The sequence below is a fragment of the Anabrus simplex genome, chromosome 6, assembly GCF_040414725.1.
Source record: "Anabrus simplex isolate iqAnaSimp1 chromosome 6, ASM4041472v1, whole genome shotgun sequence".
NCBI classification, from domain to species: Eukaryota; Metazoa; Arthropoda; class Insecta; order Orthoptera; family Tettigoniidae; genus Anabrus; species Anabrus simplex.
Window position 1 is genome coordinate 28,462,799 of NC_090270.1, and position 72,089 is coordinate 28,534,887.

The 72,089-nt window shown below is 42.7% G+C and overlaps 1 long non-coding RNA gene across 1 annotated transcript; it reads left to right on the plus strand.

Annotated features, from left to right (window-relative positions):
- The first annotated feature begins 11,176 nt into the window (after positions 1-11,176).
- On the plus strand, positions 11,177-28,768 carry LOC136875430 (uncharacterized). Its single transcript, XR_010860427.1, has 2 exons — positions 11,177-11,283; positions 28,583-28,768. It is a non-coding gene; the product is annotated as an uncharacterized lncRNA (long non-coding RNA).
- Positions 28,769-72,089: the final 43,321 nt, after the last annotated feature.

The following is a 72,089-nucleotide window of genomic DNA, read 5'->3' on the forward strand; positions in this document are numbered from 1 at the left end:
ACCGCCCCCACCCACAGGGGGACACTTATAAGACCTGTGCTTGCATAACTTATGCCTTGGAAACTTGGCCATTAACAGCAAAAGATATTAGAATGCTGGATGCCTTCGAAAGATACTTCGAAGAAACATCGGCCCAGTCTGTGAAAGAGGAACATGGAGGAGGAGGTACTATCGGGAATTGTACAACATTTATAAAGCCCCTCCTATTAGAAGAATAGTGAAATCAGCAAGAGTGAGGTGGGCCGGGCATGTAGCATGGATGAGTGATACGGAAGTACCTAAAAAGATATTAAATGGAAATCCACGGGGACAGAGAGGACGAGGTCGACCGAGAACCAGATGGATGGACGGAATTACTGAAGATCTCGGGAAATGGCCTATAGGAATTGGAAAGTTTTAGCGTTGAATCGAGATAAATGGCGGAAGATTGTTGAAGAGGCCAAGGTTCACAATGAACTGTAGAGCCATAGAAGAAGAAGAATGCACGGTCTCTGCCTGTCTGCATTTCGTGTACCGACGGTTAGAGAGTTCTTACATCAGTTCAATGCACGTATTTTAACACCGCTCCCCCGAGTTTTACCGTGTACTTGCTTTAAACATACACGTGAACAGATTCTTCCAGCTGGTGTAATCCCTTCTTCAGTGCGATTCCACTGTGTCAGAGAACCTGTAGCACTGTTTTCGAGTCTTCGTTATTTCATGTTTTTCATGCTGGGCTGAGTGGTTCAGACAGTTGAGGCGCTGGCCTTCTGACCCCAACTTGGCAGGATTCGGTAGTATTTTGAGGGTGCTCAGCCTCGTGTCGTTAGATTTACTGGCATATAATATAACTCCTGCGTGATAAAATTCCGGCATCTTAGCGTCTCCGAAAACCGTCTAAGTAGTTAATGGGACAAAGAAACAATAACATTATTATTATTATTATTATTATTATTATTATTATTATTATTATTATTATTATTATTATTATTATTATTATTATTATTTATTCTACTACCTCCAACCCTTGTTCTGTTTTTCTACGGGGTCGGGTAACAGGTGAGATGAGTCTGTGGAGGCAGATTTTTATGACCAAAAGCCCTTTCTGACGTCAACCTCGCCTAATAAGTTTATGAGATGAAATGAATGACGTGATATATGGTAGTAGAGAGGGAGAGAGTGAAACCCGGTGCCGAGACATGGCCTACTCCTGTCGAATAGCACTAAGGGATCTGCTCAAGGCTTAACGTCGCCATTCGACGGACGAATCACCATCAACATCGTCATGTGCTCCATAAGAGCACTGGGGTGAGGTTTGGATTCAATCCAGGCTTTTGGCGCTCAATCTAGTGATTAGAACTTATATAGCACCACCTCCCCTTCCCTGCCAGCCAACAATTATTATTATTATTATTATTGTACCGGGCGGTACACCTCTACACCGTTTATTTAAAAGTTGCGCCAGTTGAAACTCCTCTTCTGGAGGAAGGTTGAACTTTATCTATTCTATTAATTCTCTACTTTCTCAGAAGATGTCACCACGTGGAAAATTTTGAGTTTTTGAACTGTGTCACTTTGATGTGTTTTTGTTTCGCTTGAAGTAAGAAGTGTGAACTTTCTCTTCTAGAGGACACTACTGAAGATCAACAATAGTGCAACCTAGTGCGGAGTCAAAGAACTATTTTGTTGAAGAAATTTTTATTTCAAATGTTTGTTCTTTGCTAAATTTCTTTCTGTTATTGTTTAAGTTGGTTGTATACCCCTCTTTTTCCCCTTGTTTTAGATTTATCCAATCCCGAATTTCTTTTAGTAATTTCTGACCAATCTGGTGTATCTTCCCCCAACTTGTATCTGTTGCGGGGTCCTATCCAATAAAAACATTGTGGGCGGGTGTTTTCATTCCCCTAACGCCTAGAAACTTCCGCGAGAGTATTTAAACTGCTGATTTTGGGGTCTCCGGGCCACTTCTGTTCCATCTTTCAGTGTATTAAGTACATAGCAGGAGGCGGGAAGCGCCTCTTTCTTCTTCAGCCGTTCAACACCAGGTAATGGCCTATTAATAACTTCTTTTCTTGCTAGGTCGGCAGTTTAACACTCGCGGCGGGTTCGAAGCATTTCCATCATGTAACCTTCTCCTAAAAATGTAATTACTCTTTTCATCTTTTTCTTGTAAAGCTACATATTGGAATAGAGAGTGCTAACCCTCTCGAGCGCCCACTCACATTTGTTTTGAGGTGAACTTATTTTCTCAAACTATTCTTCGTTTATGTAATGTAAAGTGTTCTTCTCTAAGTCACCTCTGTAGTATGGGATTAGCCCTTGCGTTAGTGGCCCAGAGCCAGATTAGGTTTTAAAAACAAAGTGTATTAGGAGTGCAAGATCGCCTCCTCTCAAATTGTTATTTTAGAGGTCATGTAATCAACCTTCTTTTCATGTAATAGACCTCAGTAGGTTGGGTATTTTACCCCTGTGAATACGTCCTTAGAGGACAGCTTGAAGGTAGAGTTTGGTGTGGCCTTGTGATAGGCTTACAATTTTGAGAGCGGATCGCTCTTTGAAATTTGTTTCTGTATGCCTCGTGCAGGCTTTATGTGTAATGTTTGGAGCCAGTGCTCCTGGGCATGAATGGGGCTTTCTGCCCCTTGGCTAAAATTTTTTTTGGAGTAAGGCGGGGCTGATTGCCCAAGAGTTATGAAGTAAGGGCACTGAGCCCGAATCCAGTAATATTGTACCTACATTTTTGCTACTCTGTACCTATTATGATTGTTATCTCTTGTTTTTGAAAAGAAAATATAACCTAGTTAAATTTTAAATTAATTTTACATTGCACGTTAAATTCGTAGCTTAAAACCCATTCACACCCGCACCTTCTTTCACCTCTACCTACCACGGATATCTCCGTAACAAGTGGTAGCAGAGCGTGGTTGAATGGGTCTCAATTTAGCCCCTTTTGACGGCTAAACATTGCTTTAATTCGAACTCTAACAATTTTCTCAGTTGCTGGAATTTTTTGAGTTTTTTTTTAAATTGTTCTGTCATCATGTCCGGCCCTCGCGATGTTCTCCTCCTTAACTATTTGCGCAAAGAGGAGTTGATATACGAATTAACTATCAGAAACGTTCAATCTGGAGGCACGGTTGCAATAGACACTAACAAGCTTAGAGAGTCCCTTGATTTGCCCATTTCCATCCCCAATTTGGGAGAGAAAGAAATTGACGACTCTCTTTCCACGATCACGGAGAATATTACTGGGCTAGCTTCCGTAGTTAGTTTTTTTGATGAAAATGATCCGTCTCCTAACCAAATTAAGCGTGTGCAAGGCAGATTATATCACTTTTCAAATAGAGTTAATGATCTGTTGTCTCTGAAGGTGAATGACGTTCAGAGGAAGCAAGCTAATACGCTCCTTGAAACTATCTCTGAATTGTCTAGTAAAGTCACTCAATTGTTAACTGGGGAAGTTCCTCCCAAATCTGATCAGCCCACCATAGTGAATGTAGGTAACGAGGAAGAGCCTCCTCAGGGAGAAGTCAATAGGATAACCGTTGCTGCTCAAACTATCTCTGCCCCATCGAACAACGAATCTGAACGCCGTGCGTCATTGGGTAACATCCGCTCTGAATTAACTTCTTTGCCATTGAAACCTTTAACGACTATGTCACCTGGGTTCAGTAGCTTGCCTCATCCATTGGCAATGTTGCTTAGAGGTATCTCTAAGATTTCCGTCAACACCACCAGTGATGTAATTTCATTTTTAAGATTTCTAGTGGAATTTCAGGATCATGCCCTTGTGTTTTCTCTTTCCCCATGTCAAATTTTGCAAATTATCTATCCTTATGCTATTGGGGTTCTCTCAGATAAAATAGTAAGAGCCATAGCTGAACAGTCATCTATCGAAGATTTCCATGCACATCTGCTTGCAAATTTTATTCCTGCCCGCGCGAGGTCATCTCTTATTCAGAAATACTATTATCGGGTACAGCGCTTGGATGAAAACCTGGCAGACTTCATCCAAGATATTAAGTTTTATACTAGGGTGTTTGCTCTCCACTTCCCTGAGGATCAGATCGTGCAAGCTATTATCGAAGGGATTTCACCACCCTACAGGTCATATTTGTGTTTCGCGGCGTGCCCGCAAACCTTCTCTGAACTGGAAGCATTAGCCGTCTCTGCGGAAGGAGTTAGGTATGCCGATTCCTTGCGTGTGGCAAAAGAACCCCCGCCTTCTTTTAGTAATATTCGGCTTCCACCTCGCCGATCAGTCACCCCTCGTAAATGTTATGCTTGCGGGTCGCCTGACCATCTGCGCAATAAGTGTCCGCTGATCAAGTCTAGTAGGGCAAATAATGGAGCTGGTTCATCACAAGGCTGTTTTAAGTGTGGGGCCTTCTCACATATCGCCAAAAATTGCCCAAACTCAAATAGCACCCCCTCCTGCTCAACTTCTGGTGCCAATTCCACCTATGCCAATAATAAAAAGTGACTAGTGGCATCGGTTGAGTCGACTAATCCATCTTCCCGAGACTCAGCCCCTAGTAAACAGGTTGTAAATGCAGAGAACAATCAGCCTTCAAATTCATCTTTTGAATGCCCTAAAGAATGTCTTAGGATTGCGGCGGATACCCCCGCACCTGTTCCTTTTCTTAAGATTGAGTTAAATAACGAGCCTATAACAGCTCTTTTAGATTCAGGCAGTGTTTGTTCGATTATTTCGGCTGAATGGTATTCTAAATTGAAATCTGTTTGTAAACTACCTGACCATGTCTCAGCTCTTATTCAATATGTTTCGGCTAATTCATCGCCATTAGAAATTCTAGGTTCCGTACTGGTCAAAATTCGTATTTTTAAATTTACATGGAAAATCAAACTGTTTGTGGCTAAGCACTTGTCTTGCCCCATCATATTGGGAGCGGACTTCATTTCTCACACTGGTCTGGTGCTCGATCTCCAGAGTAGGTCGTGCACATTCAAATTTGCGTCCAATTGTAGAATTCCCTTGTTAAAGTGTAATTCTGTATCATGTTCATCTATTTCGCCTACCCAGGATGAGATGTTGTTAGACCTTAGACATCTACCTGAGGAGCAGGCTGATAGTATTCGGAAACTGTGTCAGTCGTTTCCCGAGGTGTTCTCTGATACTCTTGGTGTTACTGACCTTATTGAATACAAAATTGAGGTCACGGATTCGATTCCTGTCCGTTTTCCACCGTATAGGCTATCTCCACCTAAAATGAAGGCTCTGAAAGAAATCATCGATCAGATGTTGAAGGATGGTATTATTAGGCCCTCTAAGTCAGCGTATTCTTCGCCTATTTTTCTAGTCCCGAAACCCCAAGGAGGCTTCAGGCCTGTCATTGATTACAGGGCTCTCAATCGGAAGGTGGTGTTGCAATCTGTGCCCCTTCCCGACCTTCATTCTTGCTTTTCATGGTTTCGTAAGGCCAAGTTCTTCACCATCTTGGACTTGAATCAGGCCTATAATCAAATTCCCCTTGCCGAAGAGTCTAAACATCTTACAGCGTTTGCCACGGACTGGAACTTATACGAATACAACCGCGTGCCTTTCGGGCTCCCCACGGGGGCAGCTGTGCTCACTAGGCTACTAGATAGGGTCTTTTCCGACATCAAATTTGAGTACTTATATCACTACTTGGATGATGTCGTCGTATTTTCCGAGACTTTTGAAGAACATCTAGATCATCTGCGAGAAGTTCTGAATCGCCTTCGTAAGGCTGGGTTAACTGTCAAGTTGTCCAAGGTTGCCTTTGCTAAGCCCTCTATGTCATTCCTAGGGCATATTGTGTCACCCGATGGGGTAGCTGTCGATCATTCTAGAACACAGGCCATCCGTGATTTTAAACCTCCTAAGGACATCAAAGGTATCGCTAGATTCATTGGTATGGTGAATTTCTTCAGGAAGTTTATTCCTAACTTCGCTAATAGAGCGGCGCCCTTAAACCTTCTTCGTAGGAAAGGCATCAAATTCGAGTGGGGACCTTCTCAACAAGCCGCTTTCGAAGATCTTAAATTAGCTCTCTGTAATGCCCCTGTACTTGCTATGCCTGATTTCTCGAAGAAATTCATCGTCCAAACGGATGCGTCGTCGTCAGCTGTAGCTGCAGTCCTTCTTCAAGAGACTGAACTAGGGAGGCGACCCATCGCCTATGCGTCTAGGACATTGTCGGCTCAAGAAGCCAAGTATTCCATCTATGAGCTCGAAGGTTTGGCAGTCTTATTTGCCTTAGAAAAGTTCCGTCTCTATCTGGAACACGTTAAATTCGACCTGGAGACAGATAATCAAGCCTTAAGCTGGGTCTTAGGTAGGCCGCGTCGTACTGGTCGTATAGCCCGCTGGGCTATTCGTATTTCCGCCTTCCAGTTTGATGTTAGACATATCAGAGGTACCGAAAATGTTGTGGCTGATGGACTCAGCCGTATGTTTTCAAACGAGGTCGAGACCCATGAACCGGTCGACAGTTCATCACCTTCCGAGTCCATACTAACCGATGCTCCCATGCTCTTTAGGGATATTGAGAAATACCAACGTGAAGATCCTACGCTGGCTCCGATAATGGAAACCCTTTCTTCTGGGGAACATGTCGTCCCTTATGTTCTGAGGAATGGTGTTTTATGTTGCCCTTCGAGGCATGATAAGTTGATGAAAGTTGTTGTTCCAGCGGTTCTTGTACCTATGATCTTCAAATACTATCATGAGACCCCATTGGGGGGGCATCTTGGAATCTTTAAAACTCGTGAAAAGATTCGTGAAATGTTCATATGGAAAGGTATGGACGGTGAAATTCGGGAACTTGTAAAAGCTTGTAAATCTTGTTTGATCAGTAAACCCACCATGTCCACTAAAGTAGGCCTTTTGTCTTCTCATCAAGCGTCGCGCCCCATGGAACGCCTGTATATTGATTATGTGGGACCCTTCCCCCAGTCAAAGGGTAATGCCAACAAGTTCATCTTTGTGTGTGTAGATGGTTTTACAAGATTTTCCTGGTTATTTCCGACTAAGCTGGCTACCGCTCAGTCAACCATTACTTGCTTAAATTCTATTTTCGCTTCTTTTGGTCCGTGCCAATACATTGTATCTGATAATGCTAAGGCTTTTACATCTAATTTATTTCGTAAATTCTGTTTTGACTTGTCCATCTCTCATGTAACTACTTCTGCTTATTACCCTCAACCATCTCTGGCTGAACGGGTTAACCGTAATCTCAGGTCCGCACTCATTGCCTATCATCATGAAGATCCTTCCAGGTGGGACACGTCCCTGCATTGGATAGCTTTTGCTTTGAATTCGGCGGTTCATGAATCTCACAAGTTTACTCCAACTTCTTTGATGTTCAAGTTTGTTCCCAACTCGCCGCTCTCTAACCTCTGGTCTTTGAATGACATTCTACCCGAGACAATAGATCCGGATAACATTAAAGATCTTTGGAAGAAGGCTAAAGCCAATCTTAAAGTGTCTCATGAAAAGGTTAGGGAAAGGTATGATCGTGGACGGAGACCCACCACTTTGAAGGTAGGTGACCAGGTTATGGTCAAAAATTTTGTTCCCGCGGGCAAGCTTGCCCCCAGATTTCATGGGCCTTGTATCATTCTCGATTTTCTTACGCCGGTTACCTTATTGCTAAGTAATCCAGCCACCGAGAGGATATTTAGAGTTCACCTGTCCCAGGTGAAACCGGTGTAATTTCTGTGTTAACTTGCTTCATATTATTTTGAAAGGATATGAAGGTTATATTTTTTTGAGTTTCACTTTTAAGGCATTCTGCCCCTTCTGTAATATTTTGGTTTTAGATGTAAGCCTTGTGTAAAACCTGCCCCGACCCGTTAAACTGCCATTCTGTTCTTGCCACGGCCATTACCACGCTCCCGTCTCCTGCTCCACCTTACACTGTGGCTTCATAATAGTAAATGCCATGGATATCTACACGCCGCTGGCCCCTCAACCTCTCCACAAGCCTGTACCCTCAAAGAAGATGATAGTCCAACACAATTCTGCCGCCTAGCTTTAATGTTTCAGCGCCCCCGCAGCCGCGCAGCGCCGTGCAGCGACTGGGGAGGGGGATGGGCCCCCTCCTCTCCAGCGAGACGACATGTGCACGGCGAGCCGGAGCTCTCCTCCCGGCCAAGGCTGATGTGCGGCGCACGACCTGCTACATGCCCGCAGCCTGTATCTGTTCACCGCGGGCGCGGCGTACTTCAACACCTCTGCTCCCCTCATAGTGCGGGCGAGCGGTATCTCAGGGTACTTGAGGGGTCCGAGCGGCCTCCGTTGGACGCAAGCTGCAACGGCCGGTCTGGCCATCCGACTCAATCTACATCAACTACATGGACAGTCACCATAAGCAATAACTACACTTGGGAATTCAACAACAATATTTGGTGGACATTGCAAAATTTTTCTTCACCTTTAAGTATTAAAAGTTTATCTTCAGAAATTCAAATTCTACAAACATAAAGACTTTCATTCACCTGCAACAACAACATTTTGAAACTGAATTAAGAAATCTTGTAAATGCTTCTGCTATCTATCTTTGTATCAACATCATTACTTGGACTTTGTTTCAAACTGATTTCATGTGTCACCCCTGGAGGAACTTTTGGGGGGGGGAGGTCTGTACCGGGCGGTACACCTCTACACCGTTTATTTAAAAGTTGCGCCAGTTGAAACTCCTCTTCTGGAGGAAGGTTGAACTTTATCTATTCTATTAATTCTCTACTTTCTCAGAAGATGTCACCACGTGGAAAATTTTGAGTTTTTGAACTGTGTCACTTTGATGTGTTTTTGTTTCGCTTGAAGTAAGAAGTGTGAACTTTCTCTTCTAGAGGACACTACTGAAGATCAACAATAGTGCAACCTAGTGCGGAGTCAAAGAACTATTTTGTTGAAGAAATTTTTATTTCAAATGTTTGTTCTTTGCTAAATTTCTTTCTGTTATTGTTTAAGTTGGTTGTATACCCCTCTTTTTCCCCTTGTTTTAGATTTATCCAATCCCGAATTTCTTTTAGTAATTTCTGACCAATCTGGTGTATCTTCCCCCAACTTGTATCTGTTGCGGGGTCCTATCCAATAAAAACATTGTGGGCGGGTGTTTTCATTCCCCTAACGCCTAGAAACTTCCGCGAGAGTATTTAAACTGCTGATTTTGGGGTCTCCGGGCCACTTCTGTTCCATCTTTCAGTGTATTAAGTACATAGCAGGAGGCGGGAAGCGCCTCTTTCTTCTTCAGCCGTTCAACACCAGGTAATGGCCTATTAATAACTTCTTTTCTTGCTAGGTCGGCAGTTTAACACTCGCGGCGGGTTCGAAGCATTTCCATCATGTAACCTTCTCCTAAAAATGTAATTACTCTTTTCATCTTTTTCTTGTAAAGCTACATATTGGAATAGAGAGTGCTAACCCTCTCGAGCTCCCACTCACATTTGTTTTGAGGTGAACTTATTTTCTCAAACTATTCTTCGTTTATGTAATGTAAAGTGTTCTTCTCTAAGTCACCTCTGTAGTATGGGATTAGCCCTTGCGTTAGTGGCCCAGAGCCAGATTAGGTTTTAAAAACAAAGTGTATTAGGAGTGCAAGATCGCCTCCTCTCAAATTGTTATTTTAGAGGTCATGTAATCAACCTTCTTTTCATGTAATAGACCTCAGTAGGTTGGGTATTTTACCCCTGTGAATACGTCCTTAGAGGACAGCTTGAAGGTAGAGTTTGGTGTGGCCTTGTGATAGGCTTAAATTTTGAGAGCGGATCGCTCTTTGAAATTTGTTTCTGTATGCCTCGTGCAGGCTTTATGTGTAATGTTTGGAGCCAGTGCTCCTGGGCATGAATGGGGCTTTCTGCCCCTTGGCTAAAATTTTTTTTGGAGTAAGGCGGGGCTGATTGCCCAAGAGTTATGAAGTAAGGGCACTGAGCCCGAATCCAGTAATATTGTACCTACATTTTTGCTACTCTGTACCTATTATGATTGTTATCTCTTGTTTTTGAAAAGAAAATATAACCTAGTTAAATTTTAAATTAATTTTACATTGCACGTTAAATTCGTAGCTTGAAACCCATTCACACCCGCACCTTCTTTCACCTCTACCTACCACGGATATCTCCGTAACAATTATTATTATTATTATTATTATTATTATTATTATTATTATTATTATTATTATTATTATTATTATTATTATTATTATTATTATTATTATTATTATTATTATTATTCGCCAGTCATCTTTCAGGTTCGCCACATGGTCCTTACCATCTTCCCTCACCAGAGTGTTCACTCTTTCTAGACTTAGAATTATTCGTTCGGTAAAAATGCATCAGGTGGTGGTGGTGATTATTGTTTTAAGAGGAAGTACAACTAGGCAACCATCCTCTATATAACACTAATCAGAGAGAAAAAATAGAAGGGGTCCAACACTTAGAAAAATGAAGGTATCGGCCAAAGGAAGAGAAGGGCCACTAAGGGCGTGAAAATGAAAGACTCCCTAGGCCTCCATACGTAATACCGTACCGTCGGGGTCGGAAAAGAACAAAAGTTGACCAAAAGAGGTCCTACAGGATAGATGAAAGTGAGGAGCCTGGCACAAGTAAGTGGAAGCAATCCCAGGACTCAGCTGAGGGCTTCGTGGTCGCCAACCCCGCTCCAAAGTTCAAAGCCCCTGAGGCCTAAAAATGCATCAGATATACAAGATTGGAAACCAGATTTACTGCCATATTTGTTCTATCACTTTCTTGATTGAGGCAATATTTTCGAAGATATTTGGACATTTATGAAGAATGTAAAAAAAAAGAAGAAGAATATATGGGGTATTGTTATTATTTCATGTAGCCTAAAACGCACGAAACATAAAAGGTGGAAAATTGTACTTTGGGTATACGGGTAGAAGGTGTACCGAAAACTTCATACGGAGAAGGTATTGACAACATGGGTGCTAATTATGCAAAGTTATCCGACCTTAAGCAAAATTGGTGTAAATTGACAGTTCCAACATCGTTACAGTGTTAACACAAATATATTCTAGACATGCTATTTTCACGAAAACGGTTTGTTACTTTTAATATTTTCAAGTTGTTAATTTTAAAATGCACAATAAACCAACCTAAATTGCAATTGCTGCCGGCAAATTATCCAATTGCCGGACGGAAGAAGCGCACAGTGGACAGCCTTGGCTCTCGCCCTTATAAATAGCATGACAAAAGTGCGCAGTCCATCATTCAGTGTCAACATGCCCGCCTTGTTTCTCGTGTTGCTGCTGCTGTCAGCGGGAAGTCTGCTCCATGGATCGCCCCTCGGGGAAGGTGAGTAAGCGCTTACTTCTCGAAGTAATAAGCATCTCGGTATCATTTTCTCGTTGGAGCGAGTTGACCGTGCGGTTAGGATCGCTTAGCTGTGAGCTTGTATTCGCACGATGGTGGTGGTGATTATTGTTTTAAGAGGAAGTACAACTGGGCATCCATCCTCTATTAACAGAAATAACAGGGGGAACAATTGAGGGGGTCCGACTCTTCGAAATATGAAGGCTTCGGGCAAACAAAGCCAAAGGCTACGAAGGGTATGAAAATTAAAGGCTCCCTAGTACTCAAATGCTCTAATACCATAAGGGCCGAAAAGGAGAAGAGTTGACCAAGGGGACTCAAAGTGGCTAACTACGGTGTGAGACCAAAGGCTTGTAGTGCACCACCTTTTTAGGCACGCACCCGGTGCAGGTGAGCTGCGTCTCCCAGCCCTTCGCTGTCAGTTTAAACAGTTAATAGCGCTACTTGCAGACAGACATGTTCAAATTCCGAACTTTGAAAGAAAGAGCTGCCTTTTAATAAGGTCGTTCAACTGATTGCGAGTTCAATAAACTACTCAGACAACTCAATAACTCTACCGGTCACATAGGTTCAAGGGTTAACAGGAATCTCTTTTTCCAATATACAACGTCATTCAAATATGGGATCGGTGTCTTCGACGAAATTTTCCCCTGTGCGTGGGGGCGGTAGAATAACACCCACGGTATCCTCTGCCTGTCGTAAGAGGCGCCTAAAAAGAAGTCCCAGGGGCTCTGAACTTTGGAGCGTGGGTTGGCGACCACGGGGCCCTTAGCTGAGTCCTGGTATTTCTTCCACTTACTTGTGCCAGGCTCCTCACTTTCATCTGTCCTATCTGACCTCCCTTGGGCAACTCTTGTTCTTTTCAGACCCCGACGGGAGTCTTTCATTTTCACGCCCTTCGTGGCCCTTGTCTTTCTTTGACCGATACCTTCATTTTCGAAGTGTCGGATTCCTTCCATTTTTCCCTCTGATTAGTTATATAGAGGATGGTTGTCTAGTTGTACTTCCTCTTAAAACAATAATCACCACCACCACCACTCTTCGACGAAATCCCTTATGTGACGCTATTCATGTATCGCCAACGGCGATTAGCTGATTACGTTATGTTAGACTACATGACATGGCGCGGTGTGATTCGCCTCGACGAGATCTGACAGCAACATTAGAATGAGGCTGTACATTAAAAAAATATACTGTTCTAATGCGAATTCGGGCATATTTCATAAAAACGTTCATATATCGGTATGTGATTAATAAACGGGTGACCGCGCCTTACGGAAGGAAAATAGACGCAATAAGGGATCGAATATGGAGAATTCTAACGGCTGTAACCGCCGAATGTTGTTTCCGTCACATGTCCCGCCGGATGTTCCGTATTTTCGAATAGAAATAAATCAACGTATTTGTTAATGTAATTTTATTTTTAATTGCTGTGTTGGCTCAACTTCTCTTTGTTGTAGGACTACTATTGTGTAACTCGAGGAATCGGAAAACATAAGCAAATATGTGGTGGTAGTGGTGATTATTGTTTTAAGAGGATCCTCTATATAACACTAATCAGAGAGAAAAAATGGAAGGGGTCCGACACTTCGAAAAATGAAGGTATCGGCGAAAGGAAGACAAGGGCCACGAAGGGCATGAAAATGAAAGACTCCCTAGGTCTCCATACGTAATACCGTCGGGGTCTGAAAAGAACAAGAGTTGACCAAGGGAGGTGGGATAGGATAGATAAAAGTGAGGAGCCAGGCACAAGTAAGTGGAAGCAATGCGAGGACTCAGCTGAGGTGGTGGTGGTGGTGATTATTGTTTTAAGAGGAAGTACAACTAGGCAACCATCCTCTATATAACACTAATCAGAGAGAAAAAATGGAAGGGGTCCGACACTTCGAAAAATGAAGATATCGGCCAAAGGAAGAAAAGGGCCACGAAGGGCATGAAAATGAAAGACTCCCTAGCCCTCGCAAACCTAATAGCGTCGGGTTCGGAAAGGAACAAGAGTTGACAAGGGAGGTCGGATAGGATAGATGAAAATGAGGAGCCTGGCACAAGTAAGTGGAAGAAATGCCAGGACTCAGCTGAGGGCCCCGTGGTCGCCAACCCACGCTCCATAGTTCAGAGCCCCTGGGGTCCCTTTCAGTCGCCTCTTACGACAGGCAGGGGATACCGTGGGTGTTATTCTACCGCCCCCACCCACAGGGGGGACTCAGCTGAGGTGGTGGTGGTGGTGATTATTGTTTTAAGAGGAAGTACAACTAGGCAACCATCCTCTATATAACACTAATCAGAGAGAAAAATGGAAGGGGTCCGACACTTCGAAAAATGAAGGTATCGGCCAAAGGAAGAAAAGGGCCACGAAGGGCGTGAAAATGAAAGACTCCCTAGCCCTCGCAAACCTAATAGCGTCGGGGTCGGAAAAGAACAAGAGTTGACCAAGGGAGGTCGGATAGGATAGATGAAAGTGAGGAGCCTGGCACAAGTAAGTGGAAGAAATGCCATGACTCAGCTGAGGGCCCCGTGGTCGCCAACCCACGCTCCATAGTTCAGAGCCCCTGGGGCACTCAGCTGAGGGCCCCATGGTCGCCAACCCACGCTCCAAAGTTCAGAGCTCCTGAGGCCCCTTTTAGTCGTCTCTTACGACAGGCAGGGGATACCGTGGGTGTTATTCTACCGCCCCCACCCACAGGGGGAGCAAATATGTGGTTTTAAAGTGGTTTATTTTACTTTATGCACTTCAAAATGGGAACAGTGAGCGTGAAAATATGGAGGTGTTAGTGAGCTCTGCATTGGCACAAATGCAAGGAATCTCCTCAATCCAATTCCCGCTGTCAAGACTCATTTTCAGAATCTCAGTTGTACGGTAAATAATTTCATGTTAAGTAACCACGAACTCTTGAAAGAAATGTACTCATAAGGTGCTTCTCCTTTTGAAGCCAGCAGTTCACATTCTGTAGATTATTAAAATGGTCATGGCGTGCAATCAATTGAATCTTCCTCTAGCGTTTGTGGATATGTAAAAAGTACATAATGCTTTGTAATGTAAGTGCTCTGTTTTGTCCGGGTTTCTAATGTCTAAATTTAGGTTTTCTTTGATAAAACGGATCACCGTAACTATAGGGATGTTATACAAATGTTCCTTATCTATTTATTTTTTTCGTGTCATAGCGATAGGAAAAATGTCCACAAGATTAGCTTCGTTCGCCGTTCCCGAAAGGCAGGGTTTATGTTCTGACCTGAACACAGGTAGCAGGCATACCCATGAAATGCAAGCTCTCCTACGCTTTCGGACTGCCTTGGACAGTGATGGACACGATTTTGAGAACAATTTTTTAGTCTGAATAATAATAATAATAATAATAATAATAATAATAATAATAATAATAATAATAATAATAATAATAATATGCCTTTGCTGGCGAGATGTAGTGTTTACAGTGTACTATGTCTTCTGGTATGGGCTATATCAAATTTGTTACTTTCATTGACTTGTCTCAGTCTAATCCTTGGCTTTGACAATATGAAAGTGACTGAGGTATGAGTGATGCTAGTAATACCATTCCTTATGCAGCCAGTGCCTGTTATGAATGGTGTGAAAATATAGCTCATAGGGCCAGTTCGTGCATGCATTTCAGTGGGCTTGGCAGACTGATATGTAATAGCAGTGGGTGGCTAGGTGAGGAAAGCAACGGTAAACTACCTCACTCCTCATTTCCCTAGTACCCCTCTTCAGTGACGCCTAGGCTATTTATGACAGCTGTTGGCGGAGCTGCAGAGGATCAAACCAGCCTTCGGGCCAAATACCCAACATACATACAATAATAATAATAATAATAATAATAATAATAATAATAATAATAATAATAATAATAATAATAATAATAATAATAACATACATACATACATACATTATCATTATAGACTGTTATGCCTTTCAGCGTTCAGTCTGCAAGCCTCTGTGAATTTACTAAACGTCGCCACAATCCTCGATTTGCAATTAGTGTTGTGGCCTCATTTAGTTCTATACCTCTTATCTTTAAATCGTTAGAAACCGAGTCTAACCATCGTCGTCTTGGTCTACCTCTACTTTTCTTACTCTCCATAGCAGAGTCCATTATTCTCCTAGGTAACCTATCCTCCTCCATTCGCCTCACATGACCCCACCACCGAAGCCGGTTTATGCGTACAGCTTCATCCATCGAGTTCATTCCTAAATTAGCCTTTATCTCCTCATTCCGAGTACCCTCCTGCCATTGTTCCCACCTGTTTGTACCAGCAATCATTCTTGTTACTTTCATGTCTGTTACTTCTAACTTATGAATAAGATATCCTGAGTCCACCCAGCTTTCGCTCCCGTAAAGCAAAGTTGGTCTGAAAACAGACCGATGTAAAGATAGTTTCGTCTGGGAGCTCCCTTCCTTCTTGCAGAATACTGTTGATCGCAGCTGCGAGCTCACTGCATTAGCTTTACGACACCTTGATTCAATCTCACTTACTATATTACCATCCTGGGAGAACACACAACCTAAATACTTGAAATTATCGACCTGTTCTAACTTTGTATCACCCACCTGACATTCAACTCTGTTGAATTTCTTACCTAATGACATCAATTTAGTCTTCGAGAGGCTAATTTTCATACCATACTCATTGCACCTATTTTCTAGTTCCCAGATATTAGACTGTAGGCTTTCGGCACAATCTGCCATTAGGACCAAATCGTCAGCATAGGCCAGACTGCTTACTACATTTCCGCCTAATTGAATCCCTCCCTGCCATTTTATACCTTTCAGCAGATGATCCATGTAAACTACGAACAGCAAAGGTGAAAGATTACAGCCTTGTCTAACCCCTGTAAGTAACCTGAACCAAGAACTCATTCTACCATCAATTCTCACTGAAGCCCAATTGTCAACATAAATGCCTTCGATTGCTTTTAATAATCTGCCTTTAATTCCATAGTCCCCCAGTATGGCGAACATCTTTTCCCTCGGTACCCTGTCATAAGCTTTCTCTAGATCTACAAAACATAAACACAACTGCCTATTCCTCTCGTAGCATTTTTCAGTTACCTGGCGCATACTGAAAATCTGATCCTGACAGCCTCTATGTGGTCTGAAACCACACTGGTTTTCATCCAGTTTCCTCTCAACGATTGATCGCACCCTCCCTTCCAAGATGCCAGTGAATACTTTGCCAGGTATACTAATCAATGAGATACCTCGATAGTTGTTGCATTCCTTCCTGTTCCGTTGCTTATAGATAGGTGCAATTACTGCTTTTGCCCAATCTGAAGGTACCTTACCAACACTCCATGCTAATTTTACTACTCTCTATGAAGCCATATCATCCCTGCTTTCCCACTATACTTCACCATTTCAAGTCTCATTTCATCTATTCCTGCTGCCTTATGACAATGGAGTTTATTTACCATCCTTTCCACTTCCTCAAGCATAATTTCACCAACATCATTTTCCTCCTCCCCATTTGCTTGGCTGTTCACAACACCACCAGGATGATTTCCGTTTACATTGCAAAGATGTTCAAAATATTCCCTCCACCTCTCCAGTGATTTCCTGGGATCTATTATGAGTTCACCTGAATTACTCAAAACACTGTTCATTTCCTTTTTCCCTCCCTTCCTAAGATTCTTTATTACTGTCCAGAAAGGTTTCCCTGCTGCTTGACCTAGCCTTTTCAAGTTGTTACCAAAATCTTCCCAGGACTTCTTTTTGGATTCAACAACTATTTGTTTCGCTCTGTTTCTTTCATCTACGTACAACTCCCTGTCCGCCTCGGCCCTTGTTTGGAGCCATTTTTGATAAGCCTTCTTTTTACGTTTACAAGCTGCTCTCACTTCATCATTCCACCAAAATGTTCGCCTTTTCCCATCTTTACACACAGTTGTTCCTAGGCATTCCCTTGCTGTTTCTACTACAGCATCCCTGTATGCCACCCATTCACTTTCTATATCCTGAACCTGCTTACTGTCTACTGTTCGAAACTTCTCACTAATCATATCCATGTACTTCCGTCTAATTTTCTCGTCCTGGAGATTTTCTACCCTTATTCGTTTGCAGACAGATTTCACTTTCTCTACCCTAGGCCTAGAGATACTTAGTTCACTACAGATCAGATAGTGGTCTGTATCATCGAAAAATCCGCGGAAAACTCGTATATTCCTAACAGATTTCCTGAATTCGAAGTCTGTCAAGATATAGTCTATTATGGATCTGGTACCCCTAGCCTCCCATGTGTAGCGGTGAATAGCCTTATGCTTGAAGAATGTATTCGTAACAGCTAAACCCATACTAGCACAGAAGTCCAGCAAACGCTTCCCATTCCCATTAGCTTCCATATCTTCCCCACATTTACCAATCACCCTTTCGTATCCTTCAGTTCTATTCCCAACTCTCGCATTGAAATCCCCCATTAGCACTATTCTATCCTTGCTGTTGACCCTGACCACGATGTCACTCAATGCTTCATAAAACTTGCCAACTTCATCCTCATTCTCACCCTCACATGGTGAATACACGGACACAATTCTAGTCCTAATTCCTCCAACTGCCAAATCTACCCGCATCGTTCGCTCATTTGCGTGCCTAACAGAAACTATGTTCCGTGCAATGGTATTCCTGATAAAGAGCCCTACCCCAGACTCTGCCCTTCCCTTTCTAACATCCGTCAAGTACACTTTATAATCTCCTATATCTTCCTCGTTATCTCCCCTTACCCGAATTTCACTTACTCCTAGCACATCCAGATGCATACTCTTTGCTGACTCAGCCAGTTCTACTTTCTTTCTTCCATAAGCCCCATTAATATTGATAGCTCCCCATCGAATTCCATTTCGTTCGCCAAGTTGTTTCCAAGGAGTCCCTCACCTGTCAAATGGGAGTGGGACTCCATTACTCCCATAGGTCCGAGGCTTGCTTAAAATGTTCTGAGCTCGGTAAATTCATGAAGCAGGATGCTGCCCTACTTGCACATAGTCCAAGTGAGGATCTCTCCCTTAACGGGTTATGGACCACCGGTGAATTGTATAGTCCTAGCCGCCTGAGCACAAGGAGGGCCAGGACTCAGAATATGTCCGAGATGCCCACTCCCATTCCATAGTAACTGGTATCCCGACTCTCAGGACCACTTACTAGGCCACTCAGCCGTTGCCCATGGTTCACGAACTAGGACGTGACTACAGTAACCCACAAACATTAATAATAATAATAATAATAATAATAATAATAATAATAATAATAATAATAATAATAATAATGGTCAGAGAGATTTTTAGAAAGGAAGGGTGGAAGGATTCCAAGGTTGAACAAGAAATCTGATGCGAAGTGATCCAAGGGCAGAAGGAAACAGCATAGTGAAAGGATGAAAGAATATTGGAAGGAACGGAAGAGAAAAATATGAAGAATTGAATTGAAATAGGCACGTGGAACTTAGCAGGCCTGATCGTAAATAATAATAATAATAATAATAATAATAATAATAATAATAATAATAATAATAATAATAATAATAATAATAATAATAATACGTGTGGCCTCCCAAGAGGTCTGGTGCAGTTGACGCTGTAAAGGCGACCTGCGGGTCCCTGAGGGTGAGGCCCTTCGTGTGAAGACGGCATATACACCCAGCCCCCAGGTGGTGGTGGTGGTGATTATTGTTTTAAGAGGAAGTACAACTAGGCAACCATCCTCTATATAACACTAATCAGAGGGAAAAATGGAAGGGGTCCGACACTTCGAAAAATGAAGGTATCGGCCAAAGGAAGTCAAGGGCCGCGAAGGGCATGAAAATGAAAGACTCCCTAGCCCTCGCAAACCTAATAGCGTCGGGGTCAGAAAAGAACAAGAGTTGACCAAGGGAGGTCGGATAGGATAGATGAAAGTGAGGAGCCTGGCACAAGTAAGTGGAAACAATGCCAGGACTCAGCTGAGGGCCCCGTGGTCGCCAACCCACGCTCCATAGTTCAGAGCCCCTGGGGCAACCCCAGCCCCCAAGCCACCGGAATTAACCAATGCTTCATTGGACTTGCCTCTTCCGCATCTCCTAGGCAATGTTATGTTCCTACAACCGCTTGTTCTCCACATACAGACAGTTTAATTATAACCACCCAGTGTATTTATTTTCATAGCAAAATCTTACAAATCGTCCGTATCCCATCTGAAGAGGCTGGTTCCTAGTTGTACTTCCTGTTGCCACCACCACCATCACTACCACCTGAAGAGCCACTGATGGTGGTTGCGGTGCTGGTGGTGGTGGTTGTTTCAAGCGGAAGTACAACTGGGCAACCATCCTCTATTAACACTAATCAGAGAGAACAGAAAGGATCCGACGCTTCGAAAAATGAAGGTATCGGCCAAAGAAAGATAAGAGCCACGAAGGGCGTGAAAATGAAAGAACCCCTAGGCCTCGACACCTAATACCGTCGGTGCCGGAAATGAACAAGAGATGACCAAGAGAAGTCGGATAGGATAGATGAAAGCGAGGAGCCTGGCACAAGTGGAAGCAATTCCAGGACTCAGCTTAGGGTCCCGTGGTCGCAGCCCACGCTCCGAAGTTAAGAGGTGGTGGTGGTGGTGATTATTGTTTTAAGAGGAAGTACAACTAGGCAACCATCCTTTATATAACAGTAATCGGAGGGAAAAAGGGAAGGGATCCGACACTTCGAAAAATGAAGATATCGGCCAAAGGAAAACAAGGGCCACGAAGGGCGTAAAAATGAAAGACTCCCTAGGCCTCCATACGTAATACCGTCGGGGTCGGAAAAGAACAAGAGCTGACCAAGAGAGGTCGGATAGGATAGATGAAAGGAGCCTGGTACAAGTAAGTGGAAGCAATGCCAGGAGTCAGCTGAGGGCCCCGTGGTCGCCAACCCACGCTCCAAAGTTCAGAGTCCCTGGGGCTCCGATGTTAAGAGCCCTGTGTCACCTTTTAGTCACCTCTTATGACAGACAGGGGATACAGTGGGTGTTATTTCACCGCCCCCACCCACAGGGGGATGAAAAGCCACAGTCATTGGCTTGTTATATATATATCACTCCCCATAATACAATTCAGATATATTTTACTGCGTAAGTCAATGGTGATCCATTAATATGCAAATACACAAAAGAGTCTAACCCCTTAGGCAGAGCGAACTGAGCATAAACCAGTAGTGGTAAGTGTTCTGACAGGAAACAGTTGGTAATGTCGTAGCTGAACCATCGAACTGCATAGGAAACACAAAAAACAGAAACAAAAACAGGAGGCGTCGTTACTTATTAATAACTTAAGATCCGGCATGACAGTTCCCAAATCGTAGACCTTTTCACACATATATATTTTGAAACAATGCATTTTTCAAAACGGTCTGCCTTAATAAATAAATAAATAAATAAATAAATAAATGAACAAATACACACAGTAAGTTACATATATTAATTTTAAAAAATGCACGATGTTAATGGCATGTTTGAGCTTGAATGTTGCTTATAATATTCCAGTGATGTTTACGGAGAAGCCAATCAAGTGTTTGGTCTTCAGATGTAGAAAGCGTTCTTGCCCGGGTGTGGTAGTGGTGGTGATTATTGTTTTAAGAGGAAGTGCAACTAGGCAACCATCCTCTATTAACACTAATCAGAGAGAACAGAAAGGATCCGACGCTTCGAAAAATGAAGGTATCGGCCAAAGAAAGATAAGAGCCACGAAGGGCGTGAAAATTAAAGACTCCCTAGCCCTCGCAAACCTAATAGCGTCGGGGTCGGAAAAGAACACGAGTTGGCCAAGGGAGGTCGGATGGGATAGATGAAAGGAGGAGCCTGGCACAAGTAAGTGGAAGCAATGTCAGGACTCAGCTAAGGGCCCCGTGGTCGCCAACCCACGCTACAAAGTTCAGAGCCCTTGGGGCTTCCCGGCTGTGTCGTCCTGAACATTTCAGAGAAACACTCCCTACAGTACCTTTTCCCAGGGCCGTCCTCACGCGGGAGATTACGGGGATTCAAACTCACCCCACCACCGAAATAATTAACTTGGCAAATTAAAACAGCGCATTAACCCATTAAATTAAAACTACTATGAAAACAAGTATTTGAAAAATCAAACAATTGAATTTAACCTACAGATAGTGTTTCTCAATGAATATAGTTAACAAATTTTCTGAAAACATAAGTGAAAATATTAATTTTTGTGGCTTATCTTATAGATTGTTCGTTTCTAATGTTCCTAATACATTTCTCACCATCAATCTATTATTTTTCCCTCCAGACCAACTTATTTATTCAAAAATATTTTGCTTGATCATTTTATTATCATCGTACAAATAAGGAAAATGGAAAACAAAGTCTATTGTTTTGATATAAGTGTTGAAATACTCAATGGTTACAGGTCTAACACTAAAGAATGATTATAATTCTTGTTAACAGTTCATGCGGGTCAAGTTTCAGACATACTTTCTTAATGACCTTTTTCCATTCATCTGGGAAAGCACAAATGTTGATAAAGCCCTATCTGACGGCAGGATGCCCTTCCTGATACCAACTCTACATGGAAGAATGAATTCACTATTGCGTGTTTCTGAGGTTGTTGGTCGTGTGAACGTCACAAATATCCAGTCCCCGAGCTGGCCAAACGTGATTAAAATCTCCAGCCCGGCCGAAATCGAACTCGAGGCAATATGACTGTCGAGCTAAGGAGGCGTGCTTTCAGATATATTTGAGAGTCAGAAATAACATTCTTCATTTTCCATAGCCTATATAATTCAAATAACTGATTCGTTTTTTATAAATAAAATACTGAATGTTTAGTTTCATTCTGCAATTGTATCTTTGTTAGGCTTGAAATCAAGGAAATGTGCCCCCTACTAGAAGGTAAGTTCAGTGATGGGTTCGTCACCTTTCAGCTTCTGACCCCCTGTGGGTGGAGGCGGTAGAATAACACCCACGGTATCCCCTGCCTGTCATAAGAGGCGACTGAAAGGGACCCCAAGGGCTCTGAACTTTGGAGCGTGGGTTGGCGACCACGGGGCCCTTAGCTGAGTCCTGGCATTGCTTCCACTTACTTGTGCCAGGCTCCTCACTTTCATCTATCCTCTCCGACCTCCCTTGGTCAACTCTTGTTCTTTTCCGACCCCGACGCTATTAGGTTTGCGAGGGCTAGGGAGTCTTTCATTTTCACGCCCTTCGTGGCCCTTGTCTTTCTTTGACCGATATCTTCATTTTTCGAAGTGTCGGATCCCTTCTCTTTTTCCCTCTGATTAGTGTTATATAGAGGATGGTTGCCTAGTTGTACTTCCTCTTAAAACAATAATCACCACCACTTTCAGCTTCTGAACCCGCTCCATGGTACTGCATTTTCTCAGTACCGAGATGGAATGGTTATACCGCCACGACTCGGTCCCCAGAGCCTCGTCTGTAAAAGCAGGTTACTGCACCACGGGCAGGTGAGCTTGAGATTTGGGTAGGAGAGGTTATGGAATGCATATTACAGAAAGATGGCGATAAAATATAATACCACAGAAAGCGAGCAATTGCAAAGAGAGAAGTGCGCAAATACCATATGAGGAACTGGGAAGAATTGGTATCCCATTTAGAATATGACATAACCAGACTTCAACCACAGACTTCCAAATTTTGAAAAACTAAAATAGGGAAACTAAAGACACGCTCAGAATCAACACAACTCCTGCAACACTTGGTCAAATCACTTTCAAAATTTATGGTCACAGAATGTCTCACCTATTCAGATACTTCACTCAGACAATCAACACATTGAACACATTACAATGGCAGAACTAGTTGCAGCTGAAATGAAATACATGCGGCGAACAGCAGGAGTCACTAAGTGGAACACAAAAGAATACAGAAGTGCTGAATGATCTTAAATGCACACCTATATTGGAATACATCTATGAATACCAGAGAAATTTGCTAACACCTAAATAGGATGGACAGAAGCAGGATTGCCAAAGCAGTCATAAACTACTGCCCCTGGGACGCCCCAGGAAGAGATGGGGTAAAAATGCAAATCTTTTATATACACCGTAACATTCCTATAGGACTAATATGTGAAAGGATGATGATGATGATGATGTTTAGTTTCAATGTTTCGGTTTCCTATTAGACATCGTCCCAAAAGTTCTCACACATCCATGAATATAAAAGATGATTAAGTCAATGTGATCACAAAACTTATTTTATCATTTCGAGTTGTGAAACCCTTACCTGAGTCAGCCGAGTAACGAAAGGCTAATCCCTGACTCGGAATCATGAAAATTAAGGCTCGCAAAGAACAAAGCCCAACAGATTTAGTACATATTCAGAGCCAGAAAAATTAGAGGAAAAACTCCACAGGTGGTTCATATTTGTAGTAAATAAATGGAGAAATTTAGCAACGTTAGTCAGTCTAAAGTCTCACTATCGCATCGTGCTGACTACTAGTTTATTTCTTAATCATTTCTGACATTGATAGTTTGATTGTGGTCTCGTGGGTTATTTATTCAAACATCCCAACACTTGATAGCTATCATATGTGGTGTTTACCAACGCTGAACACCCAAACTTCATTCATACTGTATTATGGTACAAGAATGTTTTACGTAAGTAGCAGTGTTGTCTGTCTTGTGCGATATTCCTGGTATGAGATTTTTCATTCATTTGTGAAGAGTGCCAAAGTCAACAGCCATCTTTTTATACGTAGGTCTGGGCTGACTAATTGAAACATTACCAAACCTTAGCAGTAAGAACAGAATTCGCATCATCTGGAGTGTGTATATCTCTCCGTATGTACGCCTATACTCCACGTTTAAATCAGTTTTCCCATGTTTCTTAGCCACATTCATCGCTCCATCGTATCTCTACAAAATTATCGTTGCTCCAGCGCTAAGAATATGAAAAGTTTTCATAAAAATAACTTTCAGCTTGTTGTTATCGTTTGAGTCATCAGTCCATAGACTGGTTTGATGCAGCTGTGCTATGTTTTCATTTCTACTACATCCAGTAGCAGCGATTGGGGGGAAGGGCACTCGCCCCCACCCCACTTCTAATTTGCAATCGCCATCGCCGTTACTGAGCCTACATCCTGCATCTAATCTAATCTGCTTGGTACATTCCTTACCGCCTACACTTCCTTCAACAAGCACCTGAACAAGTCTGGGTGTCCTATCATTCTATGTCTTCTTCTCGTCAAATTTAGCCACAGCGATCTCCTCTCACCTATCACTTCATTTATGGTTCGATCTACCCATCTCACTTTCAGCATTCTTCTGCAACACCACATTTAGATTCTATTCTCCTTCTTATTGAGCTAGTTATCGTCCATGTTTTACTTCTTCATTTTTCGAAGTGTCGGATCTCTTCCATTTTTCCCTCTGATTAGTATTATATAGAGGATGGTTGCCTAGTTGTACTTCCTCTTAAAACAATAATCACCACCACCACCTACATAATGCCACACTCCATACGAAAGTCTCCAAAACGTCTTTCTAGTTCCTATAACAATTCGAAGTGAGCAAATTTCTTTTCTTGAAAGGAAGGCCTTCCTTCTTGAGCTAGTCTGCATTTTATGTCCTCCTTACTTCTGCCATCATTAGTTGTTCTACAATGTTTATCATTGTTTAAGAAGCCTTCTCGTGGTCAGTCGAGATTTCTTCTGAGGACGCAGAGCACAGGTTTCTGCGAAACGTTAAGAATTTCACCTTATTTTCTTGACACAGCATAAGCCCAAAAGTCTATACAGCATCATGTCTATAAGTACGGGCCGTGAAATCATTAATGGCAACATTTATCAGCTTTGTTTCAGACTTCATTTCCAAATCTAATATTTCCTGCGTCACCTGACTTCATCCCACTGCACTCCATTACTTTTGTTTTGGACTTTCTTAATTTCGTCCTGTAATCCTTCTTCAAGACTCTGTCCGTACCATTCAGGATTTTTCCACGTCTTCTTTACACTCAGATAAAATAGTTCTTGTCACTTTAAACTGTACATAGCGATTTAAAATGCCCAACGTAGATTCGCAGTACGGCGATGAAATTCCATGTTCTATCTGTAATGAATTTTGTAAGTCGACGTTACGAATAAATACTCACATATACTTTAACCAGATTTAGATTTTACTTGAAGTTTCGATAGATGTTGCCAAGTTTAAATATATCATGTAAAGATCAGCTTTGTTTCCGTGCGAAGTCAACAAGTGGCAGCCACATCAACTATGAATCGCTCGTTAATTTGGAAAATGCAAAATCTCAAACAGAGCATTAAATGATCACACGCAAGCACTTACATTACTTTACATTTATGAAGCACGAAAACAAATAAGATTTTGGTTTGGGAATCCCAGAATAAGATTCAGGAATGAATATCGAACTGATGAAGTCATTTAGAGGCATTACACATACATTAAAGTTCAGTGTATTATACGAGGCCGGCGAGACAGACAGGCCATGGCCCGATAAAGTCACGTGACAACGCCAGTCCTAGGAATGGTAGAGTCAGAGTGAAGCCGTTTATTACATGTGTTCTTGTGGTGTTATTGCTAGTTTATTGTGGATTATGGAAGGATATAACGGAGATTTTGTGTTTATGTGAATATGTTGGTGTTGTGCAACAGTTCCTTACATTCATACTGTTGTGTGCGGAAGTGTAAGTAAGTATTCATTTACAAAAATGTGTATATAACCTCAACGTTCTTCACTTCATTCAGCAATGTTGGGCTGCAATACACGAGTTGGATAAATCACAACTCCAGTGCTGAGGATTTAGAGGAAATACATTCATATCCTATTTAATTATATGTATATTACTTGTAATTACTTGTACATTAACCAGTTTCATTAGCAACTTGTGATTTCTATGAGTGTGTATATCTTTACTGCAGTAATACGTTTAGTTTTTGTCATTCAAAGCTAGTAAGAGACACTATGTTTCATTTAATTTCTAATTGAATAGGGTGGTTCCACGATAACTTTCAAGAAGGGAGCATAATTTTAGTATTAAATATGATGCTGTAACCAGATTGTAAATAGCTTAAAATAGGCTTACCTTTGATCCTAGATTCAATAAGATATTCCTTGCATGAATGTTATTGTAAATATAGTCTTCATTGTACCTTAGCCAGTTTCATTAGCAACATTTGATTTATCTGAGTGTGCATTGTGCATATCTTTACTGCAGTAAGATTTTTAGCTTTTGTTATCCAAGGCTAGTAAGAGACACTATGTTTCATTTAATTTCTAATTGAATAGGGTGGTTCCAAGGTAATTTTCAGGAAGGGATTCAATAAGATATTCCTTACATGAATGTTATTGTAAATACAGGCTTAATGTACATTAACTACTTTCATTAGCAACATTTGACATATCAGAGTGTGCATATCTTTACTGCAGTAAGATTTTTAATGTTGTCAATCAAGGCCAGTGAGATACACTCTATTTCATTTAATTTCTAATTGAATAGGGTGGTTCCAAGATAACTTTCAGGAAGGGAACGTAATTTAAGTATTAAATATGATGCTGAAACCAGATTGTAAATAGCTTACAATAGGCCTACCCTTGATCCTGGATTCCATAAGACATTTCTTACATGAATGTTATTGTAAACATAGGCTTAATTGCACATTGACCATTAACATTATCTGAGTGTGCATATCTTTACCTCAGAAAGATTTTTAGTTTTTGTTCAACCAAGGATAGTAAGAGACACTATGTTTCATTTGCTCTGTAGTTCATTGAAATTTTACAATATTTATCAACTTTGTTTCAGACTTCATTTCCAAATCTAATATTTCCTGTGTCACCTGACTTCATCCCACTGCACCCCATTACGCAGGATATTATGTGACATTTCTCGTGTGTGTAAAATTTTCACAAATGATTTTGTCAGTGATTAAAACTGTGCTTTTCAATTTGGAAAACATCCATTCTTATCATTTAGTAGAATAGCGTATTCCTCATACTATAGTGTCCTACTTTCAAGATATTTAAATTACATGCCCACTTTATTTTAACGAAGAGGACCATTTACCTGTATGCTCTCGAGCGTAGCCGTTGTGCTGAATGAAAGTAGAGAGGATGGGACTTCGATGCCCGGGTTTGTTTTCCATCCGACGATATATTTGTGAAGCAGGATTTTATACTCAGTACTCTGTCGAGGCCTGGTACAGGTACAGTATCAAGCAACGAACCCAACTACATATCAAAGAAGACTGGAACATTACAAAAATACAGCGGGGAAAACAATACGCTGATGTAGCCTACAACCATACCCTCCACACTCCCATTGGTTCTCCAACTAGAATGCCACGTCCATAAGACATTGTAGTGCTACATTACCGTACTGGCAAAACTTTACCGCCAGCAGTTAGAGTGCTCAAAGAGAGAGAAAGAGGGGGTAGGGGAGAAAGAGAGAGAGGGGGGGGGGGAGAAAGAGAGAGAGTAATCTATGAACCTACAAACATTTAAACTCTCGCAATCCAAGTACACTTCAATGGATAGCTCATATGTGTATATATTGCAAGGGCACATATATTTCTTGCATTTCGTTTGTTCCAAATGTATTTGTAGCTGACTGTTTGGGTTTTTACCTAAAGCGAATAAAATATAAGGCATTTTAAAACATGATTCTTAACACAACAGTAGACTGAGGTGGTGGTGGTGGTGGTGGTGGTGGTGGTGGTGGTGGTGGTGGTGGTGGTGGTGGTGGTGGTGGTGGTGGTGGTGGTGGTGGTGGTGATTATTGTTTTAAGAGGAAGCACAACTAGACAACCATCCTCTATATAACACTAATCAGAGAGAAAAAATGAAAGGGGTCCGACACTTCGAAAAATGAAGGTATCGGCCAAAGGAAGACAAGGGCCACGAAGGGCATGGAAACGAAAGACCTTCGGGGTCTGAAAAGAACAAGAGTTGACCAAGGGAGGTCGGACAGGATAGATGAAAGGGAGGAGCCTGACACAAGTAAGTGGAAGCAATGCCAGGACTCAGCTGAGGGCCCCGTGGTCGTCAACCCACACTCCAAAGTTCAGAGCCCCTGAGGCCCCTTTTAGTAGCCTCTTACGACAGGCAGGGGATACCGTGGGTATTATTCTACGGCCCCCACCCACAGGGGGATCAAATTTGGTTATGACAGGTTGCAAATTTCAGTCATGACTTGTCTTAGAACAAAATTCACTATCACCACGACGTCAGACTCCATGGTAAAATTACGACCGTCCACTCCTGATGTTCACACTGGTCACGTAGCTCGTCTTCTTCAACTGGTGAGCAGGTTGTCAACACAAGTTTCTCTTGTCTTGTTTCAGAGCCGAGGGCGCTGCGAGTGCGCCGGGATACGTGCGACCTGACGCCATCCGACAGCGTGAACACCGCTGCGTGCGAGGCCAAGTGCACGGTGGATGGCTACAGTAAAGGTCGATGTATCTTTGGTCGATGTGTGTGTTCTAACATCTAGTAATCCTTGGTCTCATTAAAGAACTTTATTAACAGTTCTACATGTTCATTTGTTGAATGTCCTCTTTCCTCTTATTATTAGCAGGGTTCCTCCGTGAATACAGAACAAAGTGTATTACCATCTCCTCTCCTTATGATACACAATCACATGAGATACTAATTCTAAACTTAAGCACTATGGAGTTCAGGGTCTTCAACTATCACTAACTAAATGTTTCCTCACAAACAGAAGTCAGTTGGCAGTCAACACTCGGAGTTACTCCACGTAACGAGAGCAATCGGGCCATTCTTTTTCCTTGTATATATTAATTACTTTTCTGGCAACTTATCACACAAGTGTGCATTATATTATTCTCATAACAGCGGATGAAGAATTACTAAATATAGTTAATCAAAACGCGGAAAGGTTTCAGAGTAGTTGCCATGTTTAAACGGGGATAAATTGGTCTAAAATAGCAACAAAACTGAAGAATGTTTGCTTCATGTAAGCAATACAACTAGGGAGGACTGCAACAGATGTTAGGAGCTCATTTAGACTCAAAACTCAACTGGAACGTTCGTACACAACAACTGCCCAGACTGATATTTTATTGCGGAAAATAAAAAAATAGGTCTCAAATGTGTGTTTGCTATGCTCCTTTCATTCGTATCTGCAGCAAGGAAAAATAACGGAGGCTCAGGATGGTTTTCCTACGGCAAAAGAAAGCAATCAGGTGCATACACGGATTTCGGACAAGGAATCCTGCAGGGCCAATTTCCAAGAACTTTCCGCAACATACACTTACCAATGCACACTCAACACCAAGAGGAGCGGCCCCTCTGTATGCGGGAGACGCTGGGTTCCAACCCCACCGTCGGCTGTCCTGATCATCACTTCCAGTCCCTATCCATAGGCCACAGGCGATTCCTTGCACCTTCTTACACCATTTATATTCATATTATTTATTTACTCTTCGTTAGCTCAGTTGAAGTTGGCATCAGGAAGGGCATCCGGCCGTAAAGAACATACCATCTAGATTCAACTCACCCTAACCCCGATCCCTTAAAGGAAAACGGGACTAACTGAAAGACATACAGAGAAACAATGCATATTGAACATTAAAGAAAACGCGCCTAATTACCCTTTAAGGAAAGAGGTAGATACTCCTCAAGTTAGACTAAAGAAAACTCGAAAATATCGCATGTAAGTACACAGGAATAACATTTTAGCAAGGATCCATTGGAATTAAAAGAAATGTAGACAGTATACAGGGATATGAAGAAAAATTGGTGCCTCTCCATATAAATTAATAACGACGTAGGTATAGCATAACAGAGTTAGCTTAAGGTGTATTCCTGGGAAGATGAAGTGTAAACACTACTTGAGAGGGAAATCAACCCGATTAATTTGCCTATATTGTGAAACCTTGTACATTCAGCACTTTTCTTTAGAAAAACTATGGATTATTTGAATTTATCTTTACAATAGATGTTGTTTAATGGCAGCAAAAACCATACAGAAATTCAAAATAAACCGTATTCTTTACCATAAAACTGTACAGTACTAATATTCACCCAAATAGACTAAAATTCAATATAATGCGTGCAATAATATCAAATAGGAATACAGTACTTAACTGAAACGAATTACTAGAAGTAAGAAAATGTAAACTTTTATACTTTGCCCTTTCTTCATACGTTGGATCAGGATGCAGCCACTTCCTATACTGTCCATACTCTCCCACGACTGCCTGTACTTTTGTTTCCTTCTGGGTGTTTTACGAGAAAGTTTTAATTTTGTGTGTGTCAAAGACCTGATTTACTTTGAAATCGGAAGTTAACCGCATCTTTATTATTTAACATTCCAAATAAAAGTCACAGAAAGCTAACCAACAAGAAATTGAAGCCCTGCACTGTCATGCAAAAGAATATGTAAGTTCATCACAATATTATTCGTAAGTTTGACAAAATCACGTCATCCGTAAGATTTACAACTAGACGCTGCACTGTTACGTTTGATGTTACACCACACTTCAGACTCGTTAAGAAATAATGATGATGCTTGTTGTTTAAAGGCGCCTAACATCTAAGGTTATCGGCTCCTAATGGTATGAATAAATTAAAATAAATGGCAATGAAAAATGATTATGAAATTAAAACAATCAGTGGATCTAATTCGCAATGCCTTATTTTCTAATAAAAGTATAGAAAATAGAGGTGAGAATGGAATAAGGCATTGCCTGGAAATACAGATATACAGTACATAATTCATGTCAGAAGTTAAAATAACACATTAAAATACGCAAACACGAACTAAAATAAAGTCAAAGGGATAAAAGCGCAGTTAAAACGAAGACACTAAGACAAGGTACATTATTACACACGATAAAAAAGACCATATCCCTCATAAAACGGATGACGAGGTCTGCTGACTGCTCGTTATCTCGCAGGATGAGGGAGATTGTACTCGGGATGTTAAGCCTAAGGCGCAGATCGACCAGGTCCACACACTCCGTAAGGATGTGTGCCACGGTAAGATGATCGCCGCAAGTTCACACCGCAGGGGGTTCTCCCTTCAGTAAATAGGAGTGCATTAGTATACCGAGGTCGATCCGAAGACGACATAATACCACGGCTTCCCTCCACGAAGCCCGAAGGAAAGTCCTCTATACCTTCGTTGTTCCTTTTATCGCTCTAAGCTTATTTGGAATTGGAATAGCCTGCCACTTCATCTCCCAATGGGACATAACCGGATGTCTCAGCTGAGAGCGAATATCACTTGCTGGAACCTTGTCAGGCAACGGGGGCAGTATAACTGCCTCCTTGGCAGCCTTATCTGCCAACTCGTTTCTCTCTACACTCAGTGGTGGTGGTGGTGGTGGTGGTTATTGTTTTAAGAGGAAGAACAACTTGGCAACCATCCTCTATTTAACATTAATCAGACGGAAAAATGGAAGGGATCCGACACTTCGAAAAATGAAGATAACGGCCAAAGGAAGACAAGGGCCACGAAGGGCGTGAAAATGAAAGACTCCCTAGCCCTCGCAAACCTAATAGGGTCGGGGTCGGAAAAGAACAAGAGTTGACCAAGAGAGGTCGGATAGGATAGATGAACGTGAGGAGCCTGACACAAGTAAGTGGAAACAATGCAAGGACTCAGCTGAGGGCCCCGCGGACGCCAACCCACGCTCCAAAGTTCAGAGCACCTGAGGCCTCTTACGACAGGTAGAGGATACCGTGGGTGTTATTCTACCACCCCCCCTACAGGGGGACGACAGGCAGGGGATACCGTGTGTGTTATTCTACCGCCCCCACCCACAGGGGGTTTGAAAACCGAAAGCCATGTTTTTAACTCCATCGTTCCACTCTCGTAATAGCTTGCTGCAATTGCCGCTCTGCGATTACCATATTATGCGAGCTATAATGCAGAGCAAAATAGTCCACATATAGCGACGGTATTACTGCTGAACCAGCAGCAGCGACAATACCATTTATGGCAGACACAAACAGAGTGAGGTGGTGGTGGTGGTGATTATTGCTTTAAGAGGAAGTACAACTAGGCAATCATCCTCTATATAACACTAATCAGAGGGAAAATATGGAAGGGGTCCGACACTTCGAAAAATGAAGATATCGGCCAAAGGAAGACAAGGGCCACGACGGGCGTGAAAATGAAAGACTCCCTAGCCCTCGCAAACCTAATAGCATCGGGGTCGGAAAAGAACAAGAGTTGACCAAGAGAGGTCGGATAGGATAGATGAAAGTGAGGAGCCTGGCACAAGTAAGTGGAAGCAATGCCAAGACTCAGCTAAGGACCCCGTGGTCGCCATCCCACGTTCCAAAGTTCAGAGTCCCTGGGGCCAAACAAAAACAAACAGAGTGACACTAAGAACAGATCCCTGTGGGAATCAATTTTCTTGAACGTGGTATTGCAAATATGCCCTCCCAACTCGGACACAGAATAGAGGAGGGACAAAAAATTCGCAATAAATACCGGCAAGTTACCTCGGAATCTCTATTGATTCAGGACTGAAAGGATACCATATCACCATGTGGTGTCATAGCCCTTTTCTAAGTCGAAGAAAACAGCCACCAAATGCTGTTTGCGTAGAAATGCATACTGGACAGAACTCTGCAGGCGTACCAAGTGGTCAGTGGTCGATGGTGGTGGTGGTGGTGGTGATTATTGTTTTAAGAGGAAGTACAACTAGGCAACCATCCTCTATATAACACTAGCCCTCGCAAACCTAACAGCGTCGGCGTCGGAAAAGAACAAGAGTTGACCAAGAGAGGTCGGATAGGATAGATGAAAGTGAGGAGCCTGGCACAAGTAAGTGTAAGCAATGCCAGGACTCAGCTGAGGGCCTCGTGGTCGCCAATCCACGCTCCAAAGTTCAGAGCCTCTGAGGCCCCTTTTAGTCGCCTTTTACGACAGGCAGGGATACCGTGGGTGTTATTCTACCGGCCCCACCTACAGGGGGAAGCAATGCCAGGACTCAGCTAAGGTGGTGGTGGTGGTGATTATTGTTTTAAGAGGAAGTACAACTAGGCAACCATCCTCTACATAACACTAATCAGAGGGAAAAATGGAAGGGATCCGACACTTCGAAAAATGAAGATATCGGTCAAAGAAAGACAAGGGCCACGAAGGGCGTGAAAATGAAAGACTCCCTAGCCCTCGCAAACCTAATAGCGTCGGGGTCGGAAAAGAACAAGAGTTGACCAAGTGAGGTCGGAGATGGTGGTGATTATTTTTTTAAGAGGAAGTACAACTAGGCAACCATCCTCTATATAACACTAATCAGAGAGAAAAAATGGAAGGGATCCGACACTTCGAAAAATGAAGATATCGGTCAAAGAAAGACAAGGGCTACAAAGGGCGTGAAAATGAAAGACTCCCTAGCCCTCGCAAACCTAATAGCGTCGGGGTCGGAAAAGAACAAGAGTTGACCAAGGGAGGTCGGAGAGGATAGATGAAAGTGAGGAGCCTGGCACAAGTAAGTGGAAGCAATGCCAGGACTCAGCTAAGGGCCCCGTGGTCGCCAACCCACGCTCCACTGTTCAGAGCCCCTGGGGCCCCTTTCAGTCGCCTCTTACGACAGGCAGGAGATACCGTGGGTGTTATTCTACCGCCCCCACCCACAGGGGGAACTCAGCTAAGGCCCCCGTGGTCAACAACCCACACTCCAAAGTTCAGAGCCCCTAAGGTGGTGATTATTGTTTTAAGAGGAAGTACAACTAGGCAACCATCTATACATATAAAACTAGCTGATGTACCCGTGCTTCGCTACGGAATTCTACATTGTATACAGAATTCTAGTGTACACGTTGTGAGCAAGATTGTATTAAATTGCATAGCTCTTAACGTTACCCTAGAAACGCGACGGGGAAGTCACCAAGCATCTTTTGTCATATGAAGACTGAGTTAGGGAATTTTCACTGTAATGGTAGACCCGCTTGCATGCAATCAGTCACAGTCAGGTTGGAGAGTTTTCTGTTTAATGGTAGACACTCTCCACCTGCCTTTTTACATCCTCAGAAAGACTGTCTTAGTAGTTTTCCGAACTGAAATGAACATACATTACAATGACGTCAGTACGAATGGCGCGATTAAAAGCAATGCTTTCATATGAAATACTCGATTAAATAAAACACCACATAGTTTCTCACTTTTAACAAACAGGACTACACTGCCGATCTAACAGTCCAAAGTTCCAGAGCTCGAATGACCAAGCTGCAGACAGCCGTGATTCGTGAACTCTCTTCATCTTTTTTCGGCGGGGAGAGGGTCGAATAGTGGAGACTCCCCGGGCAAAAACTATGCCCTTTTACTAATCTCTTTCCTAGGAGTACCCGATGAGTCGGAAAACATCAATTCACTACACTGGCGGCGGAAAAATCTATCTGACTTGGAGGCAAATTTTTCCTCCGAGCCAGAGGAGAAACCCCCTCTTCACTGATAATTTGGAATAAAATGAATGTAGAATTTAATAAAAGTGAAAGGAAGTAGCTTGTCTTAAGAAAAGGCTCTTTTCAGGGTTGAATTTTGGTGCTATAATTTGGAATAGGCCTAAATTGTTATTCTAGACCAGGCCATACTACTACTACTAAGTCAGCCTCTGCCTTAAGTATGCTCACTGCTCATTCAGAACAGCGAGTCAGAATAGGGATCGAATAACTGGAATGCTATGAAGAACCAGAGTGTTACGTACCAGCTCTATCAGAAAATGTATGAACCAGAGGAATGGCATGCTAAAGAAGAAAGTTTTCTAATTCCCCGGTTATTTCCCGCCAATATTCAGTCAGGCTATGATACGCGGCACGCAGCAGTAATCCCATCTATCGGAGTTTAGAGGCAGCATAAGAGACAAATAACATCACAACAAACAATGGCCAATGTAATGTTATTGTTGATCAATGTTATGCGCTTTCGATATTGTAGGCCTTCATATTTAGTTTTCTTCCGACTCGGAAATACCGTTCATATAGTCGGTACGGTAAAACTGAATAAAACATAAATGATCGGAAATTGTATTCAGTGTAACTTTTGTTATGTAGTACTTTTCAATAGGACCAAAAACATTGGTATTTAAAAATTATACTTTAGGCGCCTTCCCCTAAAGTACAATTTCATCCAGGGTGAATAAAATTGTTTATATCTTAGACTGTAGTTTCTTATTCCTCGACTCTATATACGATTTTCATTAAAATCTGTTAACCCATTTTCTCGTAGCTTGGCGTCGATATGGCCTTAAGAAAAACAATGCAAATTCATGAATATCTGTGTTATAATAGCCGGTACGGTAAAAGTGTATAAGACATAATGGTCGGAAATTTAATTCTATATAACTTCGGTTATGTAGTGTTTATCGATACGACCACTAATAATATAAATATTTGAGAATCAAATTTTAGGCCTTCCCCTGAACTACCATTTCATTCAGCGTGATTAAAATTATTTGAAGCCTAGATTGTAGTGACTAATTTTTCCTACTTCGTATACCAGTTTTCAATGAGATAGAACCACTAATAATGTAAATATTTAAGAATTAAATTTTAGGCCTTCCCCTAAACTACCATTTCACTTAGCGTGAATAAAATTATTTATATCCTAGACTGTAGCGACTTATTCCCCTACTTCGCATACCGATTTTTATTAACATAGGATCACTAATAACATAAATATTTGAAAATTAAATTTTAGGTCTTCCCCTAAACTACCATTTCTTTCATCGTGAGTAAAATTATTTATGGCTTAGATTGTAGCCACTTATTCTCCGACTTTGCATACCGAATGTCATTAAATTCTCTTAAGCCGTTTTCTAGTGATGCGTGTACATACAGACAGGCAGACAGACAGACAGACAGAAATTACGGAAAAGAAAAAGGTGCATTTCCTTGTTACTGTGGACATGTCCGATACAGAAATACCATTATTTTCAAATTCTGAGCAATGTACAGACAAAACTCTTATATATATATAGATAACTTGTCCTGACTGACTGACTGACTGACTGACTGACTGACTGACTGACTGACTGACTGACTGACTGACTGACTGACTGACTGACTGACTGACTCATCATCGTCGAGCCAAAACTACTGGACATAAAGAAATGAAATTCTGGGGATACATTCATATTAACATGTAGGTGCTCGCTAAGGGAGGATTTTTGGATATTCCGTCGCTAAGGAGGTGGAAAGGGGGGTTGAATTTTTAAAATGAGGATATCTGTATCTCAAAATCTTAAAAGTTTACAGACGTAAAAATTGGGATTTGGAATCTTCTTTGAAAATAAAGAGACACGTATTCTTTTTTGTTTTCGGAAAATCCCATTAACGGGGGTGAAAAAATGGGTAAATCGGGTTGAACACCTTTTATGAGGAGACTTATATCTCAAAAACTGAAGATGTTACAGACATTGAAATTTGGAATCTTCTTTCAAAATAAAGAAACACATATTTTTGTGTTTTGTGAACAGGAGTGACAACCGGGTGAATTTTTCAAAAGGCTATATCTGCAAATTATCTCAGACACGTAACATATTACAGATTTGAAAACTGGTATTTGGAATTTCCTGTAAAAGTAAAGAAACATATATATTGGAATGTCCACTTACGGGGAACTGAAAAAGGGGGTGAATTTTTAAAATTAACGCATCTACAGCACAGTATATCTCAAAAACTTAACATGTTGCAGACGTGAAAAGTGGTATTTGGAATCTCCTTTAAAAATAAGGAAACGCGTATTCTTTGGTTTTCGGGAAAAACCCTTAACGGGGGGGGGGGGTGAAAGAATTATAACATTATTGAGCCACGTGTATGGGAATATATATACCAACAAATCTAAAGATGTTACAAACGTGAAAACTGGTATTTGGAATCTCCTTTAAAAATAAAGAAACACGCATTCGGTGGTGGAATCAACTTTGAAGAGGGGAGGGGGATGAAAACGGAGATGAATTCATTTTACGGAGATACATATATCTCAAAAACTGAAGATGAAACAATCCTGATAATTGGTATTTGGAACCTCGTTTAAAGAAACGGGTACTGTTTGTTTTCGGAAAATTCACTTGAGTGGGGAGTGTGAAAGGAAGTAAAAAAAATTGAGTTCCTTATCTGGAGAGACGTATATATCAAAACTGAAGGGTACAGACGTGGAAATTGGTATTTGGAATCTCCTTTAAAAATAAAGAAACACGCATTTTTGGATGGGGGTGGGGGAGCCAACTTAACGGGCGGGAGTGGAGTAAAAAAGAAGTTGACTTCTTTTCATGAGGGTACTTATATCTCAAAAACTGAAGATGTTACAGCCATGAAAATTTGTATTTGGAATTTTCTTTCAAAGTAAAGGAACACGTAGTCTTTTGTCTTTGGAAAATCCAGTTAAAGGGGGGTGAATTAATTGAAAAATTAGTTGAATATTTTGTATGAGGATACTTATATTTCAAACAATAAGGATTTTACAGACGTGAAAATTAGTATTTGGAATTTCCTTTAAAAATAAAGAAACACGCTTTTTGGGTGGGGGAGGGTAATCAAATTGCGGCGGGGGTTGTGAAAAATGAGTTTATTTCCTTTTAATGATGATATATATATATATATATATATATATATATATATATATATATATATAAACTGAAGATATTACAGTCGTGATAACTTTATAAATACTTTATACTTTATACTTTACTAGCTGATGTACCCGTGCTTCGCTACGGGATTCTCAGAAAGACTGACTTTGTGGTTTTCCTAACTGAAATCAACATAGGTCATTACAAAAACGTAAGTATGAATGTAGCGATAAAAAGCAATGCTATCATATAAAATACTCGATCAAATGGAAAGCCGCACGTTTTATCACTTTTAACGAACAGTGCTGCAGTTAGATTGCGGTGCCAATCTAATAGTCCAAAGTTCCAGAGCTGGGATGACCAGGCCTCAGAGGTGGTGGTGATTATTGTTTTAAGAGGAAGTACAACTAGGCAACCATCCTCTATATAACACTAATCAGAGTGAAAATATGGAAGGGATCCGACACTTCGAAAAATGAAGATATCGGCCAAAGGAAGACAAGGGCCACGAAGGGCATGAAAATTAAAGACTCCCTAGCCCTCGCAAACCTAATAGCGTCGGGGTCGAAAAAGAACAAGAGTTGACCAAGGGAGGTCGGATAGGATAGATGAAAGTGAGGAGCCTGGCACAAGTAAGTGGAAGCAATGCCAGAACTCAGCTGAGGGCCCCGTGGTCGCCAACCCACGCTCCAAAGTTCAGAGCCCCTGGGGCATCAGGCCTCAGATTGCCATGAACACTCATCTGCCATTATTCCGTTAAATATGCACACTGTTCATTCCAAACAGTGCCTCGGAGTAGGGAATGGATAGCCCGAATGCTATGATGATCCAGTGTGTTACGTACCAGTGGTATCAGAAAATTTATAAACCAGGGGAATGGCATGCTAAAGAAGAAAGTTATCTAACTCCCCAGCTACTTCCCATCAATATTCAGGCAGTCTGTTACACTCTGTACGACTGGGCGAGTTGACCATCTGGTTAGCGGTGCGCAGCTGTGAGCTTGCATCCGAGAGTTAGTGGATTCGAACTCCATTGTCGGCAGTGCTGAAGATGGTATTCTGTGGTTTCCCACTTTCACACCAGTCAAATGCTGGGCCTGTACCTTAATTAAGGCCTAAGACACTCCTAGCCCTTTCCTATCCCATCGTCGCCATAAAACCTATCTATGTTGGTGCGACGTAAATCACATAAAAATACTCTGTACGCAGCAGTAATCCTATCTACCGGAGATGAGGGGCAACAGAAGACACAAAGCACATCACGACAAACAATGGTCAATGTAATAGTATTGTTGATCAATGTTATGAGCTTTCTATATTGTAGGCCTTCATTTTAGTTTTCTTTCAACTCTGTGATTTGTAAAATATTTTATACCCTAAACTGTAGTTTCTTATTCTCCGACTTTACACACCGATTTTCATTAAATATTGTTTACCCATTTTCTCGTTACTCGGTGCTGATATGGACTTAGTAACAAAAATCCAAATTCATGAATATCTTTGTGATCATAGCCAGTACGATAACAATGTATAAGACATGAATAATAGGAAATTTAATATTATATAACCTTAGTTATGTAGCATTCATCGATTACACCTCTAATAAGAAATATTTGAGAATTACATTTTAGGCCTTCCCCTAAACTACCATTTTACTCAGCGTGAATAAAATAATTTACAGCCTAGACTATAGTGACTTATTTACTGACTTTACATACCGATTTTCATCAGGATAGGACTGCTAATAACAATATTTGAGAATTAAATTTTAGGCCTTCCCCTAAACTACCATTTTTCTCAGCGTGAATACAATTATTGATAGCCTAGATTGTAGTAGCTTATTCCCCAACTTTGAATACCCATTTTCTTTAAAATACGACCACTAATAACATAATTGTTGAGAAATCAATTTTAGGCCTTCCCCTAAACTACCATTTCACTCAGCGTGAGTAAAATGATTTATAGCCCAGATTGTAGAGGCTCATTTCCCGACTTCACATACCGATTTTCATTAGACCACTAATAACATAAATAGTTGAGAATTCAATTTTAGGCCTTCCCCTAAACTGCCATTTCACTCAGCGTGAGTAAAATTATTTATAGCTTAGATTGTAGAGGCTCATCCCCTGACTTCACATACCGATTTTCATTAAATTCTCTCCAACCGTTTTCTCGTTATGCGTGTACATACATACATACATACATACAGACAGACAGACAGACAGACAGACAGACATTACGGAAAAGCAAAAAGTGCATTTTCTTGTTACTATGGATATGACCGATACAGAAATACCATTATTTTCAAATTCTGAGCAATGTACAGACAAAACTCTTATTTTATATACACTGACTGACAGAGCAAATGCAACACCAAGAAGGAGTGGTCAGAACTTTATGCCAATTGCAGGGTAGACTGACGTCACTGAGGTATGCTCATGATGTGAAATGCGCCGCTGTGCTGCGCACGTAGCGAACGATAAATGGGACACGGCGTTGGCGAATGGCCCACTTCGTACCGTGATTTCTCAGCCGACAGTCATTGTAGAACGTGTTGTCGTGTGCCACAGGACACGTGTATAGCTAAGAATGCCAGGCCGCCGTCAACGGAGGCATTTCCAGCAGACAGACGACTTTACGAGGGTTATGGTGATCGGGCTGAGAAGGGCAGGTTGGTCGCTTCGTCAAATCGCAGCCGATACCCATAGGGATGTGTCCACGGTGCAGCGCCTGTGGCGAAGATGGTTGGCGCAGGGACATGTGGCACGTGCGAGGGGTCCAGGCGCAGCCCGAGTGACGTCAGCACGCGAGGATCGGCGCATCCGCCGCCAAGCGGTGGCAGCCCCGCACGCCACGTCAACCGCCATTCTTCAGCATCTGCAAGACACCCTGGCTGTTCCAATATCGACCAGAACAATTTCCCGTCGATTGGTTGAAGGAGGCCTGCAAATCCGGCGTCCGCTCAGAAGACTACCATTGACTCCACAGCATAGACGTGCACACCTGGCATGGTGCCGGGCTAGAACGACTTGGATGAGGGAATGGCGGAACGTCGTGTTCTCCGATGAGTCACGCTTCTGTTCTGTCAGTGATAGTCACCGCAGACGAGTGTGGCGTCGGCGTGGAGAAAGGTCAAATCCGGCAGTAACTGTGGAGCGCCCTACCGCTAGACAACGCGGCATCATGGTTTGGGGCGCTATTGCGTATGATTCCACGTCACCTCTAGTGCGTATTCAAGGCACGTTAAATGCCCACCGCTACGTGCAGCATGTGCTGCGGCCGGTGGCACTCCCGTACCTTCAGGGGCTGCCCAATGCTCTGTTTCAGCAGGATAATGCCCGCCCACACACTGCTCGCATCTCCCAACAGGCTCTACGAGGTGTACAGATGCTTCCGTGACCAGCGTACTCTCCGGATCTCTCACCAATCGAACACGTGTGGGATCTCATTGGACGCCGTTTGCAAACTCTGCCCCAGCCTCGTACGGACGACCAACTGTGGCAAATGGTTGACAGAGAATGGAGAACCATCCCTCAGGACACCATCCGCACTCTTATTGACTCTGTACCTCGACGTGTTTCTGCGTGCATCGCCGCTCGCGGTGGTCCTACATCCTACTGAGTCGATGCCGTGCGCATTGTGTAACCTGCATATCGGTTTGAAATAAACATCAATTATTCGTCCGTGCCGTCACTGTTTTTTCCCCAACTTTCATCCCTTTCGAACCACTCCTTCTTGGTGTTGCATTTGCTCTGTCAGTCAGTGTATATAGATAAATAAAGAAACAAGTATTTTTGGTTTTCGGAAAATTCACCTAAGGGGGGAGGGTGAATTGAAGTGAAAAACCCTAATTCCTTTAATGGACAAACTTATATATCAAAAACTTAATGTTACACACGTGAATATTTTTTGTATTTGGTATCCCTTTTAAAAATAAGGAAACACGCGTTTTTTGGACGGACGGTGAGGGGGAATAAACTTAATACTTATATTTCAAACAATAAGGATGTTACAGACGTGAAATTAGTATTTGGAATCTTCTTTAAAAATAAAGAAACACGCTTTTGGGGTAATCAAATTGGGGGAGGTGGCGGTGAAAAATGGAGTTGAGAATTATTTTTATGACGATACTTATATCTCAAAAACTGAAGATGTTAGAGGCATGGACATTTGTATTTGGAATCTTCTTTTAAAATAAGGAAACACGTATTTTTTGTTTTCGGAAAATCCTAATAGGAGGGGTGATAAAGGGTGAAAAAGGGGTTGAATTCCTTTAATGAGGATACTTATATCTCAGAAACTGAAGATATTACAGACCTGAAAATTGGTATTTGGGATCTCCTTTAAAAATAAAGAAACATGTATTTTTTGTTTTTGAAAAATCCAATTACGCAAAAGGGGATGAATTTTTAAAATGAGTGTATCTATATCTCAAAACTTTAAAAGTTTACAAATGTAAAAATGGATATTTAGAATCTCCTTTAAAAATAAAGGAACACGTACTTTTCATTTTCTGAAAATCCCAATAGGAGGGGTGAAAAATGGAGAAAAATTGCTGAATGCCTTTAATGATATTTTATATTTTATGATACATGATGGCAGGGTCTTTAGAATTGCTTGGTGTAATGTGCCAATCGCGGGAATAGAAAAGCACTCTGTCTGTAAAGTAAAATTTTTGTGGTTTGGTTTGCATGAATAGAGATAGTGATGGCTGTATAATTGTGTGCGAAATGTGCTGGGCCTGGACTCGAAGCTCCGTCCACCCAATGTAGATAGGCTTTCTTTCTTATAACCAGTTTGAGCTTCGTTTTATTTTATTTTATTAAAGTCAATTTTTTCATGTTAAATAATCAGTAAAATATTTGTGAAGTTATTATCTTAAAGAAAACCATAGGAGGATCTTGTATGCGATCAGTTGTGAATGAACCCGGGACCTTTGTGAGTAAAGGATGTGACGAGATGAGACGGCTTGGCGTGATAGTCTTATTGAAGTGTGCAAAGAACGCATTAGTTAAATTAAGCACTGAATGTAATACAATGATCTGGTTTAACAGGATAGTGCCTTAATATCGTCTTGAAAATAATGCTTTGTTATTGTGAGATTTGTAAAAGACGAGGTTCTTAGCCCGACAAGAGGCGAGACCTTGCCCGGAGATTTATGGTCATAGAGGGTACTCCATTAACCGTGGCCCGTTAAAGGGAATTACACTGCAGAAGGAAAGACTACACGTCAGATAAATAAATACCGGGTGCTCACGAAAAACACAACTCGCATTAGAAGATTTATAGATAACTATTTTTGTCATTTGCTGTAGTATAGGTTTAAGTAATTGATCGTCGTTTTCAGATTGTATTCATCCTAAAGAAAATCCATATGGAGATTTCAGTGCCCACTGATTGATGGTGCAGCAGAGGCTACCTGTTCGACACCCAGGGCACATTATGGATTTCCCGTCACACACAAACTTATTTGCTTAGAGGAATACAGCCAATGATACGAGTTTCTTTTTGTTTATTTGTCCTTTCTTTCAGTGGATTTTTATGGATTTGAATGTGATTTATGTGTAAATACTGTGTCCATTTTGAACGGCATTTTGAGGGTTATTTTCATGGTTGATCGATTTTTGTGAAGAGGGTTATGCCCGGTTTTTGTATTGCTGTGGGTCTTCGTGTTCATAGAGATGAGGGTTCGACTCCAGTCCCCACATCTGTTAATTGGTTTGTTTGTTGTGTCTTAGTTTCATTAGGGGTAGTGTTTCAATTTCCACATTTGTTTGCGATTTCGAGTACTCGGATTGTAATTAGGTGACCACTCTGAAGCGATTCCAGGTTATTGGAAGTATTGAAATTTCATATAGAGATGGAAGATTATAAGTAAGTTAATACCTTCACGTTTACAAAATATTTAGTGTTGTATTAAAGGATGCTTCAAATTAGTGTTTGTGGAATGGATAATCGCGTACTTAACATCAAGTTACGAATAAAGGGGATAATTAAGTCGAAACTAACTGAAGTTCGTGTTGAGATCAATTCCTGATCAAATAGTGATCCCGATATGTTTCGAATTTTATTAATGGAGTAGGATCTCTGAGATTCTATTCAACCCAGATGATTTTGGTTTTGTCTAATTTTGTCTGCTACTCAGCGTTAATTGTATATATTTGTCTATGCTCTAACAAGAGTTATTAAATTGTATGAACGTTTTTATGCTTATAATTTGCTGTGGTAAAAATGCATCCTATATTTCCTCAGTTCACTTAGGCCTATAAGATAGATTGTACGTTAATTAGACTTAGCAGCGGACGCACTTTGGCCCTGAGATGGTGGTGGTGGTGATTATTGTTTTAAGAGGAAGTACAACTAGGCAACCATCCTCTCTATAATACTAATCAGAGCGAAAAATGGAAGGAATCCGACACTTCCAAAAATGAAGGTATTCGCCAAAAAGAGATAAGGGCCAAGAAGGACGTGTAAATGAAAGACTCCCTAGCCCTCGGAAACCTAAATGCGTCGGGGTCGGAAAGGAACAAGAGTTGACCAAGGGAGGTCGGACAGGATAGATTAAAGTGAGGAGCCTGGCACAAGTAAGTGGAAGCAATGCCAGGACTCAGCTGAGGGCCCCGTGGTCGCCAATCCACGCTCCAAAGTTCAGAGCCCCTGAGGTCCCTTTTTTCGCCCCTTACGACAGGCAGGGGATACCGTGGGTGTTATTCTACCGCCCCCACCCACAGGGGAAGTTTCCTTGTAAATCTAGGTTAAATTTATTAATATCTAAACGCATATTCATGCTTCATGTGTTAGTTACTTTGGGTGAAAGCAGTGGCGTATGCTGGGATTAAGACGTGGGCTACCACTAGACTTAGGATACCCCTTTCGATAGTTGGTTTAATGAACGTGAAGCCTTCAGCGTTTTGAGCTGCAGCCAATAACTAACGGAGAGGTGGTGATGGTGGTGATTATTGTTTTGACAGGAAGTACAACTTGGCAACCATCCTCTATATAACACTAACCAGAGAGAAAAAATGGAAGGGGTCCGACACTTCCAAAAATGAAGGTACCGGCCAAAGGAAGACAAGGGCCACAAAGGGCGTGAAAATGAAAGACTCCCTAGCCCTCGCAAACCTCATAGCGTCGGGGTCGGAAAAGAACAAGAGTGACTAAGAGAGGTCGGATAGGATGGATAAAAATGAGGAGCCTGGCATAAGTAAGTGGAAGCAATGCCAGAAATCAGCTGAGGGCCCCGTGGTCGCCAACCCACGCTCCAAAGTTCAGAGCCCCTGGGGCCCCTTTTAGTCGCCTCTTACGACAGGCAGGGGTTACCGTGGGTGTTATTCTACCGCCCCCACCCACAGGGGGTGTAACTAACGGAGAAGCCTGCTGTATTGTCAGGCTGCTGCTGATGCTACTGCCCTGGTCTCTGCCACTGCCAATACTCAACACCTGATCAGTTGAGATGGTAGCCCAAGGTTTAGCAAATTGAAGTCCGGCTTTGTGGCTAAATGAATAGAAAGCTTGCCTTTATTCTGATGACCCTCGTTCAATTTTCAGAATCAACGCCCTCATACTCTTAATTCCCTTGCCTCGGAAACAGGGTGTTTATGACGCCTTCTCCATTTATTTTATCCTCATTAGGTCTCCACCAAGCCTATACAGATGCCATAAACCATTATTATTATTATTATTATTATTATTATTATTATTATTATTATTATTATTATTATTATTATTATCATTAGATAAAAATGTTGAATTTTACAGCGGTCGTACCCATCGTTCACAGGTTAATATTAGCTTCCTCGGGAGAGGTGGTGTCCGAACCATGATCACAGGTTCGATTCCAACCAACAAAAGAGAACACTAAACCTCAAAGGATGCATTTCATTTTAGCACATCTACCTATAAAAATAAAACTATATTACTTCTATAACAGAAGCTCTGTACTATCTTCTTACAAGGACGTAGAAGTAGACGGTAGTGAAATACCAGCACTCTGTCATCTATAGAATTAAGTCAGAAGGATGAGGTCAGGAAGTATATACGATGAGAAACGCATGGTTGATAGTTAGCAGTGGCGATTTGACGGACTGAAGCCTAGCACACCTATTCCCCGGTCCCCGCGCCTATTAGGCATACAGCATCTAGCCGCGGGAGGAGAGTCAAGGGGAGAGATGGTGGTGGTGGTGATTATTGTTTTAAGAGGAAGTACAACTGGGCAACCATCCTCTATATAACACTAATCAGAGGGAAAAATGGAAGGGATCCGACACTTCGAAAAAAGAAGATATCGGCCAAAGTAAGACAAGGGCCACGAAGGGCGTGAAAATGAAAGACTCCCTAGCCCTCGCAAACCTAATAGCGTCGGGGTCGGAAAAGAACAAGAGTTGACCAAGGGAGGTCGGATAGGATAGGTGAAGGTGAGGAGCCTGGCACAAGTAAGTAGAAGCAATGCCAGGACTCAGCTGAGGGCCCCGTGGTCGCCAACCCACGCTCCAAAGTTCAGAGCCCCTGGGGGTCAAGGGGAGAGAGGCGAGAGTCTGGGCTGCAATATCAGTCTCCGAAGCCTTGCTCTCAGAAATACGTGGGACATTTTTTCCTCATTGCTTTCATGGTTTGTAAATGAAACAATGTGTCAAATGATTACATTATAATGCGCTTTAGAGTTCCATCGTTCGCATTTGAGGTTTGGGCTTCACTGGTAGCCTTGGTAGCCCTCAGTATACGCCACTGGGTGAAAGTAAGTTAATATCAGTTACGTCGAATGGTTAAAGTATAATGTTATTAAGGTGGTGGTAGTGATTGTTGTTTTAAGAATATGTACAACCAGTCAACCATCCTCTATATAACACTAATCAGAGAGAAAATATAGAAGGGGTCCGACACTTCGAAAAGTGAAGATATCGGACAAAGGAAGACAAGGGCCGCGAAGGGCGTGAAAATGAAATACTCCCTAGCCCTCGCAAACCTAATACCCCCTGTGGGTGGGGGCGGTAGAATAACACCCACGGTATCCCCTGCCTGTCGTAAGAGGCGACTAAAAGGGGCCCCAGGGGCTCTGAACTACTGAGCGTGGGTTGGCGACCACGGGGCCCTTAGCTGAGTCCTGCATTGCTTCCACTTACTTGTGCCAGGCTCCTCACGTTCATCTATCCTATCCGACCTCCCTTGGTCAACTCTTGTTCTTTTCCGACCCCGACGCTATTAGGTTTGCGATGGTGGTGGTGGTGATTATTGTTTTAAGAGGAAGTACAACTAGGTAACCATCCTCTATATAACATTAATCAGAGAGAAAAAATGGAAGGGGTCCGACACTTCGACAAATGAAGGTATCGGCCAAAGGAAGACAAGGGAAACGAAGGGCGTGGAAATGAAAGACTCCCTAGCCCCCGCAAACCTAATAGCGTCGGGGTCGGAAAAGAACAAGAGTTGACCAAGAGAGGTCAGATAGGTTAGATGAAAGTGAGGAGTCTGGCACAAGTAAGTGGAAGCAATGCCAAGACTCAGCTGAGGGCCCCGTGGTCGCCAATCCACGCTCCAATATTCAGAGCCCCTGGGGCCTCTTTTAGTCGCCTCTTACGACAGGCAGGGGATACCGTGGGTGTTATTCTACCGCCCCCACTCACAGGGGGATTAGGTTTGCGAGGGCTAGGGAGTCTTTCATTTTCGTGACCCTTGTCTTCCTTTGGCCGATATCTTCATCTTTCGAAGTGTCGGATCCCTTCCATTTTTTCTCTCTGATTAGTGTTATATAGAGGATGGTTGCCCAGTTGTACTTCCTCTTAAAACAATAATCACCACCACCACCTCGCAAACCTAATAGCATCGGGGTCGGAAAAGAATAAGTGTTGACCAAGATGGTGCTGGTGGTGATTATTGTTTTAAGAGGAAGTACAACTGGGCAACCAGCCTCTATATAACACTAATCAGAGAGAAAAAATGGAAGGGGTCCGACACTTCGAAGAATGAAGGTATCGGCCAAAGGAAGACAAGGGCCACGAAGGGCGTGAAAATGAAAGACTCCCTAGGCCTCCATACGTAATACCGTCGGGGTCGGAAAAGAACAAGAGTTGACCAAGGGAGGTTGGATAGGATAGATGAAAGTGGGGAGCCTGGTACAAGTAAGTGGAAGCAATGCCAGGACTCAGCTAAGGGCCCCGTGGTTGCCAACCCATGCTCCAAATTTCAGAGCCCCTGGGGCCCCTTTTAGTCGCCTCTTACGACAGGCAGGGAATACCGTGGGTGTTATTCTACCGCCCCCAGCCACAGGGGGAGTTGACCAAGAGAGGTCGGATAGGATAAATGAAAGTGAAGAGCTTGGCACAAGTAAGTGGAAGCAATGCCAGGACTCTGCTGAGGGCCTCGTGGTCGCCAGCCCACGGTCCAAAATTAAGAGCCTCTGAGGACCCTTTTAGTTGCCTCTTACGACAGGTAAGGGATACCGTGGGTGTCACCCACAGGGGGAAATGTTATTAAAGTTGGCACAGAAATCACCCTACTATGTAGAGGTTTTGAGCCATACGAGTTCTCCGCAAGGGGATGGAAATTTTATTTAATTTTCTCTGTCTTAATTTCTTTCCTGGTTCTTTCTGTTACCTTTTACTTGTAAATTTGTGATTTTGCCCCTTTGAAATTATGGCCTTTGTTGCTGTTGTACTGATCGGTCATGGCTTTGTTCATGGCGTGTGTTCGTTGCCATGACGATGTGTTATTGTTGTGGATGTATTATTATGATTCCTTCTCTGAGACTGTTGACCTGGTGGTGGAAATTCTATTAAATTGTATGATTTTCCCCTTGCTCTTGTAGATTTTTGGAGCATCTTATTGGCAATTAACTTTTCTTTTGAATTCCTTTCTATCCGGTGTGCAATATATCTTTTTTTTTTTTTTCCTTTGGCCCTCGTGGTACTCGTTTTGTGTTAATGATAACGTGTGCAGTTAGTATCTGATTCCCGTGGAGAGAACTCCGTGTTTAATGGAATCAAATTCTAAATGGATAAGTAATAAGGACTTTCTGAAACCAAATAGGAATAATCTTGATTTATCCAGTTTCACTGACATGTGGGTTTTCTGGAATAATTAGCCTAGCTTGTATAATTATTAATTTATTATTATTATTTCCTTCTTGCGTTGATCGACCACGAATAGCAATTTTATCCTTCCAATTTGTCATTTAACTTAACTTAAATAGACTATTAGTTTCTTTTATGCGGGTGGACGTTTTCCCTGTTAGAGCATTTAATTTTATTTTATTTTCTTGAAATAAAGGTATTATATTTTTTAAAAGGTAAACATGTTGTTCTTCATTTAACTGTAGTATTTTGATACCAGGTACAGTTGTTGTTCTTAATCCATGGGTTTAATTGAGATACCTCTCCACCAGTTCCGGTAAGTTCTTCCTTGTTTATTTTGGTGGTGTTTTGGAGTATCTGTACTCGCTTCCGGTTTTCTTTGGTGAACTAGCTCAACTTCTGTTCTGCTAGTTCGTTTTTTTTTGTTGTTTTTTTTTTACTGCCGTTTACGTGTGGTTGTTTTTGACTACGTAATGGGTCACAGTTCATACAATTCTTTATTTGCAGAAATTATTTTTTTCCAACCTACTTACCTATAATTATTTATGATCTTGATTAGCTCTCATATTGCTCATGTTGGTGTCAGGAAGGGCATCCAGCCATAAATCTTTATGTTGGATAATTGCATTGTCAACGAACTTTCGATTCCTCATTTACATTTTTTTTCCTACCAACTTACCTATGATCATTTTATGTGAATGATTGTGATCTACGAAATATCACTGTAATATTTGTCACAAATGGAAGATAATCAATGATGTTACTCAAATAAAGTCTGAAATCGGAGGTTGATTAAGAAATACTGTTGTTAGCGAGAAATATGTATACGTACTTACGGGCTGTAAACAGGACTCCATTACGTTACAATCCGCTGCTCACGCCGTCTTTGGTTTGTGGTCCAGGGCCGACACCCCTAAATGGGAGTGCTATGTCTGTGAATTCTTATTATCTTTGTCCATATGTCCAGCGCGTGTATTTTGTTGAAAGAAAAATAGCATGATCTCTGGACCAATAAATTCTTTAATGAATCAGTTAGGGCACATGGAGTGACAACCCTTCAAATTACATCGAATTTATATGTCCAGCGCGGGAAGAAAAATAGCATGGTGGTGGTGGTGGTGATTATTGCTTTAAGAGGAAGTAAAACTGGGCAACCATCCTCCATATAACACTAATCAGAGGGAAAATGGAAGGGATCCGACACTTCGAAAAATGAAGATATGGACCAAAGTAAGACAAGGGCCACGAAGGGCGTGAAAATGAAAGACTCCCTAGCCCTCGCAAACCTAATAGCGTAGGGGTCGGAAAAGAACAAGAGTTGACAAAGAGAGGTCGGATAAGATAGATGAAAGTGAGGAGCCTGCACAAGTACGTGGAAGCATTACCAGGACTCAGCTAAGTACCCCGTGGTCGCCAACTCACGCTCCACAGTTCAGAACCCATGGGGCCCATTTTAGTCGCCTCTTATGACATGCAGGGGATACCGTGGTTGTTAATCTACTACCCCCACCCACAGGGGGAAGAAAAATAGCATGATCCCTGAAGTAATTAATCGTTTAATGAATCAGTTAGGGCACATGACGTGACAACCCATCAACTTACATCGAATGAGAAAAATCAATAAAACGACACCAAAGAACTTTAGTGAGCAAAGACATCACACACAGCAGTGTTCGACAAACAAAACACTTACGAAAGCGCTGCGACGTAGCAGATATAGTAGTTATAAGGCAGTAAAGTATGTATTCTCTAAAATAAAATATATCATATTATTTCTTAATCAACCTCCGATTTGAGACTTTATTTGAATAAAAGCTACAATTTGTTTTTACATCGCACCGACACAGGTAGGTCTTATGATGATAAAAAAGACACAGGAAGGAAGCGAACGTGAGGTCACAGGTAAGGTAATTCCTCAATATTTGTCTGGTGTGAAAAAAAAAAAAGTTTACGTTTATGCATGAAAGGTAAGAAGAATTATTCAAGCTAGTCGAATAATATGTACAATATCACATTGTTTTATTTATTTGTTTGTTCAAAATACATTTCTAAATGCCTTCTTACATGCTTCGCATTCCTTAATCATTGTATACGGACCGTCAAAATCAACTCCACTATCTCCACGATGCTTATAGTGACGAATGCATACGGCAACTTCGAGTAAAGCTTTGGTGTAGAACGGCAGTTTTTCCGATGCAAAATCCACGTCGTGAGCAGCATATGTTGAGAGAAGCCCAGATGGTAAATAGTTAATTAGATGTTGGACATTCGAAGTAAGCTACCATACGTGTAGTATGCTGAGATGGCGTCACTTACTAGTGAGAAATATATAGTACGCAACGCGTCAGGCTTAATATTTGGCGTACAAACTTCACATTTACAGTGGTGTTTGGTGTTAGGTTCTGCGTTTTATCTCGACAAACTCATTCTTTACTTGTCGATCCATAATCTCTAAACAGTTTCTAAACAGACACTGATGGCAACTTTCCTATTTATTCACACACCTTTTAAATAGTAGGCTACAACTGGCTTTACGTCACACCGACACTGACAGGTCTTATGGTGCGGATAGAAGAGGAAATGCGGTTGTAGCCTTAACGTACACCCCTAGCAATTACCTGGTGTGAAAATAGGGAACTACAGAGAACTATTTTAGGACTAGCAACAGTGAGGGTTCGAACTTACTCTCTTCTGGATGTCTAACTAAAGGTGTGGTGGTGGTGGTGGTGATTATTGTTTTAAGAGGAAGTACAACTAGGCAACCATCCTCTATATAACACTAATCAGAGGGAAAAATGGAAGGGGTCCGACACTTCGAAAAATGAAGGTATCGGCCAAAGGAAGACAAGGGCCGCGAAGGGCATGAAAATGAAAGACTCCCTAGCCCTCGCAAACCTAATAGCGTCGGGGTCGGAAAAGAACAAGAGTTGACCAAGGGAGGTCCGATAGGATAGATGAAAGTGAGGAGCCTGGCACAAGTAAGTGGAAGCAATGCTAGGACTCAGCTAAGGGCCCCGTGGTAGCCAACCCACGCTCCAAAGTTCAGAGCCCCTGGGGCCCTTTTTGGTCGCCTCTTACGACAGGCAGAGGATACCGTGGGTGTTATTCTACCGCCCCCACCCACAGGGGGATAAAGGTGTGGGCGAATTCGCTTGTTATATATATTTTTTTAAATAATAGGTGTAAGATATTATTACTTAATATTACCAGACATGAGTTTATTGTGTCTAAAAATATTATTTAGTACACATATGTTCAAACAGAACTCACAGACAGTTCGCTTCGTCGCGAATATAAGCCGGATGTTAGCTGCGAACAGTTTTCTCCTAAACCCGTTGAACGTATACCTCTTTCGCGGGCACCGCTGGTCAGGGCCGAGTGGTGGTGGCGGTGGTGGTGGTGGTGGTGATTATTGTTTTAAGAGGACGTACAACTAGGCAACCATCCTCTATATAACACTAATCAGAAGGAAAAATGGAAGGGATCCGACACTTAGAAAAATGAAGGTATCGGCCAAAGGAAGACAAGGACCACGAAGGGCATGAAAATGAAAGAATCCCTAGGCCTCCATACGTAATACCGTCGGGGTTTGAAAAGGACAAGAGTTGACCAAGTGAGATCGGATAAGATAGATGAAAGTGAGGAGCCTGGCACAAGTGGGAGCAATGTCAGGACTCAGCTGAGGGCCCCGTGGTCGCCAACCCACGCTCCAAATCAGTCTTGACCGAGGCTCTATACTCTCAGACTACGAAAAACGAAATGTTGGCGGAGGCAGTGAACTGAAGTTGACGCGGGACGCAGGTTAATAGCAAATGTTGAACAACTGCACGTTTTTTGGAAATTAGTTTTTCAAGTTACATGCCCCTTTCAGAACGGATATATAGTGCAATTCCCTTGTTGAAAGTAGGACAAAATTTGATCGCAGCAAACAACGCACACTGTCAGATCATCGCAGAGCTCTTTTCGAGAAACTCGTGCCGTTGCAGGATATTTTAAGACTGAAAGAGGAGTGTGAACTCCGAAATATTAGCGAAGTGGAGGGCGCGTTTGAACGCGCTGCTGTAAATAAAATAAGGGCATTGTCTAACGAAGAGTACCATCTCTTCATCAGTATATACACTTGCATTATTTCAGAGCGTGATAGTCCTCACATCCCACTCGTCTTTCTGAAAATTTTTAATTATTTCTCCTGTAGCGCTATTCTAATGAAACTCGGAGAGAGCATAGAAGTATTTCGAGGAGAAGAAGACTTAATAGGTGAGTTATAAGTTTGTTTGTTATTTCAAGAAAACGTCTATTGTAGGATTTAATTCTACATTAAATTTTACTTTCGATATGGTGGAAGAAGGAAAAGGAGCATAAGAAGAAGAAGAAGGAGGAGGAGAATTTAATTTATTCCCACCGTTATAGGTGAGTGTATATATATATATTTTTTACACTACATACATACATATATTATCATTATAGACTGTTATGCCTTTCAGCTTTCAGTCTGCAAGCCTCTGTGAATTTACTAAACGTCGCCACAATCCTCGATTTGCAACTAGTGTTGTGGCCTCATTTAGTTCTATACCTCTTATCTTTAAATCGTTAGAAACCGAGTCTAACCATCGTCGTCTTGGTTCACCTCTACTTCTCTTACCCTCCATAACAGAGTCCACTATTCTCCTAGGTAACCTATCCTCCTCCATTCGCCTCACATGACCCCAACACGAAGCCGGTTTAACAGTTTCATCCATCGAGTTCATTGCTAAATTAGCCTTTATCTCCTCATTCCGAGTACCCTTCTGCCATTGTTCCCATCTGTTTGTACCAACAATCATTCTTGCTACTTTCATGTCTGTTACTTCTAACTTATGAATAAGATATCCTGAGTCCACCCAGCTTTCGCTCCCGTAAAGCAAAGTTGGTCTGAAAACAGACCGATGTAAAGATAGTTTCGTCTGGGAGCTGACTTCCTTCTTACAGAATACTGTTGATCGCAACTGCGAGCTCACTGCATTAGCTTTACGACACCTTGATTCAATCTCACTTACTATATTACCATCCTGGGAGAACACACAACCTAAATACTTGAAATTATCGACCTGTTCTAGCTTTGTATCACCAATCTGACATTCAATTCTGTTGAATTTCTTACCTATTGACATCAATTAAGTCTTCGAGTGACTAATTTTCATACCATACTCATTGCACCTATTTTCAAGTTCCAACTGCAGGCTTTCGCCACAGTCTGCCATTAAGACCAAGTCGTCAGCATAGGCCAGACTGCTTACTACATTTCCACCTAACCGAATCCCTCCCTGCCATTTTATACCTTTCAGCAGATGATCCATGTAAACTACGAACAACAAAGGTGAAAGATGACAGCCTTGTCTAACCCCTGTAAGTACCCTGAACCAATAATTCATTCTACCATCAATTCTCACTGAAGCCCAATTGTCAACATAAATGCCTTTGATTGATTTTAATAATCTACCTTTAATTCCATAGTCCCCCAGTATAGCGAACATCTTTTCCCTCGGTACCCTGGCATATGCTTTCTCTAGATTTCCGGAACATTAACACAACTGTCTATTCCTCTCGTAGCATTTTTCAATTATATGGCGCATACTGAAAATCTGATCCTGACAGCCGCTCTGTGGTCTGAAACCACACTGGTTTTCGTCCAACTTCCTCTCAACGACTGATGGTGGTGATTATTGTTTTAAGAGGAAGTACAACTAGGCAACCATCCTCCATATAACAATAATCAGAGGGAAAAAAGGAAGGGATCCGACTCTTCGAAAAATGAAGGTATCGGCCAAAGGAAGACAAGGGCCACGAAGGGCGTGAAAATTAAAGACTCCCTAGACCTCGCAAACCTAATAGCGTCGGGGTCGGAAAAGAACAAGAGTTGACCAAGAGAGGTCGGATAAGATAGATAAAAGTGAGGAGCCTGGCACAAGTAAGTGGAAGAAATGCCAACACTCAGCTGAGGGCCCCGTGGTCGCCAATCCACGCTCCAAAGTTCAGAGCCCCTGGGGCCCCTTTTAGTCGCCTCTTACGAGAGGCAGGGGATACCGTGGGTGTTATTCTACCGCCCCCACCCACAGGGGGTTCTCAAAGACTGATCGCAGCCTCCCTTCTAAGATGACAGTGAATACTTTGCCCGGTATACTAACCAATGAGATGCCTCGATAGTTGTTGCAATCCTTCCTGTTCCCTTGCTTATAGATAGGTGCAAATACTGCTTTTGTCCAATCTGAAGGTACCTTACCAACACACCATGCTAATTTTACTACTCTGCAAAGCAATTTCATCCCTGCCTTCCCACTATACTTCACCATTTCAGGTCTAATTTCATCTATTCCTGCTGCTTTATGACAGTGGAGTTTATCTACCATCCTTTCCACTTCCTCAGGGTAATTTCACCAACATCATTTTCCTCCTCCCCATGAGCTTGGCTGTTCGCAACACCCCCAGGATGATTTCCTTTTACATTGAGAAGATGTTCAAAATATTCCCTCCACCTCTCCAGTGATTCCCTGGGATCTATTATGAGTTCACCTTAATTACTCAAAACACTGTTCATTTCCTTTTTCTCTCTCTTCCTAAGATTCTTTATTACTGTCCAGAAAGGTTTCCCTGCTGCTTGACCTGATGATGATGATGCTTGTTGTTTTAAGGGGCCTAACATCGAAGGTCATCGGCCCCTAATGGAACGAAATGAATGACATGAGACATCAAGCTAAAATTTTAAAAAGTATCCACTGACTAGAGTTAAAAAAGAATGGTGATGAAGAAAAATGAGAGTGAGATTAAAACAGTCAGTGGATCTAATATGCAATGCCTTACGTTCTATTAAAATAAGAGAAAGTACAGGAAATCGAAGGAATAAGGCATTGCCCAGTAGTACAGATATTAACACATAATTTACGTTAGACGTTAAAATAACACATTAAAATGCGCAACACAAACTAAAATGAAGTCAATGAGATAAAAGCGCAACTGACATAAACACTAGGACAAAGGACATCATCACACACGATAAAACAGACCGCTATCCCTCATAAAGCGGATGACGAGGTCTGCTGACTGCTCGTCATCGCGCAAGATAAGGGAGAGTGTACTCGGAAGGTTAAGACTACGGCGCAGATCGACCAGGTCCACACACTCCGTAAGGATGTGTACCACGGTAAGATGGTCGCCGCAGGTACACACCGGAGGGGGTTCTCCTTTCAGTAGATGGGAGTGCGTCAAGATACTGTGGCCGATCCGAAGGCGACATAATACCACGGCTTCCCTCCGCGAAGCCCGAAGGGAAGTCCTCCATACCTTCGTTGTTCCTTTTATCGCTCTCAGCTTATTTGGAAGTGGGATGGCCTGCCACTCCATCTCCCAATGAGACATAACCAGATGTCTCAGCTGAGATGGTGGTGGTGGTGATTATTGTTTTAAGAGGAAGTACAACTAGGCAACCATCCTCTCTATAACACTAATCAGAGGGAAGAATGGAAGGGGTCCGACACTTCGAAAAAAGAAGATATCAGCCAAAGGAAGACAAGGGCCACGAAGGGCGTGAAAATGAAAGACTCCCTAGCCCTCGCAAACCTAATAGCGTCGGGGTCGGAAAAGAACAAGAGTTGACCAAGAGAGGTCTGATAGGATAGATGAAAGTGAGGAGCCTGGCACAAGTAAGTGGAAGCAATGCCAGGACTCAGCTGAGGGCCCCGTGGTCGCCAACCCACGCTCCAAAGTTCAGAGCCCCTGGGGCTGTCTCAGCTGAGAGCGAATATCACTTGCTGGAACCTTGAAAGGCAACGGGGGCAGTGTAACTGCCTCCTTGGCAGCCTGATCTGCTAACTCGTTTCCCTCTATGCCCATGTGGCTGGGGAGCCACACAAACGTAATTCTGGTGCCGGCATCCGAACACCCGGCCAGCAGGTCCTGGATCCGCTGCACCAGAGGGTGCCGAGGGAAACAAGTATCAATAAACTGGAGCGAGCTCAAGGAGTCAGTACACACGAGAAAGTGTCGGCGTTCATTGTACAGTGCGTACCGCAGAGCTCCACAGATAGCATAAAGCTCCGCTGTGTACACACTACAGGTTTCGGGAAGAGCAAAAAGAAACCGATCATTTCCGACAACGAACGCACAGCCCACCTTCGTATCTGCCCTTGAACCATCCGTGTAAACGACGACTGAACCTGGATAGCGGCCAAGAACGGACAGGTAGATCCTCCGATAAATCGAAGGGTCCGTGTTCCCTTTCGGGCCAGTGTGCAAATCCAGGATGATTTCAGGTCGTCGTACAACCCACGGAGGTACCCCACTAGGTTGTCTGACAAGGCAAGGAATCGAAAGCATATCAAACAATTCATAACTGCTATCCAAGCGTATCCCAACCGGCCGCGTCGCACGAGGATGAGCAGCGTACAACAAACGGTTGCCATTGTTGAACACGCAGGGATAGCTCGGATGAAGTGGCATCTGTCGCAAATTTGCAGCATACGTAAGGAGGAGTTGCTGGCGCCTCAGGTGTAAAGGCGGCACACCAGATTCAGCGAGCAGGCTAGCGATGGGGCTAGTACGAAAAGCTCCCGTCGCCAACCTAACCCCGCTGTGGTGGATACTGTTCAGCTTCGCAAGAACGCTTGGTCTTGCGGAGCCATATGCTGCACTGCCGTAGTCTAACCGGGATAAAATATGTGCCCGATAGAATCGCAGGAGCACCACGCGGTCAGCTTCCCAATTAGTGCTGCTAAGAAACTTCAAGAGGTTAAGCCTCTTGGTGCATTGCACTTTTAGCTCCCGCACGTGTGGCTCCCACGATAATTTACTGTCAAAAAGGAGCCCAAGAAATCGGTAGGTGTCAACAACTGGAAGAACGACATTTCCTAGAGAAAGCTCAGGATGAGGGTGAAGAGTACGTTGACGACAAAAGTGGACAACGGAGGTCTTTGCGGCAGAAAACCGAAAGCCATGTTCTAAGGTCCACTTCTCCACCCTCCTAATAGCTTGCTGTAATTGTCGCTCTGCGGCTGCCATACTGCACGACCTATAGTGCAGAGCAAAATCATCCACATATAGCGACGGTATTACTGTCGGACCAGCAGCAGCGACAATACCGTTGATGGCAATCGCGAACAGAGTGACACTAAGGACCGATCCCTGTGGGACTCCGTTTTCCTGAACGTGATATTGCGAATATGTCCTCCCTACTCGGACACGGAATAGACGGAGGGACAAAAAATTCGCTATAAATACCGGCAAGTTACCTCGGAATTTCCACTGATGCAGGACTGAAAGGATACCATATCGCCAGGTGGTGTCGTAGGCCTTCTCTAAATCAAAGAAAACAGCTACCAAGTGCTGTTTGCGGAGAAACGCATCCTGGATAGAGCTCTCCAGGCGGACCAAGTGGTCAGTGGTGGATCGAGCGGCTCGAAAACCACACTGGTATTCGGATAAGAGTCCTTGTTTCTCCAGACACCACAAGAGTCGGCGATTTACCATCCTCTCAAATAGCTTACACAGGCAGTTGGTAAGACAAATCGGCCTGTAACTTCCTGCATACTTAGGATCTTTGTCAGGCTTGAGGACAGGAATGACTATGCCCTCTCGCCACTGAGACGGAAAATCACCCTCCATCCAGATACGGTTGAACACACGAAGGAGATAGAGTAGACTATCATCACTAAGGTGCTTCAACATCTGGTTGTGGATGTTGTCCGGTCCAGGAGACGTGTCCTTGCAAAGCGCTAGGGCGTTGCGGAGTTCCCACTCCGTAAAGGGCACGTTGTAGTCCTCTGAAGCTTGAGAGGCAAAACTAAGGTGATGACGTTCTGCCTCTCGCTTCACAGCGAGGAAATCAGGATGGTAATTCCCGTAGCCAGATACATCCGCGAAATGACTGGCTAGATGGTCAGCAATCAGGAGGGATTCAGTGACAATATTGCCTGCAATGGAAATTCCCGGTACAGAAGATGATCCATGGATACCCGAAATACGCCGAAGCTTAGTCCACACTTGAGATGATGGAGTATGTGACGTCATAGACGACACATATCTCTCCCATGAAGCCTTCTTACTTTGACGAATAAGAACTCGCGCCTTAGCGCGGAGTTTCTTGAATGTTATCAAGTTGGTCGCAGTAGGCTGTCGACGGTAACGTTTGTGAACGCGACGGCGTTCTTTGATAGCTGCTGCTATTTCTTCGTTCCACCAAGGAACGAGCTTTCGGCGAGAAGTCCCCGAGTAGAACGGAATGGACTCCGCAGCAGCAGCAAGAATAACTCGGGTTATATAAGTTATTTCCTCGCCGACGGTCTGCCTGATATCATCGTTAAAGGCAGCTAACGATGTGTACTTTGGCCAATCAGCATGTTTCAAAATCCATCGAGGGGGAGCCTCGACGGATTTTTGGTTCATCAAAGTAAGAATGATGGGAAAATGGTCACTGTCACAGAGATCATCGTGTGTATGCCACCGAAACAGTGGAACCAACGTTCGGCTGCATAGACTTACGTCTATGCGAGAATATGTGCCGTAACGCACACTAAAGTGAGTTGGTTCCCCCGTGTTCAAAATACATAAATCCAGCTCTGTTACTAATGTTTCCAGCTCTCTCCCCCTGGGGCAAGGCGTCTCAGAGCCCCAGATGGGGTGATGGGCGTTGAAATCGCCCAATAAGAGGAAGGGAGGTGGAAGCTGATCTATAAGATCAGTGACATCAGTTATGTTAAGAGCGTGACCGGGTGGAAAATAAACATAACACACTGTTGTTATGACAGGCAGCGGAACGCGAACAGCTACAGCCTCGAGGGGAGTTCTTAATGGAACCTCTTCGCTGTAGGTATCAGAACGTACAAAAATGCCAACACCACCGGACGCCCGGTGAGCATAGTACCGTTCTGTCGAGTATAGTCTGAAATTTCTCAAGACCGTATGATGACCAGGTCTGAAGTTGGTCTCCTGAATACAGACTATACTCGCTGCGTACTCACTAATGAGCTGACGTAACTCAGCAAGATGCCTGTCATAACCATTACAATTCCACTGTAACAGTGCCATAGTGTGGACTATAAAAGGAGTGTTAGATTATGAGCGAAAAAATGCTCGTTAGCCTAAACACTATCTAATTCTACATCCGTAGATGTAGAGGACAGCGCGACATCCATCCCGTCATCAAAAGATGGCAGGGGTGCCGCCCAGAACTTCGACACTTTTCGGGCGCGAGGGGATCCCCTAAGAGGAGAGCGCGCAGGTTTAGGACTCATACCCCCCAGATGGGGGGCATGACTTCTCCTTCGCAGGGGAAGTCCGAGAGCGCTCAGAAAGGGCGCTCTTCTTCCCCTTCTTTTTTTCAGGTTTAGACGGGCTGGGAGGTGGTTTTCCAGCCCTGGTCGACGATGCCGCCTCCACCGGCTGGGGCACGACTTTCGTCGACCTCCTAGGGTGGGGGAGTCTTGGTCTTCCCCCCTTGCTGTGCCGGCTGGCAACTGCCAGCCTGCACAGACTTCTGGTTGGTCGAAGGTGGGGTGGTCCCCCCCTTCGAGCTTTGACTATTTGCGACGTTGCTGGGAGCAGCAACAGTCGCCTTGGGCGCAGCGGTCTGGACAGGTGTCGAGGTTGTAAATGACGAACCTGGAAGACTCTGAGCTATCAAGCTATAGTCGAGTGTACGGGCAGGTGTATTCGTAGAATGAAACTTACGGCGCGCTTCCTGGTAGGGAAGACCATCCAGGGTCTTGATCTCCTGGATCTTCTTCTCACTCAGGTATGACGGACAATTCCGATCCCGAGGAGAATGAAAACCGGAGCAGTTAGTGCACTTGTATGGAGTTGTGCACTCCTCCGCGCCGTGAGCTACTCGTCCACATGTACCACATACAGCCTGATTCGAACAGCGAGATACCATATGGCCGAATCGCTGGCACTGATAGCATCGCATAGGAGGCGGGATGTACGGCCTCACATCGCAACGATAAGTTGTTACCTTGACTTCCTCTGGTAACACTGACAACTTGAAAGAGACAATGAAGGCACCAGTGGCAACGTCTTCACCGTTGACCTTGCGCGTAATGCGCCGGACGTGTGTCACGCCACAGTTCTTCATGTCTTCCATCAACTCGCCGTCAGTGTTCAAAATAAGGTCGCGGTGAAAGATGACTCCGCGAACCAGGTTCAAGGACTTATGCTCCTCCACTTTGACGGGGATTTCGCCAAAGTGCTCGCACTTAAGCAACTGATCAGGTGGTGGTGGTGATTATTGTTTTAAGAGGAAGTACAACTAGGCAACCATCCTCTATTTAACACTAATCAGAGGGAAAAACGGAAGGGGTCCAACACTTCGAAAAATGAAGTTATCGGCCAAAGAAAGGCAAGGGCCACGAAGGGCGTGAAAATGAAAGACTCCCTAGCCCTCGCAAACCTAATAGCGTCGGGGTCGAAAAAGAACAAGAGTTGACCAAGGGAGGTCGGATAGGATAGATGAAAGTGAGGAGCCTGGCACAAGTAAGTGGAAGCAATGTCAGGACTCAGCTGAGGGCCCCGTGGTCGCCAACCCACGCTCTAAAGTTCAGAGCCCCTGGGGCCCCTTTTAGTCGCCTCTTACGACAGGCAGGGGATACCGTGGGTGTTATTCTACCGCCCCCACCCACAGGGGGGAGCAACTGATCAGCTTGCAGTGCTGTACGAGTCTTTAGGAGCAAACTACCGTTGCGCATTTTCTTAAGTTCCTCCAGTTCGCCATAGACGCCTTCGATGTGTCTACTAAACAGGATCGACTTCACCAGCTTAAAATCGTGCCCATCGGTTCTGGTAGCGACCAGAAACCTAGGGAAGCTGGATCCCATTCCTTCACGCTGCGTATGTTCCCAGGGAGTTGAACCTCTCAGGGAAGCAAAAGTTAAAGACTTAGGTGGGCGACCACCTTGAGAGAGCCGACTTCGTTTGGAAGCCATGCCCGATAGCATCCTCCCCGAATGCCACCCACTCCGATCAGGGGTCTCTGTAGCCGAACCAAGCAGCCAAGGCAATACCCACCTGGTCATAGCAGGCACTGCCCGGGGTCCGATGTTGGACGATGCCTAATACGGGATGACTGAGGCAATGAGCACTAAGACTCCCTTCCTCCAGTCTCCCGCAATAGCATGTACCACATAGCGTGTACAGAGCACTAAATATAGAAAAAATAAATAAAAATAATTAATAAGAATATGTCTTTCTGGCATTCGGCTGTGCGGGGACCTGCGTTGTCAGGCGGATACCACTGCCCGGGTACATGACACTCCCACCCGTCGCGTCCTGGGTGGTTGCTGGCACGGGCTTTCGAGCGTAGTCGCACACATAGGAGCTCCATCGCCGAGCAGCACGCACATCAAAATTTAGAATGGTCTACATCTGACCCTCGGAAAAATAATAAAAAATAAAGAGGGGACCATGGCCACATGACCCTTTAAGTCGCCTTCTACGACAGGCAGGGATTACCTGTGAATGTACTCGACCCCTCCCATCCACAGGAGGTCCAACACATTATACCAAACCGCAATCCATGTCCGCGCCTAGGTCGCCCCTTTAAGTCGACTCATACGACAGGCAGGGGGTACCGCGGGTGTATTCTACAGGTGCGTCCCCCACCCGCAGGGGGTAGTGTGTTTGGTCCGCGAGAGGTATTTTATTTCCCTCAAGTCCGCCGGCAAGCCGGTTAGGACCCCCCTATCCGCCACCTGGGACGCGCCACGTGGGAGGCTGCTTGACCTAGCCTTTCCAGGTTATTACCAAAATCTTCCCATGACATCGTTTTTTATTCAACAACTATTTGTTTCGCTCTGTTTCTTTCATCTACGTACAAATCCCTGTCTATCTCGGTCCTTGTTTGGAGCCATTTCTGATAAGCCTTCTTCTTACGTTTACAAGCTGCTCTCACTTCATCATTCCACCAATATGTTCGCCTTTTCCCATCTTTACACACAGTTGTTCCTAGGCATTCCCTTGCTGTTTCTACTACAGCATCCCTGTATGCCACCCATTCACTTTCTATATCCTGAACCTGCTTACTGTCTACTGTTCGAAACTTCTTACTAATCATATCCATGTACTTCTGTCTAATTTCCTCGTCCTGGAGATTTTCTACCCTTATTCGTTTGCAGACAGATTTCACTTTCTCTACTCTAGGACTAGAGATACTTAGTTCACTACAAATTAGATAGTGGTCTGTATCATCGAAAAATCACCGAAAACTCGTACATTCCTAACAGATTTGCTGAATTCGAAGTCGGTTAAGATATAGTCTATTATGGATCTGGTACCCCTAGCCTCCCATGTGTAGCGGTGAATAGCCTTATGCTTGAAGAATGTATTCGTAAGGTGGTGGTGGTGATTATTGTTTTAAGAGGAAGTACAACTGGGCAACCATCCTCTATATAACACTAATCAGAGATGGTGGTGATTATTGTTTTAAGAGGAAGTACAACTAGGCAGCCATCCTCTATATAACACTAATCAGAGAGAAAAATGGAAGGGAACCGACACTTCGAAAAATGAAGGTATCGGCCAAAGGAAGACAAGGGCCACGAAGGGCGTGAAAATGAAAGACTCCCTAGCCCTCGCAAACCTAATAGCGTCGGGGTCGGTAAAGAACAAGAGTTGACCAAGAGAGGTCGGATAGGATAGATGAAAGTGAGGAGCCTGACATAAGTAAGTGGAAGCAATGCCAGGATTCAGCTAAGGGCCCCGTGGTCGCCAACCCACGCTCCTAAGTTCAGAGCCCCTGGGGCCCCTTTTAGTCGCCTCTTACGACAGGCAGGGGATACCGTGGGTGTTATTCTACCGCCCCCACCCACAGGGGGATGTATTCGTAACTGCCAAACCCATACTAGCACAGAAGTCCAGCAAACGCTTCCCATTCCCATTAGCTTCCACATCTTCCCCACATTTGCCAATCACCCTTTCGTATCCTTCAGTTCTATTCCCACTCTCGCATTGAAATAGCCCATTAGCACTGTTCTGTCCTTGCTGTTGACCCTGACCACGATGTCACTCGTTACTTCATAAAACTTGTCAACTTCATCCTCATCTGCACCCTTACATGGTGAATACACGGAGACAATTCTAGTCCTAATTCCTCCAACTGACAAATCTACCCACATCATTCGCTCATTTACGTGCCTAACAGAAACTATGTTGCGTGCAATGGTATTCCTGATAAAGAGCCCAGACTCTGCCCTTCCCTTTCTAACACCCGTTGAGTACACTTTATAATCTCCTATCTCTTCCTCGTTATCTCCCCTTACCCGAATATCACTTACTCCTAGCACATCCAGATGCATCCTCTTTGCTGACTCAGCCAGTTCTACTTTCTTTCTTCCATAAGCCCCATTAATATTGATAGCTCCCCATCGAATTCCATTTCGTTCGTCAAGTTGTTTCCAAGGAGTCCGTCGCCTGTCAAATGGCAGTGGGACTCCTCCGTTACTCCCATAGGTCCGAGGCCTGCTTGTTTACACTTTGTTTACATTTATTTTTTTTTCTCTTCTTAGGAAGGTAAACTAATCTAGGAGAATTATTTTACGTCGCACCAACACAGATACGTAAAGGAGTAGGAAGAAAGCCAGCGTAGCCATATGTATATCTTCCTTTCTTATCTTTCATTTTCTTTCTTTATTCTTAGGAAATAAAGAAGGAAGGAAGCCTAATTTAGGAGAAGAAAATATAAGGTTATCTTCAGTCGATTTGTTTAATATATTTTATTAAGATACATGTTACATAAATGTTTTGAATGAATTATGTAACGCTGAGACGTAAATATCCCCTTGCTTGATGTAATGTGCTACGTCGACATCAACAAAACAAACACCACTGTTTCTTGAGAGGTGGTGGTGGTGATTATTGTTTTAAGAGGAAGTACAACTAGGCAACCATCCTCTATATAACACTAATCAGAGGGAAAATATGGAAGGGGTCCGACACTTCGAAAAATGAAGATATCGGCCAAAGGAAGACAAGGGCCACGAAGGGCGTGAAAATTAAAGACTCCCTATCCCTCGCAAACCTAATAGCATCAGGGTCGGAAAAGAACAAGAGTTGACCAAGGGAGGTCGGATAGGATAGATGAAAGTGAGGAGCCTGGCACAAGTAAGTGGAAGAAATGCCAGGACTCACCTGAGGGCCCCGTGGTCGCCAACCCACGCTCCAAAGTTCAGAGCCCCTGGGGCCCCTTTTAGTCGCCTCTTACGAGAGGCAGGGGATACCGTGGGTGTTATTCTACCGCCCCCACCCACAGGGGGTTCTCAAAGACTGATCGCAGCCTCCCTTCTAAGATGACAGTGAATACTTTGCCCGGTATACTAACCAATGAGATGCCTCGATAGTTGTTGCAATCCTTCCTGTTCCCTTGCTTATAGATAGGTGCAAATACTGCTTTTGTCCAATCTGAAGGTACCTTACCAACACACCATGCTAATTTTACTACTCTGCAAAGCAATTTCATCCCTGCCTTCCCACTATACTTCACCATTTCAGGTCTAATTTCATCTATTCCTGCTGCTTTATGACAGTGGAGTTTATCTACCATCCTTTCCACTTCCTCAGGGTAATTTCACCAACATCATTTTCCTCCTCCCCATGAGCTTGGCTGTTCGCAACACCCCTAGGATGATTTCCTTTTACATTGAGAAGATGTTCAAAATATTCCCTCCACCTCTCCAGTGATTCCCTGGGATCTATTATGAGATCACCTGAATTACTCAAAACACTGTTCATTTCCTTTTTCTCTCTCTTCCTAAGATTCTTTATTACTGTCCAGAAAGGTTTCCCTGCTGCTTGACCTAGCCTTTCCAGGTTATTACCAAAATCTTCCCATGACTTCGTTTTTGATTCAACAACTATTTGTTTCGCTCTGTTTCTTTCATCTACGTACAAATCCCTGTCTATCTCGGTCCTTGTTTGGAGCCATTTCTGATAAGCCTTCTTCTTACGTTTACAAGCTGCTCTCACTTCATCATTCCACCAATATGTTCGCCTTTTCCCATCTTTACACACAGTTGTTCCTAGGCATTCCCTTGCTGTTTCTACTACAGCATCCCTGTATGCCACCCATTCACTTTCTATATCCTGAACCTGCTTACTGTCTACTGTTCGAAACTTCTTACTAATCATATCCATGTACTTCTGTCTAATTTCCTCGTCCTGGAGATTTTCTACCCTTATTCGTTTGCAGACAGATTTCACTTTCTCTACTCTAGAACTAGAGATACTTAGTTCACTACAAATTAGATAGTGGTCTGTATCATCGAAAAATCACCGAAAACTCGTACATTCCTAACAGATTTGCTGAATTCGAAGTCGGTTAAGATATAGTCTATTATGGATCTGGTACCCCTAGCCTCCCATGTGTAGCGGTGAATAGCCTTATGCTTGAAGAATGTATTCGTAAGGTGGTGGTGGTGATTATTGTTTTAAGAGGAAGTACAACTGGGCAACCATCCTCTATATAACACTAATCAGAGAGAAACAATGGAAGGGGTCCGACACTTCGAAAAATGAAGGTATCGGCCAAAGGAAGACAAGGGCCACGAAGGGCGTGAAAATGAAAGACTCCCTAGCCCTCGCAAACCTAATAGCGTCGGGGTCGGAAAAGAACAAGAGTTGACCAAGAGAGGTCGGATAGGATAGATGAAAGTGAGGAGCCTGACATAAGTAAGTGGAAGCAATGCCAGGACTCAGCTAAGGGCCCCGTGGTCGCCAACCCACGCTCCTAAGTTCAGAGCCCCTGGGGCCCCTTTTAGTCGCCTCTTACGACAGGCAGGGGATACCGTGGGTGTTATTCTACCGCCCCCACCCACAGGGGGATGTATTCGTAACTGCTAAACCCATACTAGCACAGAAGTCCAGCAAACGCTTCCCATTCCCATTAGCTTCCACATCTTCCCCACATTTGCCAATCACCCTTTCGTATCCTTCAGTTCTATTCCCACTCTCGCATTGAAATAGCCCATTAGCACTGTTCTGTCCTTGCTGTTGACCCTGACCACGATGTCACTCAATGCTTCATAAAACTTGTCAACTTCATCCTCATCTGCACCCTTACATGGTGAATACACGGAGACAATTCTAGTCCTAATTCCTCCAACTGACAAATCTACCCACATCATTCGCTCATTTACGTGCCTAACAGAAACTATGTTGCGTGCAATGGTATTCCTGATAAAGAGCCCAGACTCTGCCCTTCCCTTTCTAACACCCGTTGAGTACACTTTATAATCTCCTATTTCTTCCTCGTTATCTCCCCTTACCCGAATATCACTTACTCCTAGCACATCCAGATGCATCCTCTTTGCTGACTCAGCCAGTTCTACTTTCTTTCTTCCATAAGCCCCATTAATATTGATAGCTCCCCATCGAATTCCATTTCGTTCGTCAAGTTGTTTCCAAGGAGTCCGTCGCCTGTCAAATGGCAGTGGGACTCCGTTACTCCCATAGGTCCGAGGCCTGCTTGTTTACACTTTGTTTACATTTATTTTTTTTTTCTTTTCTTAGGAAGGTAAACTAATCTAGGAGAATTATTTTACGTCGCACCAACACAGATATGTAAAGGAGTAGGAAGAAAGCCAGCGTAGCCATATGTATATCTTCCTTTCTTATCTTTCATTTTCTTTCTTTATTCTTAGGAAATAAAGAAGGAAGGAAGCCTAATTTAGGAGAAGAAAATATAAGGTTATCTTCAGTCGATTTGTTTAATATATTTTATTAAGATACATGTTACATAAATGTTTTGAATGAATTATGTAACGCTGAGACGTAAATATCCCCTTGCTTGAGGTAATGTGCTACGTCGACATCAACAAAACAAACACCACTGTTTCTTGAGAGAGGGAAGTCTGCAACAATAGAGAGAGGTCATTATAAGGAGGTAAATCTACTAGACATTAGAGTAGAAGTTGAAAAAATAATAAATATTTTACTGACGTACTTACCGCCGATTTTTAGAATACATATTCCTTCGGAATCCAAGAATTATGAGTGGCGTCGAAACCCAGCCAGAACACCGTCACTCTGTTGCCCTTTCTGCGTAAAATGTTATCAATGAGGTATATTCTAGGATGTTTTGTCTTCTTCAGTTATTGTTTATAGAATGCTCCAAATATTGGTTTATTTTGATAGTCGTGAAGTAAGTAAGTTCTCGGTAATGTTTCTTTTACTTTTCTTACAGTAAATAATTCATTACTCCAATTAGGAGTATAGCCCTTTGTAAAATTTCGCTTATTTTTACTTATGCATACTATGTCGCCTACTTAAATTTTGGGGGGTAAGAAGACTTCTTTTTCTTCATTTCTCGTAATTTGTACACAGTTGCAAGTTGTTGTGGATCATTTGTGACTTCTATAGGTTTCATACTGTTACGGAGTTATCCGTGGTAGTTAGAGGTGAAAGAAGGTGCTGGGATGAATAGGACTCAATCTACGAAATTAAAGTTAATTTAAAATTTAACAAGTTATATTTTCTTTTCAAGATCAAGAAATAACAAATATAACAGGTACTCAGTAGCCTAACAACAAATCGAGAATGTACAATTACAGTGTTACAGGATTTGGGCTCCGAGAGCCAGACACACAATTCTTGAGCAGTAAGCCCAACTTGACCCGTATACAAGATTCAACCACGGGGCAGAAGACCCCAATCATGCTCAAGAGCACTTGCTCCCAATTACATAGCAAAAGCCTCCTGGAGGCACACAGAAACAAATTTCTTTGGAAGAGCAACCCGCTCTCAAAGTTCCAGCCTATCAAAGGCCACACCAAACTCCACCTTCAAGTTGTCCTCTAAGGACAAACACAGGGGTAAAAATTCCCCAACCTACTGAGGCCGATTTAGTAAATAAACTGGAAAATTACAAGGCCCCAAAATACAAACTTGAGTGGAGGCGAAACTTGCACTCCGAATATACTTTATTAAAACCTAATTTGGCCCTAGGCCGCTTATGCAAGGGCTACTCCCATACTAAAGAGGTGACTTATATAAGGAAACGATTTACATTACATTAGAAGGGAAGAAACGGTTGTGAAAATAAGTTCACCTCAAAGCAATATGAATGGGAGCTCGAGAGGGTTAAGCACTCTCTATCCCCATATGTAGTTACAGAGGCAGAATTTAAATCAAGAGTCTTTTACATTTTAGAGGAAAGTTACATAGTAAAAGGTTTCGAACGCGCTCCGAGAGTTAAACTGCTGAGCTAGCAAGAAAGAAGTTATTAAAAGGCCATTACCTTATTGATGAACCGCTGCCCGAAGAAAGAGGCGCTACCCGCCCCCTGCTACATAATTTACACACTGATAGATGTTACTGAAGTGGCGCAGAGACCCGAAAATTAGCAGTTTATATACCCTCGCGGAACATTCGAGACCTTTCATGAATGATAACACCCGCCCACAAGCATTTTATTGGACGGCCAAAAGATTACATGTCAAAACTGAAGAAGAAAACCAGAATTGGTGGGAAATTAATTACAAAATTTACTCATTGGTTGAATTCAAAACTGACGGAAAGTGAAGGGTTATACAGCCAACCTAAACAATGACTGAAAGAAATTTAACAAAGAACAAACTTATGAACACAAAATTTCTCCAAAACACAGTTCTTTCACTTCGCACTAGGGTGCATAACTGTAGTCCTTCAGTAGTGCCATCTAGAAGAGAATGTTCACACTTCTTACTACAGGCAAAACAAAAATACATCGAAAACGACACAGTTCAGAACACTTCAAGATTTACAAGTAGGGACATCTTCTGAGAAACTTGAGAATTAACACTGTAATTAAAGTTCAGGCTTCCTCCAGTAGAGGAGTTTCAACTGGCGCAATGTTTGAATTAGCGGAGCGGAGGTGTACCACCCGGTACACATACCAATCGTACGATGTTATCGATTATTACATTCGTCTAATAGTTTTGGTAGCGTACGGAGTCAGTGGTAACAACCACAAGCAGAGAATTTCTGCGTTCAACTACGCTTGCCTTCAAGCAACTCCCTTTCGAATAGTGTTTAATTTCTCTTTTTGTAATACACTGTTGAAAAATCTTATTATAAAATTATTTTCCTCTGCCAGTTTGAATATGTTTCGGATAGCGTTTAGATTTTGAACAAATACGTTCCAGATTTTCTACTACTTCTTTTCCTGTTTTTGTTTTAAGTGGAACTGCCCATGCATACTTTGAATAAACATCAATTATAGTCAACATGTATTTATATCTACTGTTAACTTTCGAAAACAGAGACATATGAACAAGATCAGCCTGGTAAAGGTCATCTTTTCCCTTGCTAATTACACTCCGTCTTTCCAAATTCTTTTGCAGTGAAGCGAGGAGTTCTTTCGCTATTTCTTCTCTGATTTTGTTCATAAAGTATGGGTAAAAGAATTCATTCTGTGTCGTCTATTCGTTTCTTAAATCGGAGTCTGTCTATAGCTAGTTGTTGCCAGTTGCTCCTTCTGTCTTCACATTCAATTTCGTAGATTACCGATGTATCCTTAGAGAATCTAACTTCTTTAAATACATTTGCGAATGGAAATTTGTCCCACCACGCAGAGTTCATTTATTCAATAAAACCCGATTTTCGAAGTTCTTCTTCGATTGACAAGATTTCGTTTTCGTGTGACGAATAACCTGCACTTCTAGATGCTATAAACTTTTTCAGTCTCTCTACTAGATTGTTTGGATCATTCCAATGAACTGATTCTATTTTATTACTTTGTTTATTTTTCAACTTAGCTACTTTTGTTCCTCTTCCTGTACGTTTGTATTCGGGTACGCTTACAAATTTTGGTGTGTCCCTTCCTTTTCTGACTCTTGCATCTTCTACCAATGGTTTGATTTAAAAAAACAAAAAAATTGACGATCTTCGTCCCTCTCATTTGCTTGCCTGCGTTATACTGTGTCCTGTGCACGTTAGAGTAATTTAATATATGACTGTAAGCTGACAGATCATTATCATCATACAAGTTTGCGTCTGGATCTTTCTGAAATAGTAATTCAAGGAGACCTTCGGTTCAAGGATAGTTGTAATTGTCAATTATGGGATTGTTACCGTGAAACAGTAGTTTCTTACTCCCTAAATAGTGTTCTCCATGAACTAATCGTATCCCAAATATTCTATCAACTTTGTGTCTTAATTGTGTGTTAAGATAATTTTGCAGGAGAGCTGTTTCCTTTATTTCCAGAGCTGCTTCTTCAGATTCTTCTTCATCACTTACATAACTATTTAATTTTCGATTTTTCTTTGCATTTAATCCATTCGAGTTAACTGTAAGCAGCTGCAGTTTATTTAATGGTTCGGTTATTGGTTTAAATGTTTCTTCTAACTTTAATTTGTTTAATGCCATATCTGCTTTAAGAGAGTTATATTTTTACGTCCTTTCTTAATTGACCTAATTTATTCTTTACAAGACTTTTTGCCTTAATGTTCGCCTGCATTTTTCTAACTGAAGTTAAACATATATTGTTTTACTCATATATAGTATATTCAAAGAGTAAATGGGGCGGAAGATCGTTAGTATTCCATTGCTCTGGGTTCTTTAGGCGGATCTGAATTTCATCACCTTCCTCTACAGCAATCGGTGCACCTACTTCTAATTCGATTGGTTTGGTGGTGGTGGTGATTATTGTTTTAAGAGGAAGTACAACTAGGCAACCATCCTCTATATAACACTAATCAGAGGGAAAATATGGAAGGGGTCCGACACTTCGAAAAATGAAGGTATCGGCCAAAGAAAGACAAGGGCCACGAAGGGCGTGAAAATGAAAGACTCCCTAGCCCTCGCAAACCTAATAGCGTCGGGGTCGGAAAAGAACAAGAGTTGACCAAGAGAGGTCGGATAGGATAGATGAAAGTGAGGAGCCTGGCACAAGTAAGTGGAAGCAATGTCAGGACTCAGCTGAGGGCCCCGTGGTCGCCAACCCACGTTCCAAAGTTCAGAGCCCCTGGGGCCCTTTTAGTCGCCTCTTACGACAGGCAGGGCATACCGTGGGTGTCATTCTACCGCCCCCACCCACAGGGGGATTCGATTGGTTTGTCCACATTATTAATCATCGCATATACCAGACAAACTATTAACGGTGTTAGTGTAGTGGTGATTATTGTTTTAAGAGGAAGTACAACTAGGCAACCATCCTCTATATAACACTAATCAGAAGGAAAAAATGGAAGAGGTCCGACACTTCGAAAAATGAAGATGTCGGCCAAAGGAAGAAAAGGGCCACGAAG